Source organism: Antechinus flavipes, chromosome 4 (assembly GCF_016432865.1).
Source record: "Antechinus flavipes isolate AdamAnt ecotype Samford, QLD, Australia chromosome 4, AdamAnt_v2, whole genome shotgun sequence".
NCBI classification, from domain to species: domain Eukaryota; kingdom Metazoa; phylum Chordata; class Mammalia; order Dasyuromorphia; family Dasyuridae; genus Antechinus; species Antechinus flavipes.
This window is the reverse complement of record NC_067401.1, coordinates 430,294,848-430,366,936: the sequence shown is the minus strand read 5'-3', so window position 1 is coordinate 430,366,936 and position 72,089 is coordinate 430,294,848.

Sequence of the window (72,089 nt, the reverse complement as noted above, 5' to 3'; positions counted from 1 at the left end):
TACTCCACAACCCTGTGACACCGAATTCCTTGCTGTTCTTTAAACAAGACATTCTACTTTCCTACATTTTCTTGGGCATGTTCATGGGCTGTCCCCCATGTCTTTACTAAATTCTTTACTAAAGTCTCACCATCCAAACACAAGAAGTATTTACTGATCTCTCTAAAGGCTACTGCCTTCTCCATGTTGATTATTTTCAATTATCTTATGTATAGATTGTTTATCTATACTTACAGTGGTTTGCATGTTTGTGTGAGTTCCTTGAGAGAAGGGGCTACCTTTTCCCTTTCTTTGCTCCCCTAGCACTTAGCACAGTACCTGTCACATAGTAAGTGCTTAAAAAATGTTGACTGACTGACTGACTGACCTTGACTTAGTGGCCTTCTCTCCTTAAAAGTTCCCTTACTGTCTGTGGTCTTCTCATTCTGGAACATCCCTTTATCATGATGGTCTCTTTCTCCCATTGGTGAATTCCTCCTAAAAATCCCAGGCCAATCAGCCTTCATTCCTCTGGCTCTGCTTTTGACTCTCCAGACTTTACCACCATCCTTCTCTTCCCACTTATTTTTATTAGAATATAAGCTTCTTGAGGGCAAAAGGCTATCTTTATTTTTTCTTATTTGTATCTTCAGCACTTGGTACAGTGCTTGCTATATAATAAATGCTTCATAAATGCCTATTGACTTGACTTTTCCTCAGTGAGCCTCATTTCTGTTAGGATAATAATATTTGTATGATTATTTCATGAAGAAAAATTATAAACCATTATATGAATGTTCACTTTATACAACCTTGTTTTTGTATGACTTTCTGTTCATTTAACTAGATGACTGTGGGCTTTTAATTTAATTCAATTTTTTAATGCTTTTGGATCTCAGTTTCTTCATCTGTAAAATATAAAGGTTAGGTGGTGAACTTGTTTGTACATCATTTTAACAGAGAAACAATGACATTCTGGGGTGATAGCTTAACTTGCCAGTAAATTGGATTTAAGTAAAACAGGGTTGCACAGAGTCCTCAGCCTTTTTCTCTCTTCCAGAGTCATTGAAATCCAATGATAGGACAAAAGTCAGGACAATAGGCAATAGCCCGGGATTCAGTGGATGACTTTGGCATCTTCAATATCAAACTATTTTCTATGTGCTAGACAATGCAAGCTTCATACATCTTCATGGACACTAGAATAAATTATTCTGATCCACCCATTCTGCCAAGAGAAGTTTTCACATGTTTGGGTGAAACACCTCACCAACTCACCAATGGATTTGAGTCCTGTTAACCACCCTCAACCTGGTTTAACCCATCCACCCTGGTGGCCACTGCTTATGCCACAATTTTTTAGAGCCATAGGTGAGAGTTGGATGAAAGGCAGATACCAAAGGTGGATGAGCAGCTTTCATACCAGAGGTAATGGTCCTCCTTGATCCCAACTCAATGCTAGAGAAATTCCAAAATAATCAATTCTAAGATCACATACCTTGAACTGGACTGGATTTCAAGATCCAGTATCTAGTCCAACATTATTATTTTATTCAGGAGGACTCCCAGTGAGAGTAGGCATCTAGTTCAAAATCACAAAGTCCCTATAATTCAGAGGTAGAATTTGAACCCAGGCTCTCAGATTCTGTAGCTGTATGTTCCACCCCACTGCCCCAGATTCTAAGTTCTATAATTCTATGTTTAAAGCTCTGAAAAGAAGTGATATCATTTGGGTTTTTATGCCTTTTCTGTGGAATCAAGATCAGCATTCAATTTTTCTTTGCAGAATGAACTCTCCCTTACAGATATTCTAGGACTTTGTTTTGAGAACCATGGGCATGCAAATTCAAAAATGTCATTATCTTAATGTGATGGGGAAATTGGATGGTGACATTGACCCTAATATGGGTCATGGATAAATCATTATTTTAGCCTCTTCTATAAAAATGGTGTGAATTTGCCCAGGGAAAGGATTTCTCCTGACTGCAGTGATAAGCATGTGAGTGCAATCATTACTCTGAGGGTTCTGTCAAATTCACTAGAGAGTCTGTTCCTTCTTGGGGATTTTCTGCTTTCAAGATTTCTGAATGACTCCCTGAACTTGCTCCATTATAACATCCCAACCATGGCTGACTTATCAGCTTTCTCAGAACTGAAGAAAAAGAAGGGAGGGAGAACCAAATCAGCTCTGATTATACAGTACCGCCTCCCTAAAATACCATTCACTTCCCTGAACTTGTTACTGTCTGATCTATTTCAGAATGAATCAAAAAGATGCATCTTAAACTATCTGCCTCTCTATTTGCCAGCATGATAATTCCCATGGTTTGTTATCTGACTCACAGTGTGACTGTTTCAATCAGAATAATATATATTCTGTTTTGTTGCTATACATTTGCCAAACCTCATTTCATTTCATTTTGAATAAACTTATTCCCTGGGGACCAATCCAATCACAAACAGAAACCTCTTCCTTCTGGATCCTGGGGTCCCTAGGGCCCATAAGGTATTCTTTTTTCTCAGTTTCTTCTCAATCTCTCTGTCCAGCAGCCAGAGAGCCAGGAAAGCTTCCTTGGTGATTGGATTCTGAACTCTCTGTAGCATCAAAAGCACGGGTCTTTGGGGAGTTCTTGCCTTCTCTACCATTTCCCACCCAGATACCAATCAATACATATTTGTGCACCCTCAAGCCTTTAATCTACTTCTTCCTATGTGGCCCATTCTCATCACAGCTGCCTATTTGACTATTTTTTCTCATTTATATTTATTCACTCATTTATATTTAACTGAAGATATTCCCCCAATGTATAGTGTTGGGCAATTTGTACCTCTGCCTTTGCCCTCTGTGGAGAAAGTGAGGTATGTGGAGGGGGAAGATCACTGTTCATCCATTCTTTTGGGAGGGAGGCAATTAGAGTTAAATGATTTGTCTAAGGTCACACAGTTAGTATGTATCTGAAGCCAAATTTGAATTCAGGTCTTTCTACCTTCAAGACTGATGTTCTATTCACTCCACCACCAAGATTCCCCAGTTCATGCATTCTGGCTTCAACTACATCATTATCTATGTAATCTTTGGTAAATTCATTAAGCTCACAACCTCAGTTTTCATTTTTTGTGAAATAATGGTCTTGTGCTAAATGAGGGGGTATTACCCTGGGGTCCATGAATTTGTTTGTTTGGAGTTTTTTTTGGTTATAACTTAATTTATAATTTGTTATATCGATTATATAGTTGGTTTTCTTTACAATCTTATGTATTTGATTTTGTGCATTTACAAGAATTATTTTGAGAAATGCGTGGTTGCTTGTTGTCTTTCATTCTCAAAGAGGACCAAAAGGATATCATTATGTTAGAGTCAAGTTACAGTGTATCCCACTGTGGCTAATCAGACCAATATCCGATATGAGCTCAGAATGTTCTGTTACAGATCAGATATGAATAGTCCCTATGAACATTTGAGGTAACTTCTCTAACTTTGCACATCCCGTGTGTCTTTTGGGCTAATTCAATTCTACTTTGCTCATAGAGCACAGCATCTTCTCTGAGGAGAGCACACTATGCTGGGCGGTCCATTACCATGTAATACATTTGATTCTAAAGTTAAGAGAAGAACTTGTGTGGCTTTTTCTGACCGCCTTATGAGCGCTTGCCCCGTGTGCTTCCAGTTGAAATATCTTAGGAAGATTCTGAAGATCACTTGCAGGATAAAATACTACACAATGAGCTCTTTCTTGGATTCTACTGCAAGCGTTCTGACTCTACTGCACAAAGCATGACTGTTGGGCTGGCCATATTGAGAAATCTATAGGCTTCAACGAACTACCAAAGGATTTCAGGACACAAAAAAACGTTAAAAATTTCTTTCCTTGATGATCTCTAAGATTCTTTAGAATCCATAATGCTACAATTATATCTTATATACTTTTGGTTTTTAGTTTGGGGAGATGTAAGGGTTGTTTTGTTTTGTATTCTGTTATTCTGGAGATAGGGAAGAAAGACCTGGGTTCAAATTCTATCCTCTTAAAATTCACTTAATCTCTATAAAATTCAGTTTTCTCATCTGTTGAATAGAAATATTAATACCTTTCAAGGTCACTGTGAAGGTCAAATGCTATAATGTTTATAAGGCACCACTTTTTTCTTCAGACATGTCCAACTTTTCATAACCCTATTTGGGATTTTCTTGGCTGAGATACTGAAGTGGTTGGCCATTCCCTTCTCCACTTCATTTTATGGATAAAGAAACTGAGGTAAATAGGGTTAATTGACTTATCCAGGATCACACAGCTAGTAAGTATGTGAGGCTAGATTTAAGTTCAGGCTTTCTTAGCTCCAACCCTAGCACTCTATTCATCCTATCATATAGTTGCCCAAGACACCATATAGATGTCAGCTATTCCCATTATGGTTATTATTATAATTGTGGAATCCTAATTTATGTCTTTAGCCATGATTCTTCAGCTCTTCTCAGCAACTACACAAATATATTTATAGGACCTTTCTACTTAGAAGTCTCAATAAAATTTAATACATCAAAACCTGAATTAATCTTTTCCACTCCAAAGAATCTCTGCATCTGGACCTTTGAATTACTTTCTCACAACCCTCTATTTTGCCCAACCTACAGGATCTTTCAAAGCATTGGAAGTTTTATTTGCTCTTTTATTCAATTTTCAGTGTTCAATCCCCTCAGTAAGACCTGCCTAGGCTTCCTTTGAATACATCTCTCTGATTGGCCACTTCTTTTCACTCCCCCAGGTAGTCTCCTCCCCAGGCATTCCAGCACACCTCATGCCTGGATTCCTGTGATAGCCTCCTAATCAGTCCTCCTGCCGCTATTTCTAACCATCTTACACACAGCTGGCAGAATAATCTTCCTCAGATGTTGGTTTTTTTGCACTGCTTCTCTGCTTAAAAAAAATTCTGTGTGGCTTCCTTGTCTCATTACAAAGCTAGATTGTCTCAGCTTGGTATTCAGTATCTTATATAGTAAATATTTGTTGAACTCAATCAAACCAAATGTTCCGATCTCTCCTCTTCCCTCCCATACTTTTCACTGTTCCCTTTTCATTTAACAACATGGCCTCCTTATTCTGGTGACCTCTCTGATTATCTGTCCCTTGTATTTCAGCCGCAATAAAAATCATCATTTATATGGTGCTTTAAGGAAACCAAAGGTTTCTCCTATATTATTTAAGTGCTCCCAATAAAACTCTATGAAGTAGGGACTATCATTCCCATTTTATAAATCAGGAAAATGAGGCTGAGATAGATTAAGTGACTTGCCCAGGATCATATATCTCATTAACATCTAAGATGTGATTTGAACTCTGCCTTTCTCACCCTAATCCAACATTCTATCTCTTGGGGACGTAGCAGCAATCACCAGGAGTTTTCAGAGAGTCCAATTAGGAGGAAAGAAAGCCTTGTTGGGGGTGGGGAGGAGGAAGGAATCTGATGAGTAGTTATAGGAGTATCTTTAAAATAACTTTAAAGTTTGCAAAGTCCTGTATTATTCCAGTTCCAGTTCCAGCAGTAGAGTCAGAATGCTTGCAGTAATCCAACAATCCTGTGAAATAGCTATTATTATGATTCTCATTTCAGAATTAAGGACACTGAGGTTTGAAGTGGTTTAATGCCTCGTTGAAAGTCATATGGATAGAGTGTCTGGGTTAAGATTTGATTCCAGGTCTTCCTGATTCCACATCCAGCACTGTCACCAACTTTGCCACCCAGTTGCATGTCAGGACTGGCCCTTGCTGCCAACAACACAAAAGAAGCACTTGGGGTCCTTCCACTTAAGTAAGAACATTTAGAACTCAGGTCCCTAGATGCCTTTTCCTGAACAGGCCCTTAGCCTGTGGCTAAAAACTGAGTGTTGACAAGTAGAAGAAAAAGTGTACAAATAATAGAACACCTTATTTGGTTAAGAATAACGTGGCTTTTTAGAGTTTGATTCAACTCAGCAAGCATTTATTAAGTGTTTATTGTGTGCAAGACATTATGCAGGCTACTAAGGCTATAAAAAAGGAAAGCAAAATAACACTTACTAACCTGAGAAGTGCAGAGAGTACTAGGTGAGAAACACCTTTACACATATGTTTATATGTACGTATGTATGTATATATGTATGTATGTATGTATGTATATAGTGTACATATATTGTGCCGTGTGTGTGTATGTGTGTGTGTGTGTGTGTGTGTGTGTGTGTGTGTAGAGAGAGAGGGAGAGAAAGGGAGAGGGAAGAGAGAGAGAAAGGAAAGACAGATTCAGAGAGAGAGAGAGACAGAAAAAGAGAAGGTTGTGATGAAGGGAAGGAAGGAAAGAAAGTGAGGAGGTAAGGGAAGAGAAAAAGATAAAGAAAGAGAGGGAAGAGGAAAAGGAAACAGAGAGAGAGAGAAAGAGAGAGAGAGAGAGAGAGAGAGAGAGAGAGAGAGAGATACTGAAGTGGTTCTTTCTGCTTTGGTACTACTCATTATACTCATTATCTGGTTCAATTAAGGCATACATAAGAGATATTTTTTTAGAAGTAGGGAAGCCTCTATTTCTAAAATATACAGAGAATTGGCTCAAATTTAAAAGAATATAAACCCATTACCCTTTGACCCCTTTGATAAATTTTCAAAGGATATGAACAGGCAGTTTTCAGTTGAAATTAAAGCCATTTCTAATCATATAATCACTATTGATTGGAGAAATACAAATTAAGACAACTCTAAGGTATCATTTCATATCACTCAAATTGACTAAGATGACAGGAAAAGATAATAAATGGTGGAGGGGATAAGGGAAAACTGGGACACCAGTACATTGTTAGTGGAGTTATAAATTGCTCCAGTGATTCTGGAGAACAATTTGGAACCAGGCACAAAGGGATATAAAACTGTGCATACATCTTTGATCCAACAGTGTCTCTATTGAGTATGTATCCCAAAGAGTTCATTAAAAAGGGAAAACGACCCACATGGACAAAATTATCTGTAGTATCCCTTTTTGTAGTGACAAGGAACTGGAGACTGAGTGGAGGCTCATCTGTTGGAAAATGGCTCAATAATGCCATCATATTACATTAATATAATATGATAAAATGATATTGTTCTATAAGAAATGATGAACAAGCTGCTTTCAGAAAAGCTTGGAAACACATGAACTAATGCTGAGTGAAGAAAGTAGAACCAGGAAAACATTGTACACAGCAACAAGACTATGTGATGTTCAGCTGGCATAGACTTGACTCTTTTCAACAATGAGGTGATTCAAGGCAATTCTAATAGACTTGTGATGAAGAGAGGCATCTGCATCCAGAGAGAACTGAATGTGGATCACAGCATAGTATTTTCATTTTTTTGATTGTTATTTGTTTGCTTTTTTTCTTTCTCATTTTTTTTCCTTTTTGATTTGCCTTTTCTTGTGAAGCATGGTAACTGTGGAAATGCATATAGAAGAATTTTGTGTTTAGCCTATATTGGATTACTTGCTGTCTAGGGGAGAAGGAAGGGAACATAGGGAGGAAAAAAAATTGAAACACAAGGTTTTGCAATGATGAATGTTGAAAACTCTCTTTGAATGTATTTTGAAAAATAAAAAGCTATTATTATCATTGTTTACCATCACCACCAAAAAAAAAGTAGGGAGGCCTGAGAATAGATAGTCAAAAGAGGAATAGACAGATCCCTCAATATCTTAGAATAAAGTCACACTGTGTTCATCAGCATTAGTGTGGAAGGCTCAGTTACATGGTCCAGTGGAGCAGACAACAACCAATGAAAAGGATAACCCCTAGAGACTGAGAAAAGCATCTCAGGAATAGTGAGAATGTATCACAACAGTTATAATGAAGAAAGCACTTGGGGACAGGAGCCTGGGAAAGCTAACTGGGCAAATGATCTGACTAACTGTGGGGCTTTGAGGAATTGTGTTAACTAATTTCATGTTGGGTGGGTTGAGCAAGACCTTCTGGGAGTGTGTTGTCCAGGAGGCTTAAGGAAGGCCCTGGGAAGAAGGGTTAGTGAGGTAGAAAACAATTCCCCTGAGACAGATTCCATGTAGGCATCAATGTGGCCCTGATCTTAAGGTTGGTCAGTGAGAATAATCCCCAAATTTATTGGAGCTTCATTCAATGTACTTCATGTGAATTGATCAAAAGAGCAATCTGTATGCCCTCCCAAGACCCTATTATGTTTGATGGAAACTTGAGTAAAGTTCATCTTGGAGAAATAGTTGATGAATGCTCTTATAATGAAGGTAAAGCTTTTGTTTTCAATGGCAAAGAAAAGCATCCAGTGGGCACAGCCTTCAAACATGTCTCTGCTCTGCATTATGAAGCCTCAAAAGCCAGAAGGTACAGATGATGACAGTTGACAGTTTCTTAGAGAATTCAGATGTCACAAAGCAAGATGGACTGAGAGAATCATTGGAGTAGCCATTAGCACAGACATGCCTTTTGAGAGATAAAGAATTGCAGAAGGAAGATTCTAGACAATGCTTAGCAGATCATAAATAGAAGCTATAACTAGCATTTCTATGGTAACTTTAAGATGTGCAAAGAAAGAGCTTAATAAATGCTAATTAATTGACATTATTTTATTTGCTATTCCTAACTATGAGGGAGGTATTATTATTGTTGTCATTTCTATAGATGAGGAAAGTGAGGATGAGAGATTAAGTGATTTTTTTCAAGTTCCCACAACTACTAAGGTCTAAAGTAGAATTTGAATTAGTCTTCCTGATTCCAAGTTCACCCTGTCATTGCCTCCTCCCATAGATTTAGAGAACTATTGTCTCAGGAGACGACAATGAACCAGCACTAATCTTATGGGACTAACAAGGAAAGATCTCTTCAGTCTTAAATTGATTTCCCACCTTAGGTTAGTGGTGAGGCAAATCACTTTCTCACCTTTTCTCTGTAGAAAAAAAGAAGAACCAGTTTGGATCAATCTATCAAAAATCAATAAATAAAGATTTATTAAGTTTTTATTATCTGTCAGGTAGCTAGGTAGCACAATAGGTAGAGTGTCAAGTCTGGATTTAGAAAGACTCATTTTCACTGAGTGAGGCCAGTTCCAATGATCTCGTAATGAAAAGAGTCATCTATATCCAGAGAGAGGACTGTGGAAACTGAGCGTGGATTACAACATAGCATCTTCACTCTTTTTGTTGTTGTTCGCTTGCATTTTGTTTTCTTTCTTGTTTTTTTTCCCTTTTTGATCAGATTTTTTTGTGCAGCACAATAATTTTAGAAATATGTATAGAAGCATTGCACATGTTTAACATATACTGGATTACTTACCATCTGGGGGATGGGGTAGGTAACGCAAGGTTTTGCAAAGGTCCCATGCACTAAAAATTACCTATGAATGTTTTGAAAATAAAAAGCTTTAATAAAATAAAATCTAAAAAAAAAGGAAGAAAAAAGACTCATTTTTCTGGAGTTCAAATCTGGTCTCAGATATTTAGTATGGGATCCTCAGCAAGTCATTTAACGCTCTTTCTCAATTCTCCCATCTGTTAAGTCACCTGGTAAAGGAATTAATTGAATAATATTGTTACTTCTGGAATAAATTCCTGAAACCTGGAGTTTATTAAGTTGAAGGAGAGGGGTGGTGATATGATCAGACCAGCACTTTGGGAAAATCATATTAGTGGCTGAAAGAGGATGGATTGGAGGGAGAAACATGAAGCAGGCAGTCGCATCATTGGGCTATTGCAATAGTCCCGGCAGGAGGTCATAAGGGTTGGCAACACAGTGGTACCAGTGTCAAAGGATGGAAAGGGCTGCATCTGAGAGATGTTACAAAAGATGAAATTGGCATGTTAGCTATGTGAGTGAGAGACAGTGAGGAATCCAGGATGCTTCCTACAGGGGTGAGTCTGGGAGACTGGAAGGATGGTGTTGTCCTCCGGGGAAGGCAAGAGGAGAAGGGAGAGTATAGGAGGAAAGATAATGAGTTCTATTTTGGACATATTGAGTTTAAAATGTATACTGATAGGTATTCTTATGTCTGAAAGGAAGAGTCTTCCTTTGTTGTGTGGGGCAAGGAAGTGGCAGATGCTGTCAGTAGCTCCAATGAGAACATCAACTTTGATGACACCATGTTTGCATGAATATAAAAGGAGAGCCCAGGCCTGTAGTTTGGCATTTCTGAACTGGCCTTTATACTCTGGATACCGAGCTGACAGGAGGGGGAGTAAGAAAGACGAATGGCATTTCATTGTGTCATAGCCTAGCTGCTTGGCAAATTCTGGTTACCTGGATGACTTTTGCAGTCATAAAAGGTGAGTCTGGATAGTGATCAAACTGATATCTGACAACAAAAAAGTCTCTTCTATAACACTGTAGTTTCTGAATAAATATCTTCACTAGAGAGAGACAGAGCAGTAAAATAAAAGAGGGCTAAGTTTTAAGTCAGACAATGGGGTGGGGGGAGGGAATTTCAGATCCTTACACTGCCACTGAGACCTGCATGATCTTGTACAAGTCACTTACCCTTATTGTGTCTGTATCTTCATCTACAAAATGAGGGTTAGATTACATCAACCCTAATGTCCCTCTCAACCCTATTTCTATGATCCTAAGGCAATCAATTGTCCTTTTTGTTCTGTTCAACTAAAGGAATTTTCTCCTTAACCTCAAATTTGCCTTTTTATGACTCCTATCTGTCACTTCTAGGTTAGTACCTGAAGCTAAGACAAACTAATTGAATCCTCTTCCACATGTCAGCCTTCCTAATACTTAAAATTAACTTGCTTATTCTTGGCTACTCCTAGTTTTCATTTCTCTAGGCTAAACATTCTCTTGACCAACCTACATATGCCAAAGCCTCCAGTCTTTTCAGAATCTTCATCATTGTTTTCCAAAGGCATGCGATAGTGGATAGAATGCAGAGACTTGGAATAGAATACTTTGATTTAAATTCTATCTCATACATTTGAAGACAGCTAATTGACACAGTGGATTGACTTTCAGACTGAGATCTGAGAAAAGCTTAAAAAGGCCAAGGTGTCCCACTGCATTCAGGACCATCTCCAGTCATTCTGATCTTTATCTTGCCACTAGACCCTGATAGTTCCAGAGGAGAAATTAGACAGGGGACCTTGCCCTCCCTCACAAATCCAATTCACTTGTATGTCATAGCATCAGCTTCCTGATGTCACAGACCCCTTTGAGAAGAAAAGACAAACAACAATATCTTCCTGAGTCCAGATCTGACCCCAGATATTTATTAGTTGTATGAACTTGAGCAAGTCACTTAACTCCCTCTGCCTTAGTTTCCTCACCTGTAAAATGAGCTGGAGAAGGAAATGGAAAACCACTTCTGTATCTCTGCCAAGAAAACCCTAAATGGGGTCACAGGGAATCTGACACCAGTGAAAACTACTGAACAATAATACACTTGCTAGTTTTGTGATCCTCAGTGACTCACTTAAACCCTCTTGGTTTCACTTTCTTGTCCACTTAGATTCAGTAGCCTCCAAGATCCCAAAGTTCCATACAGTTCTAAATCTAACCTGTCTGTCTTTTATAAAGTATTTTTTTCCAATGAAAAATGTAGAACTGGAGAGGTAAAGTTGTGAGTCATCAGAATAGAGCAAACTAAACTCATGGAAGTTTACGAAATCACCAAATGTTTTTTATGTGGGAGAGGGGGAAGAAAGAGCAAGGAGGGGAAGAGGGAGGGAGAAAAGGAAGGGGAGAGGGAAGGAGGGAAAGAAGGGGAGGGGGAAGGGAGAGAAAGAGGGGAGGGAGAGGAACAGAGACAAACAGAGACAGAAAGAAAAAGAGACACAGATAGACAGAGCCAGGGACAGAGAGAGAGAGAAACACACAGACAGACAGATAGATAGACAGAGACAGAGAGACAGAGACAGAGACAGAGACGGAGAGACAGAGAAAAGCAGAATTGGAGAGCAAGAGACAGAAAGTCAGAGAGACAAAGACAGAGAGATTTTAAAAAACACAATAGTTAAAGAACAGAAGTTGCCTAATAATATATCAAGGGAGACTAAGGAGCAGAAACTCGGGTAGGAAAAGAATTTAGAGTTAAGGTAATGAAAACCTAGGGACAAAAAAAATGCAGAAGAAAGGACTTTTTGAGAGGTTCAAAAGGGTATGAAGGTCAAGGATATGAAGATTAAGAAAACCCTATCAGATTTTGCATTTAAGATATTAGCAATAATCTTGAAAAGATCAGTTTCAGCTAAGGTTGAGGTCAGCAACCAGATTGCAAAACACTGAAAAGTGAACCGGAAGTGATACTATAGTATCAATATAAGTAGACAGATTTTTCTTGGTGTTTGGCTTTGGAAGGGGAGAAGAAAAATAAAAAGTGAGAAAATGGCAATGTTAAGTAAAAAAAAAAATGAAGACTAGGAAAAATTTTAAGGATGGGGAAATGGTCACAGCTTGAAAGAATGGCAAACAAGTCTTTTTTGAGGTTGGGGACATGTGAAGAGGTTTGTTGTCAGTAAGGGAGGAAGACGCTAATAGATAAGGAGAAAGTGAAATGGAAAGACATATATGGACATGGAATGATTTTGAGGTTAAGACCATAGAGGGAATGGGATCAAAGGCATAAGTAAAAGAGCTGGCCTTGAAAATGAATAGCTACATTTCTTCAACAAAGATTGCAGCAAAGAAAGAGAGAATGGAAAGTGATGATAATGAGTTTTGAAGTGCAGAATTGGGGAGAAGAGAGAGCTCACAATGAATAACTTCTATTTTCATGGTAAAAGACTTTAGCAAGGTCCTCTCCTGCAATGAGGTCTGGAGAGTGTGGTTATCCTTTAAAGAGGAATTTTGAAGCAGCTGTTATGATAAGAAAGTATTCAGGTGAGAAAAAAAAAAGATGTTGCCCCAAAAATCCTAAATGAGATTAGATAACACAAGTTTGTACAACAAACAAAGTTGTGTGATGTCCTACCGAGATATTCAACACCAAGTGAATAGAAGCAGAGAGAGAGATGATGGGAATTACCCAAGATTGGAGCTTGACAAAGCATGAGGGTTAATAGGATGAAAAGGCAAAGATTTGAGACAGAGATCTCCCTGAATTTTGCTATTGGAAGAGCAAGGACTATACTTTCTTTAACTGAGGTTTATGAGTTATCCAGTACTATTATCCTGGAGAGGGAGGCCAGGAATACAGTATTACTTGAGGAAAGGAGTTTTTTATACATAGAAGATGGAAGGAATATGAAAGGAAAACATACAATATGAAAGCCAATTAATATCAGAATGTGAGTTATGGAGGGCATGGTGGAAAACCAGGGCAGAACAGAGTAGGGACATGGGAAAATAAAATATTTTAGGACATATAATAGAATTGGGAGGAGTGATGTTTAAATTTTGGGAACAATAAAGTAAAGACTAGTATTAGGAGACACCATTTTCTACCCAGGCTGAAAACAATTCTGAATCTCAGAAATTTTAGATTTACTCCATTACTCAAAATTAGAATCATGGATGATAGAATTAGAGATTGAGGCATAAAAGGAAGTAGTTCTCCAGTCTAATCTTCTTACTCAACAAATATGGGAATTAAAATACAGGGAGAGGTTAAGTGACTTATGTAAGGCACACATCTGTGAATCCAGTTCTTTCTGACCCTAAGTATAGAGCCCTAGTCACCTATTAGTGGTTTTCAAACTTTTTAGTCTCAGGACCCTTTCATACTATTAAAAATTTCTGAAAGCCTCTGAAAGCTATTGTTTATAGGGTTTCTTCTATCAATAATTCCTATATTATAAATTTAAATTGATGAATTTAAAATATATTTATCAATTCATTTAAAATTAATCAGTCTATTACATGTTAATTTAAATAATATATTTTTGTGAAAAAAAAAGATTTTTTCCAAAACAAAACATTTAGGTAGAAAAGTGGCATTATTTTACATATTTTTGCTTAATAGATGACAGTTAGATTCTCATATAAGTTTCTGCATTCTGTCTTTTGTAACATATTGTTTGGGCTGAAGTGTATGAAGAAAATCTAACTTCACACAGATATGTAGTTGGAAAAGGAAAGAGTATTTTAATGGAAAACTAACACCTCAGCATTATTAAGAAAAGTGTTTGGACCTTTCAGTCCATCTGAAATGGTTTGGGGGACCTCCAGAGGTCCAAACCTGAAGAATGGTCACATGATGTCATCATGCTTCCATATTGAGATCATTTTGGATTTATTCTCCATCATCACATGTGTTAGCCAGCTATCCTTCCTTCTTTGTTATTTGTCAGTTTCATGAGTCTACCTCATTTCCCTGTGTTATGAATTTCTCTGGGAAAGTCTTCTATGCTAGATTGTGTGGCAAGCTGCCTAAAAGGCTTAGACATAGATTGTATCAAAAGGATGAGAATGATGGTGTTATATCACAAGACCAAGAATACATAACAACATCCCGAAAAACTCTTTCTGAATCCTTCTTTGGTATCTTTTTACACTTGTGGAAAGGTCACAAGACTATTACAGTCAATAGTCATGGGATCCTGAGAAACTGAAAGTTCTTCCTTCCTGCCTTGAGGTGCTTTTTTAAATGTGGGGATCATTGTTAAGATTGAAACCATCTGACAAAACTTCAGACCAGTGATCCTCCTTCCAATGCATAGCTAATAATGAATGGGATGGGATAGATATTGATGAATTAGCCATGTGTAAGTCCAGAGAGATAATCACATATGGGACAGTTCAGAATTGTTGAAGATTCTGCATTAATAGCTCAAACCCCCATGTACCTCTTCAGGCATAAATCTTCCTCCCTTCCTTTCTTTCTTCCCTTTTTTCTCCTTCCCTCCTTTCCTCCCTCCCTCCCTTCTTCCTTCCTTCCTTCCTTCCTTCCTTCCTTCCTTCCTTCCTTCCTTCCTTCCTTCCTTCCTTCCTTCCTCAATTGTGATTTGTGATGGCATACAAGAAAAGAAAGATGGTCTATAAACTAGGGACTCAAATAGAGTGTGGGAAAACAGGAGAAGCCTTAAATGATTCAGATGCCTTGTGTTACCTGATAGGTACATAAAGCTTTAAAATAACAATCACAGACCTCAAAGTATTTGCATTCTAATTGGGGGTGGTGGCAAGGGCAGTTAAGGAATGCAGATGTGACATTTATACAAATAAAGAATATATAAAATTAATTGTGTTAATTCAAAGAAATCCAAAGTACTCTAGGGAATTTGAGGAGAGAGAAAAGTGTCACACTGTCAGCTAGGATCATCAATGAAAGCTTCACATGGAATCCTAAGATAATAGCTTCAGAGATAGTTGAGATTATAAAGGTCATTTTGTCCAAAGATTCTTGGGATGACTTCCGGTTAAGATGGCGGAGAGGAGGCTCACAGTTGCATAAGCTCCGCGCTTTCTCTCACTATCCACTTCATTACAAGCCTCTGAATCAATGCTTGACTGAAAAAAACCCACAAATAGTTACCAAGAGAAGCCATCCTTGAGATCCGCCAAGAAAGGTCTGTCTTTACTGGAGGGCTGGGGCGGTTTTAGATCGGGCGCAGGCTGAGGGCAGCGGCAGTGAGAGCACGGGAGCAGAGCTGAGAGGGGGTGGGGAGTGATCGTAGCCGTCTCTGCGGGGAGAGCTTCGCTACAGGTTTGGAACCTGCAGCAAGTCAACAGCCCAGCAGAGAAGCTAAAAACACCGGGGCTGAAGAATACAACCCCAAACAGCTGGAGTCTCTCAGGACCTGGCCGCCCCTCCCTTCCCCCCCTCAGTGACTCAGCACGCTTTGGGATCTCAGAGCGCAGGCGCAGCACAGTCCTGCTAGTGCCTCACTGCTGCCCCCTGCAGTCTGTAGAGGAAGCTCGATAACACACCCACCCCCCCCCAAAGAAAGACTCCAGTTTTTTCTGTTTTTCTTTGGTAGTTTGTCTCTGATTAATAGACAGAATGAGCAAGAAGCTGAAGAGGACTTTAACCCTTGACAGCTTCTATACAGATAGAGAGCAGACTCTAAATCCTGAGGAGACTAAAAACAGGCAGTCCCCAGGTGATTCCCCAAAGGAGGAGATCGTCTGTTCCCCAGCACAGATGAACCTCATAGAAGTGATTAAAAAGGCTCTCACAAGGGAGCTAGAAGAAAAATGGGAAAAGGAGAGGGAGGCTCTGCAAAAGGAGAGGGAGGCTTGGCAAAAGAGCCTGGAGAAGTCAGTTAAAGAGAGAGTGGATAAAGAAGTAAAATCCTTGAAAAATAGGATTAGTGAACTGGAAACAGAAAACAGCTCTCTAAAAAACAAAATTGGCGAAATGGAAAAAAATTCCACAGAACAAAAGAACTCAATGGGACAATTAGAGAAAGATTTTAAAAAAGTGAGTGAAGAGAATACTTCACTGAAAATCAGAATTGAACAAGTGGAATTGAATGACTCGAGGAGACAAGAAGAATCAATCAAGCAAATCCAAAAAAATCAAACAATGGAGAAAAATGTGAAATACCTTCTGGGGAAGACAACAGACCTGGAAAACAGATCCAGGAGGGACAATCTGAGAATCATTGGACTCCCAGAAAAACATGATGAAAAAAAGAGCCTGGACACCGTCTTCCAGGAAATTATCAAAGAGAACTGCCCAGAAGTCATAGGAACAGAGGAAAAAATAAACATTGAAAGGATTCATCGATCACCCACTGAAAGGGATCCTAAAATCAAAACACCAAGGAATATAGTGGCCAAATGCCAGAACCCTCAGATGAAAGAAAAAATATTGCAAGCGGCTAGAAAAACCCAATTCAAGTATCAAGGAACCACAATAAGGATCACCCAGGATCTGGCAGCATCCACATTAAAAGATCGAAGGGCCTGGAATATGATATTCCGAAAGGCTAAGGAACTTGGTATGCAACCAAAAATAACTTACCCAGCGAGAATGAGCATCTTTTTCCAGGGAAGAAGATGGACATTCAACGAAGTAAGCGAATTTCATCTATTTCTGATGAAAAAACCAGAACTTAACAAAAAGTTTGATCTACAAATATAGAACTCAAGAGAAATCTAAAAAGGTAAAGATTAATCTTGGGAACTATATTTTGACTATATAGATGTATAAAGAATACATGTATACCTTGTTCTAGAAATTGATGTGGAAAGGACATTGTACCAGAAAAAGGGTAAAGTGGGGGTAGTACATCTCATGAAGAGGCATAGGAAACCTATTATATCTGAGAGAAAGAATGGAGGGGGATGAATATAGTGGGTATCTTACTGCCTTCAGAATTGGCTTTAAGTGAAAAATCTTAAGACATATTCAATCTATGGTGAAACTTCTCCCATCTCATTGAAAAGTGAGAAGGGAAAAGTGGAAAGGGAAGGAATAAGCTAAGCGGAAGGGAATACGGGAACTGGGAGGGAAAGGGGTAAGATAGGGGGAGGAACTCTAAGGCGGGGGGAGGGACACTAAAAAGGGAGGGCTGTGAGAAGCAAGGGGTGCTCACAAGCTTAATACTGGGAAGGAGGGGAAAGGGGAAAGAAGGGAGGAAAGCATAAACCGGGGTTAACAAGATGGCAAGTAATACAGAATTGGTCATTCTAACCATAAACGTGAACGGGGTAAACTCCCCCATAAAGAGGAAGCGGTTAGCAGAATGGATTAAAAGCCAGAATCCTACAATATGTTGTTTACAGGAAACACACCTGAAGCGGGGAGATACATGCAGGTTAAAGGTAAAAGGTTGGAGCAAAATCTACTATGCTTCAGGTGAAGTCAAAAAAGCAGGGGTAGCCATCCTGATCTCAGATCAAGCTAAAGCAAAAATTGACCTAATTAAAAGAGATAAGGAAGGACACTATATCTTGCTAAAGGGTAGCATGGATAATGAAGCACTATCTATATTAAACATATATGCACCAAGTGGGATAGCATCTAAATTCTTAAAAGAGAAACTAAGAGAGCTGCAAGAAGAAATAGACAGTAAAACTATAATAGTGGGAGATCTTAACCTTGCACGCTCAGAATTAGATAAATCAAACCAGAAAATAAATAAGAAAGAAGTCAAAGAGGTAAACAGAATACTAGAAAAGCTAGATATGATAGATCTCTGGAGAAAATGTAATGGAGACAGAAAGGAATACACTTTCTTTTCAGCAGTTCATGGAACCTATACAAAAATTGACCATATATTAGGACATAAAAACCTCAAACTCAAATGTAGTAAGGCAGAAATAGTAAATGCATCCTTTTCAGACCACGATGCAATGAAAATTACAGTCAACAAAAAAGCAGGGGGAAGTAGACCAAAAAATAATTGGAAACTAAATAATCTCATACTAAAGAATGATTGGGTAAAACAGCAAATCATAGACATAATTAATAACTTCACCCAAGAAAACGATAATAATGAGACATCATACCAAAATGTATGGGATGCAGCCAAAGCGGTAATAAGGGGAAATTTCATATCTCTAGAGGCCTATTTGTATAAAATAGAGAAAGAGAAGGTCAATGAATTGGGTTTGCAATTAAAAATGCTAGAAAAGGAACAAATTAAAAACCCCCAGTCAAACACTAAACTTGAAATTCTAAAAGTAAAAGGTGAGATCAATAAAATTGAAAGTAAAAAAACTATTGAATTGATTAATAAAACTAAGAGTTGGTTCTATGAAAAAACCAACAAAATAGACAAACCCTTAGTAAATCTGATTAAAAAAAGGAAAGAGGAAAATCAAATTGTTAGTCTTAAAAATGAAAAGGGAGAACTCACCACTAACGAAGAGGAAATTAGAGCAATAATTAGGAGTTACTTTGCCCAACTTTATGCCAATAAATTCGACAACTTAAATGAAATAGAAAAATACCTCCAAAAATACAGCTTGCCCAAACTAACAGAGGAAGAAGTAAATATCCTAAACAGTCCCATCTCAGAAAAAGAAATAGAACAAACTATCAATCAACTCCCTAAGAAAAAATCCCCAGGACCAGATGGATTTACATGTGAATTCTACCAAACATTTAAAGAACAATTAACTCCAATGTTATATAAACTATTTGAAAAAATAGGGATTGAAGGAGTCCTACCAAACTCCTTTTATGACACAGATATGGTACTGATACCTAAACCAGGTAGGCTGAAAACAGAGAAAGAAAATTATAGACCAATCTCCCTAATGAATATTGATGCTAAAATCTTAAATAAAATATTAGCAAAAAGATTACAGAAAATTGTCACCAGGATAATACACTATGACCAAGTAGGATTTATACCAGGAATGCAGGGCTGGTTCAATATTAGGAAAACTATTAGCATAATTGACTATATCAATAACCAAACAAACAAAAACCACATGATCATCTCAATAGATGCAGAAAAAGCATTTGATAAAATCCAACATCCATTCCTAATAAAAACACTTGAGAGCATAGGAATAAATGGACTTTTCCTTAAAATAGTCAGGAGCATATATTTAAAACCATCAGTAAGCATCATATGCAATGGGGAAAAACTGGAACTTTTCCCAGTAAGATCTGGAGTGAAGCAAGGTTGCCCACTATCACCATTATTATTTAATATCGTATTAGAAACACTAGCCTCGGCAATAAGAGTCGAGAAAGATATAAAAGGAATTAGAGTAGGCAATGAGGAAACCAAACTATCACTCTTTGCAGATGATATGATGGTATACCTAGAGAACCCCAGAGATTCTACCAAAAAGCTATTGGAAATAATTCATAATTTTAGCAAAGTAGCTGGCTACAAAATAAATCCCCATAAATCCTCAGCATTTTTATACATCACCAACAAAACCCAACAGCAAGAGATACAAAGAGAAATTCCATTCAGAATAACTGTTGATACCATAAAATATTTGGGAATCTATCTACCAAAGGAAAGTCAGGAATTATATGAGCAAAATTATAAAAAAGTCTCCACACAAATAAAGTCAGACTTAAATAATTGGAAAAATATTAAGTGCTCTTGGATCGGCCGAGCGAACATAATAAAGATGACAATACTCCCTAAACTAATCTATTTATTTAGTGCTATACCAATCAGACTTCCAAGAAAATATTTTATTGATCTAGAAAAAATAACAACAAAATTCATATGGAACAATAAAAAGTCGAGAATCTCAAGGGAATTAATGAAAAAAAAATCAAATGAAGGTGGCCTAGCTGTACCTGATCTAAAATTATATTATAAAGCAGCAGTCACCAAAACCATTTGGTATTGGCTAAGAAATAGATTAGTGGATCAGTGGAAAAGGCTAGGCTCACAAGACAGAATAGTCAATTATAGCAATTTAGTGTTTAACAAACCCAAAGCCCCTAACTTCTGGGAAAAGAATTCATTATTTGATAAAAACTGCTGGGATAATTGGAAATTAGTATGGCAGAAATTAGGCATGGACCCACACTTAACACCATATACCAAGATAAGATCAAAATGGGTCTATGACCTAGGCATAAAGAACGAGATTATAAATAAATTAGAGGAACATAGAATAGTTTATCTCTCAGACTTGTGGAGGAGAAAGAAATTTGTGACCAAAGATGAACTAGAGACCATTACTGATCACAGAATAGAAAATTTCGATTACATCAAATTAAAAAGCCTTTGTACAAATAAAACTAATGCAAACAAGATTAGAAGGGAAGCAACAAACTGGGAAAACATTTTCACAGTTAAAGGTTCTGATAAAGGCCTCATTTCCAAAATATATAGAGAACTGACTCAAATTTATAAGAAATCAAGCCATTCTCCAATTGATAAATGGTCAAAGGATATGAACAGACAATTTTCAGAGGATGAGATTGAAACTATTACCACTCATATGAAAGAGTGTTCCAAATCATTATTGATCAGAGAAATGCAAATTAAGACAACTCTGAGATACCACTACACACCTGTCAGATTGGCTAAGATGACAGGAAAAAATAATGATGAATGTTGGAGGGGATGCGGGAAAACTGGGACACTAATGCATTGTTGGTGGAGTTGTGAACGAATCCAACCATTCTGGAGAGCAATCTGGAATTATGCCCAAAAAATTATCAAAATGTGCATATCCTTTGATCCAGCAGTGTTTCTATTGGGCTTATATCCCAAAGAAATACTAAAGAAGGGAAAGGGACCTGTATGTGCCAAAATGTTTGTAGCAGCCCTGTTTGTAGTGGCTAGAAACTGGAAAATGAATGGATGCCCATCAATTGGAGAATGGCTGGGTAAATTGTGGTATATGAATGTTATGGAATATTATTGTTCTGTAAGAAATGACCAGCAGGATGAATACAGAGAGGCTTGGAGAGACCTACATGAACTGATGCTAAGTGAAATGAGCAGAACCAGGAGATCATTATACACTTCAACAACGATATTGTATGAGGACATATTTTGATGGAAGTGGATGTCTTTCACAAAGAGACCTGAGTTTCAATTGATAAATGACGGACAAAAGCAGCTACACCCAAAGAAAGAACACTGGGAAACGAATGTGAACTATCTGCATTTTTGTTTTTCTTCCCGGATTATTTATACCTTCTGAATCCAATTCTCCCTACGCAACAAGAGAACTGTTCGGTTCTGCAAACATATATTGTATCTAGGATATACTGCAACATATCCAACATATAAAGGACTGCTTGCCATCTAGGGGAGGGGTGGAGGGAGGGAGGGGAAAAAAATCGGAACAGAAATGAGTGTCAATATAATGTAATTATTAAATAAAAAATTAAAAAAAAAAGATTTTTTCCAAAACAAAACATTTAGGTAGAAAAGTGGCATTATTTTACATATTTTTGCTTAATAGATGACAGTTAGATTCTCATATAAGTTTCTGCATTCTGTCTTTTGTAACATATTGTTTGGGCTGAAGTGTATGAAGAAAATCTAACTTCACACAGATATGTAGTTGGAAAAGGAAAGAGTATTTTAATGGAAAACTAACACCTCAGCATTATTAAGAAAAGTGTTTGGACCTTTCAGTCCATCTGAAATGGTTTGGGGGACCTCCAGAGGTCCAAACCTGGAGAATGGTCACATGATGTCATCATGCTTCCATATTGAGATCATTTTGGATTTATTCTCCATCATCACATGTGTTAGCCAGCTATCCTTCCTTCTTTGTTATTTGTCAGTTTCATGAGTCTACCTCATTTCCCTGTGTTATGAATTTCTCTGGAAAGTCTTCTATGCTAGATTGTGTGGCAAGCTGCCTAAAAGGCTTAGACATAGATTGTATCAAAAGGATGAGAATGATGGTGTTATATCACAAGACCAAGAATACATAACAACATCCCGAAAAACTCTTTCTGAATCCTTCTTTGGTATCTTTTTACACTTGTGGAAAGGTCACAAGACTATTACAGTCAATAGTCATGGGATCCTGAGAAACTGAAAGCTCTTCCTTCCTGCCTTGAGGTGCTTTTTTAAATGTGGGGATCATTGTTAAGATTGAAACCATCTGACAAAACTTCACACCAGTGATCCTCCTTCCAATGCATAGCTAATAATGAATGGGATGGGGTAGATATTGATGAATTAGCCATGTGTAAGTCCAGAGAGATAATCACATATGGGACAGTTCAGAATTGTTGAAGATTCTGCATTAATAGCTCAAACCCCCATGTACCTCTTCAGGCATAAATCTTCCTCCCTTCCTTTCTTTCTTCCCTTTTTTCTCCTTCCCTCCTTTCCTCCCTCCCTCCCTTCTTCCTTCCTTCCTTTCTCCCTCCCTCCCTCCCTTCCTTCCTTCCTTCCTTCCTTCCTTCCTTCCTTCCTTCCTTCCTTCCTTCCTTCCTTCCTTCTTCCTTCCTTCCTTCCTTCCTTCCTTCCTTCCTTCCTCAATTGTGATTTGTGATGGCATACAAGAAAAGAAAGATGGTCTATAAACTAGGGACTCAAATAGAGTGTGGGAAAACAGGAGAAGCCTTAAATGATTCAGATGCCTTGTGTTACCTGATAGGTACATAAAGCTTTAAAATAACAATCACAGACCTCAAAGTATTTGCATTCTAATTGGGGGTGGTGGCAAGGGCAGTTAAGGAATGGAGATGTGACATTTATACAAATAAAGAATATATAAAATTAATTGTGTTAATTCAAAGAAATCCAAAGTACTCTAGGGAATTTGAGGAGAGAGAAAACTGTCACACTGTCAGCTAGGATCATCAATGAAAGCTTCACATGGAATCCTAAGATAATAGCTTCAGAGATAGTTGAGATTATAAAGGTCATTTTGTCCAAAGATTCTTGGGGTCTTATGAACTTGGGTGGAAAAAATTTAGTTATTTTCACTAATTGAAATTTACTGTTTTCTACTATTTTGGATGTAGGCAATAAATTACAGTAATAAACCTTGCTCAAATAGAAATCACAGGTATTTTCATAATCACATTCCACTTGTCACAAATATCTTAAAATATAATTTATGGAGATCACTACTTCAAAATTATTCTAGTGATGAGATCTACTATTTGATTATATATCATCATAGTCTTCCATAGATTGCACTTCAGTGGAATTGATTTCCTTTATAATCTTCCATATTTTGTTGTATGCATTTAAAAGTATCATTCTAATATAGAGGGTTTGTAGGCTTTACCAAAGACTGCCAAATGTGTCCAACTTTCTCCATTACAGCTGAGGAAACTGATCTGCCCCAAAACATGACAGAGCTAAGGTTGAACCCAGATCCTCTGACTCCAGAGTAGGTGTTCTTTTTCCTTCCTTTCTCCTTCCCTCTCTTCTTATCTTCCTCCCTTCCTTTCTTTCTTCCCTTCTTTCTCCTTCCCTCCTCTTCTTCCTTCCTCCCTCTCTTCCTCCCTCTCTTCCTTCCTTCCTTCCTTCCTTTTTTTCTTTTTTGTTTTTTTTTTTCTTTCTTTCTTTCTTTCTTTCTTTCTTTCTTTCTTTCTTTCTTTCTTTCTTTCTTTCTTTCTTTCTTTCTTTCTTTCTTTCTTTTTTTCTTAGATTTGCTATTTTATTTATGAGTAATTAACAAGAGAAAAGACAAGTTCCCTAGTGGAACTCACAGTTAATCAGGAGAAAGACGCCACTAAAGGGAAAATGCCATGAGGAGGGAGCAAGTACTCCTTTATGGGCCTATGCCTCAAGAGGGCATAGAAAGCAGTCAAAGTGACCTTTGAAAGAATAAAATGATTTCAGTGTGTCTCTGTCTCTCTGTGGAACAAGCCTTTTCAGGCACATGCTTGTCTACATGAAGGCATTTAAAAAATATTTTATTAATATGTTTTGTTTTTTAGGCCAGAGTTATTACTGCCTCCTTCTACCCTGGCATAAATCACTGAATCCTACTTCATAATAAAAAATAAAGACTGTGTCCTACATGATACAGCTTGAGAGGCAGGTAGATGACCCAGTGTATAGTTGGAACTTGAGTTAGGAAGACCTCTGTTCATAGTTAGACTCAGACACTTACTAATGGTGCGATTCTGGGCAAGTTACTTAATCTCTGCCTGACTCAGTTTCCTCCACTATAAGATAGAAATATTAGTCATACCTTCTTCCCAAGGCTATTGTGAGGATCAAATGAGATAAGATTTGTAAAACATATAATACTATCTAAATGCAAACTATTGTTAGTATTTACATTATTGAAGATATTATTCATATTGTTTAGGATCTGCTTACTTCACTTTGCCTTAATTCATACAAGTCTTTCCATATTTTTCTGAATTCTTCACTCATAGTTGTTGGGGTTTTTTTTTGTTTTGATTTTTTTTTTACAAGTAAATAGTATTCTGTTAAACCCACATACCACAAAAGAATTAGAAGGGATCTGAGAAATTCTCCCTTTCTGACCTCTTCATTTGATAGATGAGGAAACTGAAACATCTCAAGAAAGTTGGAGACAGAAGATATGTGTGTGTGTGTGTGTGTGTGTGTGTGTGTGTGTGTGTGTATGTAAGGGGGTGCATGTAAGGGAGGTGCATGTGTATGTATATGTGAGCAGTGTATATGTATACACTGAGGAATTGATGAATACATTTTGGTATATAAATGTAATAGAATACTACTTTGTAGCATTAGAAATTACAAAATGAATAGTTTCAGGGAAACCTATATGAAATGAAACATACTGAAGTGAGAGAAAAACCAGAACAACTCATACCATAACCACAATATGGTGAAGACAATTTTGAAAGACAGAGGTACTCTGATTCTAGGGACTATGATGAAGCATGCTACCCATTTCTTGATAGAGAGTTTACAGAATCCAGATGCATTTTTGATAAGTACCCTCTTAGTTTCTGTTTTTTGCTACAAAAACATCCACTATAAATATACATTTTACATATGGATCCTTTTTCCTTTTTGTTGATGTATAGGGCTAATAAAGGTTCTAATGGGTCAAAGAGTACATTTAATTGAGCAACTTTTAGGACAGAGTTCCAAATTGGAACTTAATTCCATTTCCACATGACTAGGCCAATTCACAAACAAAGTCACTCAAAAGTGACTCTGGACTCTCAGAGATTATGCCAGAGGAGCACAACCTCTGACAAATATATTGGATATGGTCAATGAGGAAAATTGTTTTAGTTAATTAAACAAATTTGTTTTTCTTTTTTCTAGAGAGAGAAGGTAGAAGGGAGAAAAAAAGACTTGGTAATTGAAAAAATAAAAACCTAATAAAGCAACAGAGGAGAACTTTGGTGGAGGATCATGAAGGAAATAATTTCTAAAATGACAGTAGTGATATTTAATTGTTCAAGAATCTGATTTCTCAGTGGAACATATTTAGGATTTTAAGTACTTTGTGGCAGAGTTCATCTATAATAGTCACTATGGACTGAGAGATGGAATAATCTAGGGAATGTTGGAATCAATTCTTTCTTGCCTGAGGTATACATTTCCTTTTAAATAGTAGTTTTCTAGTGAATTCAAGCTTTGTAGCTAGCTCATCTGGATAAACTTACACTCTACAGCTACTCTATCTACCATGACCATACTTTTACTGGGCAATAGCGTTCTGCTTACTTTTGGCTTTGAACTCCTGGTAAATGGGAAATCTAGGGAAGAATATATAGAACACCGAACATGCAGTCAGAAAGAACACGTATCATTTAAGTCTGTTTCTCTATTTGTAAAATAGGGATAACAATAGCACCTACTTCATAGGATTTTTCTGAGGATCAAATGAGACTATATAGATATATAAAGTGTCTTGCAAATCTTAAAGCACAATATAAATGATAGGGTAATGATAATGATACTATTCCTTGGACAAAACTCTTTAACTCATGACAAATTTCACTGGCTTTTTTTCATGCCTATTATATTTTTCCCCTTGATCTTCACCTTTTGGCTTCTTTGATTAAAGTCCTACAATCTGCAAAGTCTTTCACAAAACTCTTTAATTCTAATGCCTTCTCTCCAGTGATTATTTTCAATTTATACTGTAAATATCTTCTTTTCAATAAAGTTGTTTGTTTGGTTCCTCCCTCATTATGCTAGGATTTCTTGGGAACAAGAGTGTTTTTTTTATTTTTTTAAATTTATCTTTAATACACATTGCTTTATGAATCACAATGGGAGAGAAAGATCAGAGCAAAAAAGAAAAACCACAGGAGAGATAAAAAACAGTTTTTAAAAACCATGAACATAGCATGTGTTCATTTACATTCAGTCTCCTTAGTTCTTTTTCTGGATGCAAAAGGCATTTTCTGTCCAAAGTCTATTGGGACTGCTTTGGATCACTGAACCACTGAGAAGAACCAAGTCTTTCAAATTTGATCATTTTTCATTCTTGCTGTGATTGTGCACAATGTATTCCTGGTTCTTCTTGTGTTGTTCAGCATCAGTTCATGTAAATTTTCCTAGGCCTTTCTAAAATCAGCTTATTCATCATTTTTATAGAACAATACTACATTATCTTCATATACAACAACTTGTTCAGCCATTCTTTGCTATCACAAAAAACTGCTACAAACATTTGAAAATGTAGGTCCTTTTCCCTCCATTATGATTTCCTTGGGATACAGACATAGTAATGGCATTTCTGAGTTAGAGTGGGTTTTTTTTAACTTTTTCTTTATATCTACTGTATTTAACATGATGCCTGCCATTGTGTTTAATAAATATTAGTTGACTACTTCTTCCTCTCTTCTTTTATCATTCTTATTCTTCCTGGGATTATTATACCAATGGAATCTCTCAAATTTCATCAAGAAGGTACATGAGACTAAAATCAGTATGTTTAACTGCTTTACAAGTAAGGTGACTATTGAGTAAGCCCTGGAAATAGTTTGTTATCTCTGTGTTCTTATCATTATTTTTTTTTATCATTGATAGACTATATTCTGAAGATCATTTCTCTATACTATTTAACTTTGTATCCTGTTTCCCTAACAACATTTATAATTATTTCTTTCATTTGATTCTGGATTACAGTCTGGGAGAAGAGGGGAATTTGAGAATCTATTGATGGTATTAAACTATAATACCAATGAGGAAAATCAGCAATGCTAGCAACTGAACTACAGAAGTATTTGTCTTTTTAAAAATAAACATTCATATTTCATTGTTGGGTTTTTCTTCTTTCTTCTCCTCCCTATCAGTGAACAGGACTGGGATCTTATGTCTTTAAGGATAACTAATGTCAACTAAGTAGCACAATGCATAGAATGATGGATCTGGAGTCAGGAAAATAAATACAAATCCTACCTCAGATACTTATAAGCTTGGTGACCCTGAATAGTGGCTTAAATTTTCTGTTCCTCTGATTCCTTATCTGTAAAATTGGAAAAATAACAGCACCTACTTCTCAGCATTGTAATATGGATAAAATGAGAATTTTATAAAAGTGGTTTGCAAGTCTGAAAGAATTATATATCATGTATTAATTACATATTATATCATTTACCTTTGGTGTAAACATGCTGTTTTGCTATTACTCATACACATGACTCTATACCTCCTGTCTCCAAGTAAAGACTGACTCTCCATGCCTGCAAGGTATAACCTCTTCATTTTTACCTCTAGGTATACCTGGTTTCCTTCAAGACTTAATTCAAGTGGTCTCATACACTTAATAATTCCTAGGGGAGTGACCCTGAGCAAATTATTTAACCCCAATTGCCTGAGGGAAAAAAAAACTTAATTCAAGTGCTACCTTCTGCATGAAGCTTTTCTTGTTCCCTCAGTTGCTAGTGCCTCCCTCCATTAAATTACCTGGTATTTATTTTATACTCTATATGATATTTATATATATATATAATGGCCTAAATATGTATATGTTTACCCAAAATTATATGTATTTATATCATGTATGTATATATGTATATGTATTTTTGTCTCTGCAGATATAAGCTCCTTGAGGGTATGTATTTCATGCCTATCTTTGTATTCTCAGTGCCTACCACCATATCTGGAACAGTAATAGGAGTATACTGATCAGTCAATTGATTGGTTAATCCTGCTTGCCCTCCTCTGCATTTTCTCCAGCTTATCATCGTCCTTAATAAAATATGGCACCTGGAATTGACCTCCCTAGTCCTGGACATTATATATATCTTAATGCTGCTTAAGAGTATATTAGCTTTGTTGGCTGCTACCTTGTATTGACTTATATTGAGCTTGTATTACACTGACATTCCCTTTTTTATTTTCAGATCAACTTCCATCTAATCACACTTTCCCCATCTTGTAATTGTCAAATTGCTTTTTGGAACCAAAATATAATTTTACATTTATTTCTATAAAATCCCATCATATTGGATTTGGTCTAACTGCTTACCGATTAAAATATTTTTAAATTGTTTTTGCCAACCAATGTATTAGCTATCCCTTCCAACTTTTTTAAATTTGTAAATGTAATAAACATACAATGCATGCTTTTGTTCAAGTCATTGGAAAAATTGTAAAAAAAAAAAAAAAAAAAAAACTTAGAACCAAGTATCTATCCTGGGAAACTCCAATGAAAACCTCCTTCCAACTTGACATCAAACCATTAATGTCTACTTTTGGCAGTCTAGCTATTTAACTGGTTTCAAATGCACTTAAATCAAATATCTCCCAGACTATCTCTTTCCATCTTTTCCAAACAAATATTGCAGAAGACCTCATCTAACTATTCTTAACACTGTTTAAAAAAAAGCTTAATTGATATGCTATATTTTTCATGGAGCTATGCCGGCTTTTTCTGATCACTGCCTCCTTTTTTTTAAAGAGATGGTCCAGAGATTATTTCTTTAATCATATAATGTATGATTTGGGCAGGAATCAAAGCTAAGCTCACTAGCCAATAGTTTTCCGATTCCACTCTCTTATCCCCCTTTTGTTTTGTTTTAAAAATCAAGATAACATTTGCCCTCTTCCAATTCTATGGTGATTCTCCTGTTTTCTAAAAGCTGCTGAAGATCAAGATTAGCTGAGCAATTTGCCTGTTCTTTCAGCATTCTAAAATGTAGTTCATCTTATAATTGAGACACATAAAGAACAGATGTTTACTTGTTTATTTTCCACTCTATATAATATACATACATATATATGTTTACCCATAATTATATATGTATATCATATATGGGTATATGTATTATATATATGTGTGTATATATATGTATGTATATACACACAAGTATGTATATATGTATGCATGCATATTGTCTCTCTAATATAATGCAAATTCCTTGAGAGTATGTATCCATTCCTATTCTTGAATCATTATTTTCCTTCTTGTCTTAGGTAGCAGCTTCCTCTTAATCATTTTATTCATTTCTTTCTAGTCAATAGAGGTAATAGGGTGGGAGGGAGGTGGTAGAGAAATAAGAAAAATAAGAGATGAAATCAACTCTCTCTCTCTCTCTCCTCAGTTGTGGATTATCATTATATTCTTCACACCAAATATAGGTATAACTCCTACTGGTTTTTTTGCTGACATTAGCTTTTCTTACCACACAACTATTTATGAATTCCATTGTTCTTGACACTCTTCTTACAGCACCTATATTTTTATTCCCTCTCCATATCTTGTCTTTTTCCATCTTTTTGTCAATGATGATTCGAAATTGAGAAGAATCTTTCCTTGGTAACTACACAAATCTTTTCAAACAAATCCCATTTTTCCTCCTCATCAGAATTATTTCTGTCTCTTCAGAACTGAATTCTAGAGAATGACCTATTCTTCTCAAACTGTAGAATTGTGCATGGAAGCCTATCTATTCTTTTTATGAACCTTCTGAAATTTGTTTTCCCTAAATCATGTCAAGTTATGCCTGGCTTTCACCTGACTCTATCCCAAATTCTAATGTAGTCTAAGTTCTTCCCCCTCAAGATTACCAATGCTTCCATACTAGTAATTTGTTCCCTCCTTAATGACGACCAGATCTAAAATCAACTCTTGGATTCTACCCACCTATTAAAGGATGAAATTATTAAGGCAAGTCTAGAAATTATTTATGGTTCTGCCTTCCCTCTTTTAATTAGTTACTATTTGTCTGTATATACCTCATTTGTACATATCTGTTTGCTATTGTTTCTCCCATTCGACTATGAGATTCTTAAAGATGAGAAGGTGAGAAAGTTTCAGCCATAATTGAAGGTTTGTTATTTTACTTCTCTGCCTTAGTTTCCTCATCTGCAAAGTGAGGATAAAGAGAGTACCACTCTCACAGAGTTGAGGATTAAATGAGAATTTACTTAAAGTACTCCTAAAACTTTAAAATAATATGTAAATATCAGTTTTTACTATTCATAAACTTATCTCTTTTTCCCAGATGGTTTATAAGTATTCTTCAATGACCCTATTGTTTCTGTTTTCCTTGATTTCCACCCAAATGCTCAACATTATAGTACCTAATCCCTCATTTATCTTCTTAATATACAATTTTTTGTCCATTTTATTGCTCTGTTGTGAAAGATAGTTCTTTCCAGAATTGAATTGCAGCTTACCAAGTCTGTTTCACCTGGGAGATCCTTATTATAAAATTTTCTTAATAACCATTTGCAAAGAAAAGGAAATTGTGAGAAGTCAAGTGGTTATAGGCACACACCTAGTAAGTGACAGAGACAAGATTAGAACCCAGGTTCTCTTGTTCCAAATAAATATGGAATGTTTAATAATACACAGTCCCTAACAACAAAGAACTTACAATCAGGTTAGGAAAGCAAGATTTATGCATATGATATAATTATAGAATAATAAAAGAGAATAATCAAATGTTAAATTGTGCTGAGCATAACTCAATACATCCCTTTCTGCATACAAATATTTTTGCTTTATTCAACAATAATACAATGCTGACTCACATTCAATTTCTAGACTCCAATGTCTTTAACTCTTACTTCTCTGCTCTTCTTAAAAAATGGACAGTGCCTTTTATTTGTGTGGCTTTGTCTGTGCTTGGTATTTTTGCCATTTTTTGCCACTCCAATCTTTGCAGAGTTTGTTGTCTATTACCTCTTGGATTTATAATAGATTTCACTCAAAAATGCAGCGACTTGGACTGAGTTTTGGCAAAAGTTCCTAAGTATCTTCCAAAAGATCTCTTCAAAGTAGTTCTCAGTATCTGCAGTCACTTACATTTCTAGTGGAGAGCATAAGCCAGTGACAACAGCCTTTTTGCTGTTCTATGAACAAGACACCCCATCTTTATTCTCTCTGGTGGTCTCTCCAGGCCTGAAATGTTTTCCCCTCTTTATCTCTGTCCACTGGCTTCTGTGGCTTCTTTTGAGTCCCAACTAAAACCCCATCTTCTATAGAAAACCTCCCCAAGTCCTCAAAATTCTAGTGCCTTCCCTTTTCATTACTTCCTATTTATCCTATGTGTACATGGGATACAGCTTATATGTACAGAGCTGTTTGCTTGTTTTCTCCCAGCCCCTTGCTCTACATTAGATTGTGAGCTTCTTGAGGCAAACACTGTTTCTTTGCCTGTCTGTCTGTCTGTCTGTCTCTCTCTCTGTCTCTTTGTCTCTCTCTCTCTCTCTCTCTCTCCCTCTCTCTTTCTCTCTCTCTTTCTCTCTCTCTCTAATCTCTGTGTGTGTGTGTGTGTGTGTGTCTGTCTGTCTGTCTCTGTTTCCTCTGTCTCCTCTCTCTCTTTCTCGCTCTCTCTCTGTCTCTCTCTGTCCCTCTCTCTCTGTGTGTCTCTGAGTCTCTGTCTCTCTGTCTCTGTGTGTCTCTGTTTCTGAATCTCTCTCTCTCTTTTATATCTTTTTTATATCCCCAGTGCTTAGCACAGTGCTCAGAACATAGCAGGCACTTGAATGTTTATTGACTGACTAGCCAACATTTATTTGTGGCTCAAAGGGAACCCCATAATTTCATAAATGAGGAGACTGGAGGGTTAGAGAGAACAAATGATTAATGGCATAAAAGTAATAAATAACTATTTATAGAAAGTGGTTTTTGAACCCAAGAGCTGGTCACAGAGCTGCCATTTGAACCTATGACTCTGATTCTAGGTGCTAGATCTTTTTTCTTATGGCACATATTTCTTATGGTGGGATAAGCTCCAAATTTCACTTCCCATTCCTCATACCCAGAAAGTACATATGTAGGTGATTTCCAAGGTCACGCTTCATTCAAACTATTCTTTGGGAAACTCTTGACAATGTAGCAATAACCTTGAAAAGAAACCTTACCTCTAAAGTATAAACTTTATCAAGGATGGGTAAAGACCCACCTATAATTTTTCTACAATTATCTTAGAACTAAATAACTTTTTAATCTGATGTCAGGGATGTAACACCATTCCCTTAAACCATGAAAAATGTTGGATTAAGAAAATCCAAATATTGCTTTATGTGAGCATAGAAAGTGACAAGGGTAAAAACCAATTTCCTGGGGTTGTTAAAATCAGAATGAGGCTGGAATTAGAAGAGAAAGCAACCTGGGAAAAGATTATTGTAGCAAATTTCTCTGATACACACACATCTCTGTGTATATACATATATAGTATATATGTGTGTATATATACACACATGCACACACATATGAAATTGCCACAAATATATTACAAAAGCTATTTCACAAGAAATAAGTGAGTAAAGGATAAGAACATAACTTCTCAAAAGAAGAAAGGTAACCTATCAGTAACCTAACAAAAACATATTGAGAAAAGTGCAAATTAAAATAACTCTGTAGTTCTGCTTCAAGCACATCAGACCAGCAAGGATGAGCAAAAAAATGGAAAATAATGATTGTTGAAGAGATAGTAAGAGACAAGGACAAATAATATACTGTGAGTAGAGCTTTCAAATAGTCCAACCATTCTCAAGAATAATTTCAAATGAAACCCATGAAGTCACTAACTCTGCATAGCCTTTTTGGTCTAGTGATACCCTTTTTAGGCTTATATATCAAAGAGGCCAGAAAGACAGAGAGAAACAGAAACACACACACACACACACACACACACACACACACACACAGAAAGAGAGAGAGAGAGAAACTCATTTGTACATTAATATTTAGAGCAGGGATTTTTGTGTAAAGTAGGAATAAAATCAAAGTGAGTGCCCATAATTTGGGGAATGAATGGAAAAATTTGGCATATGTGAATTTGTATTTATTAAATATCATGAAAAAGATGAGAGGGGTGGTTTTAGAGTAGCCTAGAAGGTTCTATGAACTGATACAAAATGAAGTGAATAGAACAAGATGAATAATATATAAACAAATACAAATTGTAAAGGAAACAAGTATAAAGATTTTTAATGATGATCCAATACAATAAACAAACATAGATCCAGAAAACAATGACAATAAATCATGCTTCTTATCTCTTGGTAGAAAAGTAAGGAACTAATGGTGTGAAATAAAACAAAAATTTTCATATACTATATTTATGTTATGTAAGAGGCTTTTTTTTCCTCTATTGGGGAGGAAGGAGTGGGGTGGAGATAATTATGATTAATAAAGAATAAATACAGTAATAGAAAGGAGATCTGTAATGTTATTGATATAAGTAATACCAATGCAAGAATGTACCAATGCAAATTGACTCCTTTAATATAACTTACAGCTTAAGAATTACATATATATATATATAGTACTGGGAGATTAAGAGTTACATAGACTCAGAACAGGTACTTAAACCTAGTTCTCCCTAAGTTCAGAGCTAGTTCTCTATTTCCTACTTACATTAGGGAAGAAAAGAAAAAATAAAGCAATGATTCTTAAAAGAGAACAGAGGAAAATTCATAAGGGGACTTGGCTAATTAAGGCACTTTTGGAACCTGACATGATAAAATTAATATACATATGTAAACACATACATATATATGTATTATGTATGTGTAAACAGTCATATGTGTGTATATCTCCAAACTCAGGTTATCTTCAGATGACAAATATAACGTTATTTCCTTGACCTATTTTTGAATCTTTCACAGATTGGTAGAACTTGCCAGAGCTTCTTTTTGTCTTTGTTATTTTAAGACTGGGTCTCTCCATCTCACCCAGGCTGAGAGTACAGCAACCTCTCACAGACTGTTCCACTTCTGATTGACATGGGAGATCTGATCTGCTTTATTTATGATCAGGGCTAGTTTGCCTTTTTTGCCTGGTCTGCTCCCCAGCATTCATCATATTGGTGTTGAACTTGGGGGGCAAAGGAGGGAGAGAGAGAGACTTGATCAGCTTTGGCTCGATTGTAGCCTAGAACTCCTAAGCTCAAGCAATCCACCAGAATCAGTCTCACCCATGGCAAGGATTGTAGGTGTATGCTATGATTCCCAACTAGACCTTCTTTAAGTCAACAGTTAAAGAGTTCAGAGAGGCAACAAGGCCCAGTGCATAGAAAACTGTTTTTTTAGTCAAGAAGGTCTAGATTCAAAGTTCTGTCTCTGCCTTATACTGATTAGATGATACTGGACAAATCACTTTATCCCTTACCCCCATCTACCTCTTCGTACCCACCACAAACACTCTGTAAGACTAGTTTATAGAATAGATTTATTGGCAGAGGGAATTTCTTCATTGGAAATTCTTTATACCATTGAAATCATAAGTTAAGTTCCCAAAACACTTATCAAGTGTCTATTATATGCAAGGTGAGCCACAAGAGAACTTTGAGTCACTTAGGCACCATAATTGATAGATTCCCCACACTTCTTAAGAACTTAAGTACCAAAAATTGCCTTCATTGTATCCTCACTAAAGAGGCAATTCCTTCCATTGATGGAAATTGAAACTATGTCTTACATCCTCATCAGCCCATGTTGACTCATAGATCCTTCATAAAAATCTTACTTGTAGATGCCAGTTTAGTAATCAAGATGCCTCATCTCTTATCCTCCACTCTAATAATAATAATGATGATTATAGCTAATATTTATAAAAGGCACTATGCTGAGCACTTTACAATTGCTATCTCATTTGTCCCTGGGATGTAGGTACTATTATTATCCCCAATTTACAGATAAGAAAACTGAGGCAGCGGTTAAGTGACTTGTCCAGGGATCACACAACTAGTACAAGTCTGAGGCTAGCTTTAAACTCTAGTCTTCCTGACTCTAGGCCTGTGCTCTATCCACTGCTGCACCTAGTTGCCCCTACAATATGTCATATAACTCCATTATATTATTGCCTAATTCCCTTTGGTGATCATATATTTGTTCAATGTATTCCCTTAGGACACTTTTTCATAGGTTATCATTGGAAGTATAGGAAAGCCCATTTCCACCCAATAGGACCCTTTCTATTTCTCTTTCAGTTTAATAGGATAGAGTAATCAGGGCTATCAAAGTTCAATCCTTATTATCTATTTGACCCTGGGCAAATTATTTGACCACTTCTCAGCTCATTGTTCTCAGCTGTCAAATGAGGGTAATAAATACCTACCTCACTAAGTTGTGGAGTATGAAATGGCAGTAATATATGTAAAGTTCTTGGTAAGCCTTATTAATCTTTGTTAACCTATGTAAATACTACTTATCAGTGATTAGCCCAGCACCTGTCACAAAGTAAGAGCTTAATGGGTGCTTGTTGACTGGCTGACACTGATTCTTTGGAGAACCAAGTGTTTCAAGACTCATAACTAACCTCACCAGAACATTAAAAATGATAGGTTTTAGTATTTGATATTATTAAAAGCACTGCTGAATTTTCCAGAGGCAATGCAACTTGATATTTTTTCTCCTATTCAATTCTGGGACTATTGTTCATCTGTAGTGCCAATTGTACATAAATGTGCTGATGTGGCCACTGGATGAATTCTTCAATGCAATTACTTATCACAATCTGGACAAGTAACATCTTTCATCCTTTTTTCTTACTGCTAAATGGATTAATAGACATCTTTTCACTTTTCACAGATCTCACTGAGTAATCTTTGTTATGTTCTGAGGATTGATCCAATTATCACAATTTCTCTGTAAACAGGAGTATTGAAAGAATATTGCCAACTGAGGCAGCTTGTGGCACAATGGATTGTGGTTTATGCCTGGAATCAAAAAGAATTGAGTCCAAATCCTGGATCAGACATTTATTAGCTATGTTATCTTGAGCAATAATAAAAATAGCAAATATTGTTGCTAGCATTTACATATAATTTACTATATTCTAAAAACTATGATAAGTACTTTATAAATATTTTCTCATTTGATCCTCATAATAACTATAGGAGGAAGATGCTATTGCTATTTTTGTTTTATAATTGAGGAAAATGAAACAACAGAGATTAAATGACTTGCTCAGGATCACACAGACAGTAAGTGTCTGGGATTGGATTTATATTCGGGTCTTCCTCATTGGTTCACTGTTGACTAGTTCACCTTGCTTCCTTAATGGATGATCTAAAAATTATTTATGATGTTAGCACCTTCTGTTCCCTTTTGTGAATTCCATTGTCACTGTAGAAGTAAAAAGTGAAAGGGACCACATAAGGCTGAAGGCCATTTTTAATTGTCTTTGATTCATGAGTTTCCATGACCACAGATTCCTTCACCTGGTGGTCACTCTGCTAGTGATAAGCCTCTCTGTTCTTGGTTATGTTGGCTGAAGGACACAAACTATAGTGAGTGACAAATTTGTCAGGGTTTCTGTAGCCATCTATTTTCAACATTGGTGAGAAAAGAGCCATGACATTTGAATTCTAACACCTCTGTCCCCAAAGTAATATGCAATGAAGTAGAAATAAAATTTAGAAAGATGAAGCCTGGAAGGAAGTTTGGACCAGATCAAATAGACAGCAAAATGACAAAATCTTTAAAAGATATTACCTACTACTTTCAACATATCTCAGTAATAGGTGAGCTGGAATCAGCTCATAGTGGCTCTCAGGAGTCAATTGTTAAATTTTCAGCATAAATATCTATATCATGGAAATCAGTAAACACTGTAAATCAGGGATTGATATTTAGAGTTTGTCCAGGTTTAAGAAAATGTTGGATAAATTGTTAATAATGCAGTTTAAGCTTAAGGGATATGAAGTTAATTTTTTTCGGAGAGCTTACTGTGCACCCTGAGAACATATCAAAATAAGGATGAAAAGAAATCACAGATGATATTAAAATCTATAAAATGTAACAAAGAAAAATCAATTCAATAAGCAATCATGATTTTTAATTTTTTTATTTATCTTTATTTTTTTTTTAATTTTGAGTTTGAAATTATCTTCATTCTGATTAGCAGAATGATTTCAGAGAGTCCTGGAGAGACTTACGTGAACTGATGTCTAAGTGAAATGAGCACTTCAACAATAATACTACATGATGATCAGTTCTGAAGGACATGGCTCTCTTCATCAATGAGATGATTCAACAAGTTCCAATTGTTCAGTAATGAAGAGAATCAGCTGCATCCAAAGAGAGAACTATGGGAAATGAGTATAGACCACAACGTAGCTTTTCCATTTTTTTCTGTTATTGTTTGCTTGCACTTTTGTTTTTCTTCTCAGGTTATTTTTACCTTCTTTCTAGATCTGATTTCTCTTGTGCAGCAAGATAACTGTATAAATGTGTGTACATATATTGTATTTAACATATACTTTAACATATTTAACATGTATTAGACTACCTGCCATTTAGGGGAAGGGATGGGGGGAAGGAGGGGAAAAGTGGGCACAGAAGGTTTTGTAAGGGTCAATGTTGAAAAATTACCCATGCCTATGTTTTGTAGATAAAAAGCTATAATAATAATAAAAAAGAAATTATTTTCATTCTCCTAGTTGTTTCCCTACCTATTGAGAAGACAAGCAAAGTGATATCAGTTACATCATTATATGAAATAATACAAAACATAGTCCCATATTAGCTATATCACATCAACAAAAACAAGAAAAATAAAGTGAAAATTTATACTTCAATAAGCAGTCAGAATTTATTAATTCTCTTATTTTTCATCATGAGTCCTTCAGATTTGTGTTGGATTATTGTACTGATCAGAGTAACTAAGTCTTTAACAGATAGTCCTTATTGCAATATTGCTGTCACTGAAAGATCTTTTGGTTCTGTTTACTTCCATTTGCATCAATTCATTTATGTTTTCCCAGGTTTTTCTGAAACCATCTTGCTCATCATTTCTTATAGCACATTAGTAGTCCATTACAACTTCTTGTTCAGCCATTCCCTGTTGATAGATATCTCCTCAATGTCTAATTCTTTGCCACCATGAAAAGAACTGCTATAAATATTTTGTATATCATTTTCCTTTTTCTTTGATGTCTTTGGGAAACAGAACTAATAGTGATACTGCTGAATCAAAAGTTAAACATAATTTTAAAGCCCTTTGGGCATACTTCCAAATTGTTCTTCAGAATGGTTGGACCAGTTCACAACTCCAACAACAATGTATTTGTGCTCTTATTTTGTAGACAATGCCAAGGCTCTGCCAAACTGCTTTCTAATTTTCCCAGCAATTGCTGTCAAATAGTGAGTTCTTATGCCAAAATGTGATTCCTTGGCTTTATCAAACACTAGATTAATTATGGTCATTCGCTGTGTATTGTAGCTATTCTATTTTATACTCTTCACACAAATAAAAACAACTCTTAAAAAGTCAGAGAAATATTAGTTGCTCATGGGTAGACTGAGCCAATATAATAAAAATAATACTACTCAAGTTAATTTGCTTAATATTATGCCAATCAGACTACCAAAAATTATTCTATAAAGCTAGAAAAATATAACTAAATTCCACTGGAAGGACACAGTCAAAACTATCAAAAGAATCAAGGCAAAAAATGTAAAGGAATGTTAATTAAAAATACCAGATATTAATTTTACTTTTTGACAGAAATTTCAGGGAAAATGGGAAAGTAGTTTGGGAGAACTAGGAATAGACCAACGTCTCATACAATATGCTTCTATAAAATCAAAATAAATTCATGATTTAGACATAAAAGGTGATACCATAAACAAATTAGAGAATTATGAAAAATTTTACCTGTCAGATCTATGGATAAGAGAAGAGTTTATGACCAAAAAGAGATAGAGAAAATTATTAAGATGGTAAATGGATAATTTTGATTGCATTAAATTAAAAAAGATTTTGCAAAAATAAAATCAACACAGCCAAAATTAAAAGAAAAGCAGAAAACAGTTGGGGAGAGGGGTGAAGAGAGGATTTTACATTAAGTTTTTCTGATAAAGGCCCCATTTCTCACATATATCAAGAACCGAGTCATGTTTATAAGAATATGAGCCATTCCTCAATTGAGAAATGGTCAAAATCAAAGTTACCTATAGTCATCTAAATATTATAAATCAATATTAATTAAAGAAATGACAACAACTCTGAGGTACCATCAGATTGACCGATGTAACAAAAAAGAAAAATGATAAATGTTGAAGGAGAGGTAGAAACATAGTGACATTGGTGCACTATGGATGGAGTTATGAACTTATTCAATAATTCTGTAGAGCAATGTGGAACTATACATGAAAGACTATAAAATTATGCTTATCCTTTGACTCAACAATACTGTTATTAGCTCTATATTTCAAGGAGATCAAAGGAAAAGGAAAACAACCTCTATGTACAAAAATATTTATAGCAGTTCTTTTTGTGGTAGCAAAAAATTGAAAATAGAGGAGATACCCCTCAATCAGGGAATGGCTGAACAAGTTGTGGTATATGATCATGTTGAAATACTTTTATGTTAAAAGAAATTATCAAAAAGGTGCTTTCAGAAAAAGCTGGAACAATGTAATTGAACTGATACAAAGTGAAGTGAGCAGAACCAGAATATTGTACACAATATAAAATTTAAAATGATCAGCTATGATTGACTTGGCTCTTCTCAGCAATACAACAATCTAAGACATTCTGAAAGATTTGTTTTGACTTGATAGCTTGAAAAAAATGCCGTCAACATCCAATGAAAGAATTGATAGAGTCTGATTACAGATAGAAGCATACTTTTTTTCTTTTTTTTTTGTCTGCATTTTCTTTTCAAGATGGCTAATATGTAAAGGTTTTGTATGTATGCACTTGTATAATTGATATCAAATTGCTTGCCTTCTCAAGGACAATTTAAAGAGGAAGAAAGAATTTGGAACTCATTTTTAAAAATGAATGTTAATATATCTTCTGTGTAATTGAAAAACTATTTTTGAAATATTTTTTGGGGAAAGTGCACTAACAATTGGGGTATAAGAAAGTCTTCTTGCAGACAGTTAAATTTGATTTGAGCCTTGAAAGTCGCTAGAAGTTCAGTGTCATGAAAATGAGGCAGCTGGTGACTCAGTGGATGGAATCCTCACCTGCACTTAGGAAGATCTGAGTTTAAAATATGCCTCTGTCACTTGCTATGTGACTCTAGACCAGCCACTTACCTTGTTGGTCTCAATTTCTTCTTATGTAAAATATGGATGATAACAACATCTACTTCCCAGGATTATTATGAATACCAAATGAAATAATATGTGTAATGTGTATAGAACAATGTTTGGCACATAATAGGTGCTCTTAAAAGATAACAAATAATAGTAATAACATGCTTTGAAAACTTTAAAAATATATGTTAATATTATTATTATTATAATGATTATCATGCGAGGAAGAAGAGCATTCCAGGGATGGGGGACACCTTGTGGGAATGTACATAGAAGGGAGATAGAATGTCCTGTATGCCATTTGTAGGTCAATCTGACTGGAATAGATCTACACTTTCTTCTTCATGACACTTTTGTGAGAATGATCTACATATATGTTATGATTACCCTTAGTTTAAAGATGAAAAGATAATAAACAGGAAGGCTTTCACAGGGACTCTTTATTACAGACCTACATTTTTACAGTCACACAATTGATTGAAAGGTACAGAGAATACAACCTCTAGTACATTTGTTGATTACAGAAAACAAAACAGAGGAAAATAAAAGCATTTTACTTGCTCAAGCAAAACACATCCTTGAAAGTTGTCCTCTGACAAGGAATTTCTCACACATCTGATATGATCATAGAAAATACTTTGACAAATATAACTACAGAGATATTTCTCTTCTATGACTATCTGAATTTTAATGGCCAGTAAGGAATTTCATTTGAGATACATTTATTTATTAAATACTTACTATGTATCAGGCACTATGCTAGGCACTGGGATACAGAAACAAAACAAAACTAAACTAAAACAATACTGCCCTTGAAAGTTTGCTATGAGCATCCAGTGAAATGATACTTGTAAAGTACTTAGCATAGTGCCTGGTGTGTAGTAGGTAATAATAATAGTAATAATATAAATGCTTATTCCCTTTTCCCTCAAGAGGTTTATCATCTACTGATAAGGAGAGTAAGGCTGGGGATGTCTCAAAAAACAAAACAACACAGAAGTATATGAAATATGGAGTAAACACAAAGCACTTTGCAGGAGCAGGAAAGAAAATGGATGACTGAGGTGAAAGTGAGGGAGGGATCAGTAAAGACCTCCATTAGAAGACAGATGACAGCTGAATTGGGCTTCAAAGCAAGTTCTAGTAAATCCAATGAAGAATTCTCATCTATGATCTATGAAACTGATTAATCTGGAAACGTCGGTTAGAGGCAGATTGTGCAGGGGACTCTGAATTCTATCCAAGAAGCAGCAGGAAGTCACTGAAGTTTCTTGAGGGGGTCATGACATGCTGGACTTTAGGGATATCAGCTGGCAGCTTTGTGGAAGTTGAATTGGAGAAGGAAAAGACAGAGGCAAGGGAATACATCAGGAGGCTAGAAGTATTCCCAATAAGATCAGGGATGAAACAAGGATGCCCATTATCATATCCATTATTCAAGTTAGTACTAGAAATTTAGCTCTAGCAACAACCACAAAAAAATAAAAATAAAAGTAACTAGAATAGGCAAGGAGGAAACAAAAGTATTACTCTTTTTAGATCATTAGAGAATTCTAGAGTATAAACCAAAAAACTACAAGAAACATTTGACAACTTTAACAAAGTTTCAGGATATTAAATAAACCCAAACAAATCATCAGCATTTCTATATGTTACCAACAAAGCCCAACAGCAAAAGATAGAAAGAGAAATTCCATTTAAAAATAATTGTAGACAAAATAAAATAGCTGGGTGTCTATGTGCCAAAACAAACCCAGGAAATATATAAACATAATTACAAGATACTTTTCACATATGTAGCATCTATTATGTATCAGGCACTATTCTAAGATCTTTACAAATATTATTTCATTTCATCATCCCGACAACCTGTGAGATAGATATTGCTTTTATTCCCATTTTACAGATGAGGAAATGGATATAACAACTTAAATGACTGATCCAAGTTCACATGTCTAGTATGTGTCTGAATCCAGATTTGAACCCAGGTCTTCCTGAGTCCAGAAGGAATGAAGATAAGTAAAGTTTTAAAAGTCAAACCTAACTTGTAAACATAGGAGAAAAGAGGAAGGATCACAGTATCCTTGAATGAATGAGGGAGTTAGAAAAATGAAGAGGCAGAGAGGGATAATGAGTTTTAATGTAGCTATAGTGAAACTGAATTGTCTATAGGTCAACTACAACTACATGTAGATGTCCAGCAATCAGTTAGAGCTCAGAAAACATATAGCTATGGTAGTCATCAGCATAGATATAGCAATCAACCCCCTGAAAGCCAATGAAATCATAAAAAGGTAAAGTAGAGCTCAGAGAGAACTCACCACATGACCTTAGAGCCAACCCTTCCCTTGTGTGGGAAGGGAACACAAGCAATAATTCAGAGAGGTAGACCAAGAAGGATCAGACAGATGGTTAGAATGAAAATCAGGACAAAACAGTTTTATAAAAATGTAGGATGAAATAAGATCTAGGAAGAACATGACATCTAACATGTTGAAAACTAAGGAGAAGTCAAAAAAGATGAAGACCAAGAAAAGACTACTGAACACATCATTTAGAAGATGATTAACTAACTTGGAAAATGTAAAGTTAATTAAGTGATGAGGTTAGAAGTAAAATTTAGAAATGAGGGGTTTAGAAGTGAGCAAGAGGCATAATGTCGATATTGAATAGAGACTTTTTTCTAAAAAAAATTGGCTGAGGGAGAAGAGAAGCTTAAATGGTGGCAGGGTCAAATGAAGGGTGTTTTCCGGATGAAGATCTGGAAATGTTTCTAAGCAGTAGGGAAAGGAGCAGTACACAAATAATAATAGTAGCTGGCATTTATTTAGCTCTAAAATTTGCAGAGTACTTTACACATTACCTCATTTGATCATCACAACAACCCTGTGAGGAAGGTGCTTTTATTATCTTCATTATACAGAAGAGAAAACTTAGGCAGACAGAGATAAAGTAAATTGTTCAAAGTCACAAAAGAAAGGTTAAGAATCATGAGGAGAAAGAGAATTTTTTTAAAGGAACAAACTCCCCAATAGGAAGAGATAGAATTAACTGCCAAGTAGAGGGACTGACCTTGGTGAGTCATAAAACAGAACTCTGACTCATATATCTGAATTCAAATTTAGCCTTAGACACTTACAAATTATGTGACTGGGCAAGTCACAAAACCCTGTTTATCTCAATTTTTTCATCTATAAAATGATCTGGAGAAGGAAATGGCAAAACGTTCCGGTAATTTTGCCAAGAAAACACCAAACAGAGTCACAATGACTTGGACATGACTGTAAAACAACTGAACAACAATTCTTTATAAAGGTATTTGCCCCTTTTGTGGAAGAGCAAATTTTTTATCAGCATTTTTATTTTTATTGTTAAAATATAACATTTCACCTTTATTTACCAAAATATGATTTTCTATTCTCAAGGATCACTTAAAATATATCTTGAATTAATTCTCCTTTAAATAGTTTCCTGAGAGTTAGTATTTTATGGGTTTTTGTAATGGGCTGAGGCTCAAGTTGATGCACTGAGGTCCCAAGCGTGAGGCTAAATAGTAATTGGACCATACTCTATTAATATATAAGCTTTGAGAAACAATGGCCCCCGCCCACTCTTTGTGCAAGTCCTGATATGTTGTATAGGAAATGACGATTTTGGTGGGTGGAGGCAGGGGAGTGGAAAGGGAAGCAGAAAGAGAGATTGCTGGCTGGTGTCTTGACACAGCTGCTCGCATTGCTATCGTGACCATCCTTCACCCCCAAAACCCCTCTGCTAGCTGGCTTCCTGTCTGCCCATATTGCTATTGCAATCCTTGTTCACTTCTTCACTTCAACAAAGATTGAAGATTTTCCCCTTAACCTGAATTCCTGACTCCGGCTGATTTTAAATACGTGGTCATCACAGGTTTTCTCATCCCTCTACATATTAGTTAAGACTGATTCTTTTTTTTTTTTAATTAAAGCTTTTTATTTACAAAACAGATGCATGGGTAATTTTTCAACATTGACCCTTGCAAAACCTTCTGTGCCAGATTATTCCCTTCTTCCCCCCATCCCTGCCCCAGATGGCAGGTAGTCCAATACATGTTAAATATGTTAACATATATATGTGACATATAAGGAAAAAACTGAGAAAGAAAATAAAATGCAAGCAAACAACAACAAAAAGAGTGAGAATGTTATGTTTGGTCCACACTCCTCAGTTCCCATGGTCCTCTCTCTAAAAGTAGATGGCTCTCTTCATCACTGAACAACTGGAACTGGTTTGAGTCATCTCATTGTTGAAGAGAGCCACATAAAGGGTCATTTTTTATAATAGCTTTTTATTTTTCTAAATACATTCAACAATAGTTTTCAACATTCATCTTTGCAAAACCTTGTGTTCCAAATTTTTCCCCCACCTCACAGACAGCAAGGAATCCAATATAGGTAAACATATGCAATTTTTCTAAACATAGTTTATGGATAAAGTATGAAAGAGGAAGAAGGTTTAAATGGAAAAGATCTTTTCAATAAATGATAAGATTGGTTTAAATCCCATTTCTGATACTTTCTGAGCCCATTTTTATTTTTAAAATGTGAATAATGATACCTGAATGGATGAAAAATGTTTTACAAACTTCAAAGCAACATGTAATAGCTATGATAATATTGCTAATGGTACCAGTGGTGGTGGTTAGTGTTCAGGTCCTCCTAGTTGTGAATAATGTTTTGTTGATTACATTGAGATCCTCTAGAATTGAGAGATTCTTGAGTGAGATTCTGGATTATTTTTAAAAAGCCAACATAATTCATCCCCCACCCCAAAAAAATACTCATGATGCATGAAAACACCTATTGTCTGTACTATGACATACAATTCATATAGTCAGTCCTTTACCCCAATATAAATTTGAGACTTTTCCTATTGATGGACATTGAGGGAGGTCCAAAATTGAAAGAAGAAGAAGAAAAAAAAGATTAATTTGCATTACAGAAACTGCTTAGTTGTTGTGGTTGTTTATAATAATTCCAAACTTCTCTCTGGGGCAAAGAAAACAGCTTTTTATAAGAAGTGTTCTAGCAATGCTCTTTGGTTGTAAATCTTTGAACAATATGATCTTTGACGGATTCAATTTGTGGATGACACAAAGAACAATGGTGAAAGAAAGCAAATGCTACAATAATTCCAGAAATGACCTACACTCTGGCATCATTTGAGAAAAAAGTATTATCAGAAAGGAATATGGGTCAATTCTGGACCCACGAGTGATGGATAACAGAAGAACAACAGTGATCCACCATTGGTTTCCTTAAAATGTGAAAGGATCTTGGCCAAGAAAGGCATGCAGCACATTAGAGAATATCTTATGGAATTTTTATGAGAAAGCATGGATTGGACTTACTTAGAATGAAATGGGATGAATGGAATATGTTAGGAACTGATAGAGACACTGCCCATATCAAATAGAACCCCAGATCCACCAGGGTATCATGATGTGGTGGAAAGAGCATTTGCTTTGGGATCAAAAGAACATAATTTGGATCCTCTGCTCTATTACTACTACTTGCATAATCTTGTTCCTATCCATGTGACTTTGGGCAAGTCCTTTACCTTTCCTAGACCTCAATTTTCCTAACTACAAAAATGAATGGATTGTACCAGAAGATCTCTAAAATTATATATCTAGGATTCTATAAAATAAAAAGTGGCATAGCTGAATGAACTCCTGATTGGAGATTTGAATAGCACTTTTTATTCTGTGAACCAGCAGAGGCTACTCTTTAGTTAGAGGTTAACCTAGACTCAATCAATCAATCAATAAACATACAACAATTTTTCCATATCAAAGAATATGTGAGTAATTTAAAATAAGTGGGAGAAATAGAATTCGAGGGATTATGGAGTATGACATATTACTTTGTTAAGAAGAATGTATAGTCAGGAGCAGCTAGGTGGCTCAGTGGATAGCACACCATCCCTGAAGTCAGGACGACCTAAGTTCAAATGTGGTCTCAGACACCCTTCCTAGCTGTGTGACTCTGGGTAAGTCACTTAACCGCAATTGCCTCAGGGGAAAAAAAGAGAGAGAGAAGAATGTAGAGTCAATAAAAATTCATTTTTTGATGAATGACATGGTCAGGTCTCAGCATCAGGAAGATTATTTTGGTAGCTGTATGACATAAATTGATTTGAGGGGGGCAGGAATAGAGGAAAGGACACTAGTTAGAAAGTTTGTTATTCCATTTTTCTGGCAACAACCTCAGTCGTATATTTCTACTGTTGTCTTGACAATGTTGTGTCTGAATCCTTCAACAATAAGGTCTAGAATGAATATTTGTCAAGAAAGTACTTATTCAAATATGAAGTGTACTCAATCTTATAGGGTACTAGTACCAGCCATAACTTCTAAAGACTGAGAAAAGGTTTATGACAGCTTCTGGACTTTCTCTATTGACTTTGCAATGTCAGAGGTATCTATGGATGTTTCCTCTATTTCTTATAGTTTATAGGGTTAGTGCATGTTTATGAATTGGACTCATTTCATGATGTTACCTACCACTATCCCTGACACTTTAGCATTGAGGCCATTTAGAGAGCACAATCTTATGCAATTCTTTAATCATAATATTAAAAATGAATAAAAACAAGCAGAACAAAACACACAATTGGGCAGGCAGCCAGAAGTGCAAAGAAACACACTTCACATGCTCAAACCTGCTATTGAAGGGGAGGAAGAAGGAGAATTAACCATACTGATAGAGTCTTGGGGCCTACTTGGTACTTTTGTTCCTAACTTGATCTTGTCGTGCTACTACTTTCCCTGATTCACTTTGGGTTCAATCCCCTTTCTGCCCTTGCTCTGGCTAGATTCACAGTTCGATTCACAATCTGGGCAATTCTTACTTCATCAATGCTATATCCATTGATCCTTTGCCTCTGGGCCTGGTTCAAGCCAAAGAAGCGTGGAGGGACTATTTAAGTATTATGGTAGGAAATCCACAGGACAAGAGGTGAGTTGAATCTCCTTGAAAATGCCCACCCCCTCTCTGCCTGATGCTGACTTCTAAGTGAGGAAAGCCACCCAAGATTCAGCAAAGGATTCTGCTGACTGTGGTCACTTACAAATGTTTTTTGAATGAGAAAAGCAATAGCTCAATGACTGAAATTCCCAGGGTTACTGGGAAACTACATCTTAAAATTTCACATTGGATATCAGGTCCAGCATGCATTTCTAATGATCGATCATTGCTGGTTTGGGAGTAGGATTTTTAGTTGGCCTTTCAAAAAGGGTACTTATCATACAGTAGCAGGTCTGACAGGTGGATTTTGCATAATTGATTTTGTATCCTTTCCTGGGAATCCATCTTAAAGGCCTATCTCACCATTATGTGACACCCACATCAAACTCCCAGTCCTGGGGTCCAGCCAGGAACTTCTCTGGGATAGCAGATCTAGGCACCAAAGTTTTTTTTTAACAGCTTTTTTATTTTCAGAATATATGCAAAGATAGTTTTTGACATTCACCTTTGCAAAGCCTTGTGTTCCAAATTTTACTCCCTCACTTCTCCCCACCCCCTCCTCTAGACATCAGGTAATCCAATATATGTTAAACATGTGCGATTCTTCTATACATATTGGCTCCAAAGTTTTTAAATGCTTCAGTTCCTTTGCCACCTAAGTGGTACTTCAACAACATTTTCTAACAGCATTTCATCAGCTGATAAATAACCTTTCTCTACATTGGAAGTCTCCCTCCTTGCAAATGCTGAGGATTGCCAGTGGGAACCCTGTTTGCCTTGCAGTGGGAATCGATCCTGGAGCACTCAGCCTTCAAACAATAAAGCAAATAGCAGCAGCAGTCTCAGCCTGTTGAGCTGGTGTGCAGACATGTTATGAGGGTGCCTCTTGCAATTAGACCCTGTTCTGAGCTGAGCTGAGCAGAAAAGGATGTTTAAATGCTCTGGTAACTGGTCTGAAACAAGTAGAAACCACCGGGTGGGAAACATAGTTTCTTGTCTCAACATTTTCAACTCCTTTCTCAGCTGTAAATTCTAGATGGGGTTCAAACCTCCAGGGGATATCTTTGATCAGTCAGGAACTGTCAAACAATCTTTCCTCTTCAGTAAGAACAGAAGTTACCTTGTGGAAGATTTCCTTTTCATTGTTGCCTTTGCCTTCCTCCAAAGTCTGGCATAATTGCTCTATGAGTTTTCTCTCTTCTCCAATCTCCTCCACCTCCAATTTATTCACAAATCTCCACCTTTTTTAGTTGTCATGTCTTCTAAGTCTCAGGCAGAAGTGAGCCCTTGATCTTGGTGGAGGAAGAAAATAAATGGACTGAAGTTAAAAGTTAAACAAGATTGGCCATCTCAGCCTGCATAAGGCTCACAAGTTAGGGTCTATTTGATGGTTTCTGGATATGTATTCTCCTCCATCTCTATGCCTTCTGTACAGGGCAAATTGTCCTTGCAACTCATTAGCTTTTCAATTCTCTCCCCAACAAGAATGAAATGGGAACAATACCATCAAAAGTCCCAGCTTTCTTCCCTCCTCTTGTCCTCAAGGGAGTTATTTCCCATTGACCCCAGGGTATAAAATCTGAGGCCTGAAACAACTAAAGAAAAATTTATTAAGCACCTATCATATGCCCAGGCACCGTGGGAATACAAAAATGGCAATACACAGTCCCTGCTCTTAAGGGAGTGAAATCTAAAAATTTACATATATGTGAAAAACTATAGACAAAGGTTATCCATCCATTCATCCATCATCCATTCATCCATCCATTCATATCTATCTATCTATCTATCTCTGATATCTATATCTCTTTCAAGATAGATATATGCATTTAATTAAATAACATGCACCATATCTAAATATAGATAATAGATATATATTTATCTTTATTATATCTAATTTATAGTTATATAATCTACCTATATCTGTCATAATATCTATATGTTTATTTTTATAGATATGTCTGTAAAACAAGAGCTATAGATATCTATAGGATATATAGATAGATATGCATATATATACATATATGTATAAATAGAAGATAATTTTGAAGACAACAAAATGCTATTTAATCAAGTCAGCAAGCATTTATTAAGGGCCTACTATGTGCCAAGCACTGTGCTCAGTACTGATTCTTTACAATATCAGAACTGGAAAAGAGAAGACTGGGAAGAAATTGCTTTACCTCAAACAGGGGAAGGGAAAAATGCTTGCTAAAGACAAAGAATAAGAATAATATTGGTTCATTGTTCTCTAATTTTAATAATTAATATTTATTATTATTAACTTAATGAAATAGTTTTAAAGAATAGTTTTCCTCATTGCAATACTTTGAAGTAGGTGATACAAATATTATTCCAATTTTACAGTTAAGAAAACTAAGATGTAGTAATATAACAAGAAAATGCCATTCAGATCAATGTGTATTTTTAAGCATGTTTTATGCAAATCATAGTACTAAATCCTGGGAATTTAAAATCAAGCCAAATAGTTCTTGCATTAAAAAGTTTACATTCTACAAGGATGCAGCCTATGAATAGATAGGAAAATATAAGAAATTTTAAAGTGAAAGAGAACATTACAACTAAGGATAAAGGGAAGGTTTTCTATTGTAGAAAACACTTGAGCTGGCCTTGAATGAAAGAAAAGATTCTAACATGTAGAAATTGAGATGGGAAAATATTTTAGCCATGAGAGAATATAGTTTAGTTTTGGTTTTTTAAAGGAAAAATTTACAATTTTTTTAAAAGGCATGGAGAGAGGAAATTGAATGCCAAATTCAAGAAATAATGACCCAATGTGGTTGGAACATGGAATGTAAGATAAAGAATGATAAGTAGTATTTGGAAAGACTTAATTTGTGAAAGCCTATAAAGAGCAAGCTCAGGGTGCTAAAGACAGGAAGAAGCCATTGAAGATTCTTGAGAAGGGGAATTGAAATAAAATTTGAGCTTTAGAGAGATGATCTTGCTAGTTTCTGACTCCAAGTCTATTGTTCTTTCCTATAACCCCTCTATCCTATTCTTACTTAAAAGACCCCTAGAAATTCTAAAGGTCTTTCATTTCTCCAATCCCATTCCAGCACAGAATCTGTAGAAAAATAGTTTTTCCCCCCAATCTACCAGACTGCTGTGGATCTGTGGCTATTGCCACACAAGTTTTCTACCTATAAGGGTTATTGTTGTAGAGGGTTTTTTTGTTTTTTGTTTTGTTTTGTTTTAGTGATTTCAGCAGTAGGTACTTATCTGAATTAATTTATCCTTGATCCCTCAAGGACAGTTACTAGCTTTGCTTTCTTTGTCTATTGTCCCTCCATGTGACTAAGGATCAACTGGGAGAATATTCTTAACTCTTTCAGCTTGCTTTCTTTTTCCTGATGGATCAAAATTTTCTTTGAATTTAGGGACTCAATGCACACTCAGTTCTCTGGGACTACCTTAAGTTAAGGCTAACCTCCTTAAGGTTTGAGACCCACTTGTTTAAATGATTGTAGAGCTAAAATGAAACATGTTGGATAACAGCTCCCATCGCATAGATAATAGATTTAAAGCTGGGGGACACATTAGAGATCATCTAAACCAATCTCTGAGTCACAGAGAATTTAACTGACTTACACAAAGCCTTCTAAATTGAAAATAGCAGAGGTTAAAAAAAACGAGGTCTATTGATTCCAAGTTCAGATCTCTTTTCTCATATATGGTGAATCAAGACTTAAAAGTCTTTTGTGCACAACAACCCTGCAAGCTTGAAAGGGCAATTGTTATTATTTTCCCCATTTTATAGGTGAGGAAACTGAGGCTAAATGAAGGCTTCTCTAAGGTCACATTATAATATAACATGCAGGTCAGGTGATATTATTAGTAATAATAGTTCATATTAATAATGATTAATATCAATGAAGTGAATTAAAAGGAAAGGACACATCACTGACTGATTGGGAAGCATCTAGGAAAGTTATACATAGCAGATAGCATTCAAGTTGGACTATACAGGAAAGTAAAGCTATAACTAGGCTGGAGTAACTAAGGCTGATAATAGGCGCCAACATTAAGAGGTGAAATTCAGGAGGGGAGATTTCAATTCATTAATCAATATGTTAGCAAGCATTTATTAAGTACATTTATCCCAGGCACTCCACTAAATACAAGGGATACAAAAATAGAAATGAAATAATCCCTCTCCTCAAGGAACTTTCATTCTAGTGGAAGGGACAATACCTTCAATGTGTGTGTGTGTGTGTGTGTGTGTGTGTGTGTGTGTGTGTGCCTGTGAGGACCTAGGGAAGTTTCCAATGACGTGCTGGCAGACCAAGCGGAAGGAAGACACACCTAGAAATAAAAACCCCCAACCAACTCTCATTTCTGGCATTTTGGTACAAAATGGAGGCAACCAACAAGACTCCTCCATTATTAAGGTGAATATCCATGCTAACAAAGGCTATCCAAGTCAGGTAATTTCCTGGGCTTGCTCTTGATTAAATTCCAAGCTCTACAAAATGACATTATTACTAATGATGGGAAAGAGCACAAAGAAATCTCATCCTCTCCCCATTGACCTTCCTTCTAATCTGAAAAGAAAAAAGAAAAAGAGTGATTCCTTTTCAAAAAGTGGGGTCTTCCTCTGGACTTGCTTTCTATTTAAAGGCCACTTGGGGTGTGGCTAAGCCTCCAGCCAGCCAATGACTAGAAGCTCTATAAATATAAAATTTGTTTGAGGAACTTATTCTCACTTCCCAAAAAAGCAAAGAAGTGTAAATACTTCTTTATACACTTTAACAAACTGTAAATGGGCCACACCCATTTTCATACCCTTGAAAAGATATTTTCATACCCTTTTAAACTGTGAATAGGTCATTTGTACTGTCAACCCCTCAGGTTTTATGCTCTTTTATACGAGTTGAATGAAACTACTAAAAAACTGAAAAGGATAAAATTAAAAAAAAAACCATTGTATCTGTTTTCTAAAACATAATTTATTTTGGGTCCTGGTTCAAGCCTTCATTACACATGGCTTATAAATGATATCGCTGATATTCAAACCCAGGTGTTTTGATGGAAAATCTAATGCTTTTCTACTATTATGTATCTAATCAAGTTTATGCCCTTAAAAATTTATATCCTGAATAGGAAATGCTTTAATCACTGTGAAATCTAGATTAGGCTACCCATTCTTCATTTCTTGGTGATCTCTTTACCATACACCAATACTTTCAAGTCCTTTTTTGGGATGGGTGGGTTCATCTACCTTCAGTGTCTACCTAGTACTCAACTCTCACCTGTGTCTCTAAGAAGCCATAGCATCTGCAGCAGCAGCCACATCCCACTAAAACCCATCTTGTAGACAGGCTAAACCAGATTAAGGGTAATGACAGGCCTCAAACCCATAAATAAATTAGGGGAGTGTCTTCCATACACATGTGAAGACTTTCCCAATGGAACAAATGGATGAAAACAGTTTGTTCCAGTGACCATGAAAGTGGCCAAAGCAAGGGCTATTGGATGTTTAGAAGCTATTCAGACAGTGACATGCCAAAAATCATCTACTGCATCCTGGACCATTACCAGTTGTTCTTGTCATTGGACTTTGGTGACTCAAAGAGAGAATATACCTATGATTTAATGCAACTCACCCCCACTTAAATCCAGTTCATATGCAAGTCAAGACATTAGTCCTCTATAATGTCATTGGTCATCTTAGAATTGAAGAAAAAAAGAAGTATAATAAAATCAACTCTGTCATTGTTTCTGGATGGCATGGGCTACTCTGCTTCCCTAAGACACCACTCACTATTCTTGTAACTTTCCAAACTAAAATCTCTCTCGGGAAACTAGTCTTCTATATTTATAGACTTTCCTGATTAAAATGTAAGTCACTTGAGGGTAGAGAATGACATGGATTTTGTATCTGTATTTCTGGCACTTATCATGGTGTTTGATTTAATAATTATTCATTCAATGAGTTTCTACTGTCTCTTTCCTTAAATTTTATTTATTCATTCCATAAATGAAGTGTTTCTGTAATGCCAAAGAAACTGAGGCAAGATAGACATTAGTGAGTTTTTAATATTTTATTAATTGGACAGTATAATTGACTGGACAGGACTCTCGTCTCAAAGTATCTTGTGATGAATGTGAGAATCCCAAGTCTTTTTATAGTATTTTGAAACAAAGAAAGAAAAGAGCGGGAAATTTTCAGAATCGTTTGGTTCTGGCAGGATACGGGGGAGGCTATAAATTCTTACTAGGAAGCCAGAGTCAGGATGTCTGAATAAACAGAAGTAAAGATGCCAATGAAGTATCCGTATAGTCTTATTTTTTGGAATATTTAGAGGGGTGTGCTGCCATAAATTCTTAAGGGCAGAAGGAGTTAGGAACCAGGAAGTCTGAACTCCCCCTTATTTTGAGTCTCACATTGACAATTTATAACCTTAGAGCAAATGGTCCTCAGTCTTAATGAACTAGAGGGAGGATTTACAACTAAGGAGATTGAGGCAGAACAGTTAAGGAAACTGAGGTGGAACAATTCAGGGAAACTCAGTCAGGACAATTAGGGAAACTAGTGCAGGGAAATTGAGGTAGAACAGTTCAAGGAGACTGTGGCATAACATTTCTAAGGTCCCTTCCACTGGTATGTAATCATGGACATTTTACTTAATATCTCCAAGACTCAGCTTTAATTGGGGACAACCTTGCATGATGACACATGCCCAGAATCTCAGAATGATTGAGGCTGGAGGATCTTTTCATATTTGCTGTTCTTAGCTGCAGTGGGCTAAGCTCATTAATATAATGAGTCCTTGAGAGTACCTTCTCAGGATGCCCAAGGAAAGATAAACTGACACAAGTCATAAACAGAGTGGGTCAAATTTCCCATGCTGATCAGAATTTGCTCTTTTGGGAAGTGTGAATAAGTTCCTAAAACAAATTGTGTGTTTATAGAGCTTCTAGCCATTTCCCCATGCTAGTGAATAGCCCCTGTACTTCCTGCTTGGGTGAGATAGGGAAACTCACTCGTAAAAACATTTAAATTTAAAAATGGGGATGATAACAATATCTGAGTTGTGAGTCTCAAGTGTAAAAGACCTGGGAATATGACCTATGAATTGGGTATAAAGTATAAAGACTTATTTGGTATAAAGTACACCTAAGTGTGGAAATTATCTCTACCCACACAGACCATCATCTTTTTTGCAATGCATAGTCTTTGAAGATTGCCTAAAGCTAAGAGGCCAAGAGATTTATCTTGACAAATAGTTTCTATGTGTTAGAGGTAATTCAATTCAATCCAAATCAAGTCTTCTAGATTTTGAGGCCAGCTCTCACACCCTTGTCACAAAATATTTGATGAATGTCAACTATCCTGCCAACATTCTTCTGGGACCTCATTGATGTGGGCATCTCCTAGAACACAGATTGCAAATAACCAATCAAACAGTCAATCAGTCCATTATCTCTGCTCCTGAGTAGGAGTCTTCATGTAAGTCTTTGACAGAAGGTCCTTCCAGCATGCTGAGGCCCTTCCTCTAATACTCAGGACATTTTTTGGATGCCAGAATTACACATAGGTTTCTCACCACATGAACAGTTTGCTTTTCTTTCTGATCTCCCATTTCTGGGATGACGTATTTTGCACTCTTTTCTTATACAATTCCTAACTTGTAATGTGTTACAACCCACTCAAGCCTATTTTGCATCCACATCTCTCATGTTCTTTAGGTGACTCTCCACTCTTATGTCTCTGAAACAATGGTAATCCATAACTCATAATCATCCAGCATCACTGTAAAAATATTGTTAATAAATGGCCTTTATTTCAAATAGAAACTTCAGGGGCATTAATAGTTTAATTTCCCAGAAGCAATGCAGCCCACTCTTCTACTCCCATTCGATTCAAGGTCCAAACTCTATCCAAATTTAGTAGCTTTAATAAATGTATATAGTGATAGAATAGTTCTTATATGATATAGCTACATAGAATGTGACTTGAACAACTGATATTTTTCATTCCTTTGGTTTGTTGTATGTGGAAGAACTCTTTCCCAAGAGATCTTGTACTTTATTTTGGAGACTTGGTAATCAAGATTCCAAGCCTTGTTCCAATGAACACAATAATATCCACAAACCAAAGTGTCTGAAGGACATTTTCAGCCACTGGGAATTCCTTTTCAATTGGGTTTCTGTGCTGGATGTATCACTAATAATAATTACTGAAATTTACAAAGTCTTAAGGGTCACAAAGAATTATATACATTATCTCATTAGAAAATTCAGTGAAAGAAGTGCTACAGATACTACTTTCCATCTTTTATAAAGAGGAAATTGAGATTCAGGGAAACAAAGAGAAATCCCCAGCTAGTAAGTTTTGGGAGTAGAATTCATCCAGATGTGCATGAGTCCAAATCCAACACTTCATCCATTATTCCAATCTTACCTCTTATCATCAAGGATATCCTCTATGATGGCAAAATAACTTTAATGGGCAGATGGGTTTCTATTTTATGCCCCCTATGAATGCAGTTATCATGATCATCACAATCATAATCATAACCATATCTTTTTCCTGTCTTGGCTGGATTCAATATAGGAAGAAATGGAGTTGGGGCAGGTTGATATATAACTATTATTCTTTTGTATTAAATATTCTGTAGACTATTGCACAGAATAAAATGACTGGGACTTTTTTGGTACTTGAATGAAACTATTGAAACATAAATATGTTTTTAATAGGCTCAACAAAAACCTCTTTGAGATGATTCCAATAGTGAACATGATGATGAGAATATTACAGATCTCATCCCATTCCCATATGGTTTTGATGTTGTTGTTATTTTTATGATTTTATTCAAATTCTTGTATACATACTTGCAAATAAGCAATAATACATCCTTTTGTCAAAAAAAAAACTTTATAATCATTATTCCCATTTACAAAGGACTTCATACACACACACACACACAAACACACATTATCTCATTGGATGGTCACAACAGTTCTGTGATGGGGGTAGAATTATAGAATACAGATAGAATTCTTTATGGTTACCCAACTACTTTCATCCATATTTATAGTCTCAAGGAGACTCTGTAAAGTAGGTTGGGCAGATTTTGTTATCTCTGTTATTATTATTATATTGTTATATACCAATTTTATAGATGGATAAACCAAGGTTCAGAATTTAATCTGGAATCACATATAGCTAAGCAATATTTTCTCATTGCTATCTTTATCTTTGCATAAGACATAGGTATTAAGTAATCTCCTTAGTTCCTCTCTTAATGATAAATGTCATGGTTTTCAAATTATATCTTCTGAATATTTGAATGTGTAAAGTGTGATAGAATAACCAACTATCCCTTCCTACATATCTCCACCAAATGGAAATGATCTCTGAAGGAATCACAGATTGAGAGGATCACTTCCTTTCATGAATATTCTTAGGGTCCATTAGACTTCTAATGATTTATGTGGACTAGACTGAGGATGTAACTTTCTAGTTCTTAATATGGGTACATCTCTTCAATTTGTAAATAATTATTAGCAGAATTCACAATGGGAAGTTGATCTATAGAAGGAGACAAATTGAGGAATAACATTGAGTCCCAGAAGAAGAATACCTGACAGGCACATCTGTCGTAGTTTGATTGGAACTCATAAGTGTGAGATCATCTAGGTGTGCTGGAGTGTTTACTCTTGACTTTTGTTTTCTCTCTTCCTTTCATATTAGTGATTAAACAATGAATTTGGCTTTCTGTCTGGGTTCTTCCTCTGTTAAAAGTAGAACTGAGGGGGAAATTAGAAACATCCCCTGAGGTGTTCTCTTCTTTAAAATAATAATACTTCTCTCTGGGAGCAGGTTTCTTGAGGATGTTTTCTGGAGGCAGCCTTAGTTTCAGTTAAAAGTAATAATCACCCAAATGCAGCTAGGTATTAAAAGTTCAGATCTTTTATTGCTTCCTCCAAAATAGCCCTGTTAGTTTTTCTTAGAGGCCTCTCTCTCTTCTTGGTTCTAAGAGCTCTTGCAGCTTTGTCCTTTGCTTCTGCCTCTGCTTTCTTCAGCCTCCAGCCAGCACCAAGGTGAAAGTTGGAATGAATCTCTCTTGCCTCCGAGAGAGGGCTTCTCTCTGAACTCACTTGACATCCCCTCTCAATCTTTTCAGCTGAACTAACATGATGCTCCCCTCTCAATCTTTTCAGCTGAACTCCCAACTGAGCCTCTGTCCACTGCTTATATATTATCTCCCAAAGGTTGACTCCTCTCCTCCGAGGGAGGGATTAAGGAAGGTGTGAATTCACAAAGTTACACAGTTAACTTTTGTGAATCTCCCATACTTGTGAACTCCAATGAGTAATTAAATACTTCTTGCTTATATGACTCTCTAAAGTTGTGAACACAAGCATTGTTTCTATTAGTTCCACTGAATACCTTGTTTCTTCTGGCCCATAACATCTCCTTGTAAGATCAAATCAATCATACTGAACCATGCTAAATTAGATAATTATTGTCTCTATCAACTCTAATGACTACACTTTGTAAGATTCCAACAATCCCCCAACTTATCTGTGGTCAGAGATGGATAGAAGACTACATTTTTTGGTGAGCAGAGAAGAGCTTCTGTTCTCTATCTCTGTCTCTCCCTTATCTATCCTCTTTCTTTCTCTCTGTCTCTCCATCTCTTTCTCTCTCTCTCTCTCTCTCTCTCTCTCTCTCTCTCTCTCTCTCTCTCTCTCTCTATCTCCAGTAGAAGTTTAGGAGTTTGAGGGCCAGAATTTTGGAGAAGTATACTCGAAACAGGGATACTTATAACAAGATGTTAACTCGGCGGAATTGATGAGATGATGGTTCTCTAGTATACATATACTTAGTATTTAGCATGATCATGTAATGGTTCTCTAGTTCACACATAATCAGTATGCTGTAATGATTGTAATAGGGTATTTTTAGAGGACTGGAAATGAGACATTCCATTTTTGACCATCCTCCTGGTGGCTCTCCTACCTTCATCACTTTTCCACCTAAAGACCAAGGCCCATCTGAAAGACCTCCAGAAAGCTAGCCCAAACATTATATCTGTGAGGCCTTTTATTCATGTGGATCCTGTTGGAACAAGAAAAAAAATACTAGTCTATTAATAATAGTGTCTCTTCTATATTTAGAATTATTGCTAAGGATTCTCTTTTCATTGTTTAGATGTCATTTTGATAGATTGATATGTCCATTAGTGAGCTAAGAATCCCCTTATATTATATGCTGATGATCCCCATTAAAAATTTTCCATTTAGAGCCAAATTGCCTAGTTATTTTGTGTGCTTCAGCTTTTCAGACATGCTATGATCAAGGCCTAAAATTATCCCAGGAATCCTGGTATCCCAATAGATCAGGAGTACATCAAACTTAATAGCTTATAAACATTGGGGTGTGGAGGGTCCTACTCTTCTAGAAGACTTTGTATTCACATCAAACTTTGTATTCAATTTTGGTACACATCACAGCTCAGTGGGAAATGAAAGCAAAGAGAATACAGATTGTGAGAAATGTATTTATTGTTCTGCTACTGACCCACTCAGAAAAAGAAATATATCAGAAATCATGCCAGAATCTATATCTAAGGAAAAAATCCATAATTTTAAGGTATGACTTACACCACAGACTGTGTGAGCCTCAACAATTCAGTTCAATTCACTCAATCTTAGAGTTGGGAGAGGTGCTAGGGGACATTGATTCAAAACTATATCTGAACAGGAACCCCTAGTATAAAGTCCATGAAAAATGATTACTTAACATTTGCTTGGTACTTTCCAGTCCAAGGCATTCCATTATACAGTGGGGCAGATCTAATTGTCAAGAAAATTTTCCTTCTCCACATACATACATGTGTTCCACTTAAATTTGTTTTTTTGTGAATTCATTGAACAAGACAAGATTCAGCAAGATTTCTTTTTTTCTGTTTTTTGTTATCATTTTTAGATCTGTTATTTGTATAGCACTGAACTGGCCCCTGGGGAAAGATAAAGTTGAAATAAAACATGGGCCTTCCCTACATGGAATACATAATTTTGTATGGAGCTATGAAACATACACAGTCATATACATAAGGATAGTACAACATACACATTGAGTGACTGTCTAATTATATGAGTTCTGAGGGGAGAAAGTCATCATTCACTGGAAGGATCAACCACCCTTATCTTTCTAAAGGAGATGTCATTTGAATTAGATATTGTGTTGTCTAGTTCTTTTAGTCATATCTGACTCTTTTAGACCCCATTTGGGGTTTTCTTGGTACAGATACTGAAATGGTTTGCCATTTTGTTCTCCAGCTCATTTTGCAGATAAGGAAACTGAGGCAAACAGGGTTAAGTGACTTGCCAGCTAGTAAGTGTCTGAGTCCAGATTTGAACTCAGGTCTTCCTGACTCTAGTCCTGGCCCTTTAACCATTGAGCCACCTAGCTGCCCCAGAGATGGTGAACAAGTGAAATGGGGAAGAGGTACAGAGAAGCACAGACATAGACATAGGGAAATTTCAATCATGTTCAGACATTTAGTCTAGATTGGTTTGAATATTAAGTATATGGAGAGAAGCATCATAAAGCCAGGGTGGATAGGAAAAAATGGAAATAGCACTGACTTTGGACACATAGTACTTGGATCCCAATCCTGTCCTGTATTTTTGTACTCTCTAAGTACTTAGAACCTTTTGTCTTGGAACTTATAACCTGTATGACCTTGGACAAATTTCTTTTGGAATCTCAGCCTTCTCATCAGCAAAATGAGAGGACCAAACTAGATGGTCTTTGATGTTTCTTCCAGCTTTAAGTCTAAAATCCTATAATCCCAAGAGTTGATCACTTCTGCCTTTTGTCCATTTCCCATCCCTCTGTCTTCTACCTAAAGCAAACATCCTATCCCATCTCTGATCAACTCATTTCTTTTCCGCAATAAAACTAAAAACCTATTTTGTTGTCCTTTGTTTCCCTCACTAGTCTCAGCTCATTTTAAGCTTCCATTCCATTACTCCAGGGCTGTACTACTTTGGTATATTAATTTTCTATTATCTGTTCTTGATTCTATTTTCTGTACAAGTCTTTTAAAAATCTAAGCTGGCTGATGAGTTCCTTGTGCGTCTATATTTATTTCCTTGGAAAACTTCACCTTTTCTTCCTCATTGGAAATTTCCAATTTGCACCATCAAAATTTAATTCTTGAGACTTTTCCATATCTGCTGAACTGACTTCTTCTGGAGAATTTCTTGGTCTATGAGATTCTATCTATGTTTTCCCTGAAGCCTTTTAAATATATTCTCCTCAAATCTAGGGTGAATTTTATATTCAGTTTTCCTCTTCTCTTTACCATAAGCTCCTAGTGTTATAGTTCTATTTCGCCTATACTTTACCTATACTTTTTCAAGCCATGGATCTTTTTAATAGGACCTTTGTCCTATTGCCCTCCTCTTCACACAAAATCTCTTCAGATGAGTGTGGAAATATCAAGGCCTTGAACTATTAAACAAAATGATCTTTTCCATTCCAATTCAGTTCATAGTGACTCCATTCTGTTTGCCCCACTTTTTTCCATCAGAACTTGGGCAGTATTCCTGTCACTGCTACTAATTCCTTCCACTAAGTTTTGGGATTTGAATGTGGCAGCTCTGTTCTAATTCAATGATCTGTCTTCTATATTCCTCTGGGGATTTGGGGGAAATTATGCCAGAATGCTTTCTCAAAAGTCTTCAAAAGAGAAGGGAGTAAAAAGTTTTGGAGACTACTCTTAGTGTCTACATTTGGAAGAGGCACTTTCATTCCAAATGTGAAGTAGTTTTTCCTCATTTAATTACTTAATTCACAAAAGTAGTAAGTTTCACATTGCCATTTATCTATTAGACAACTGCAGCTGGGTGTCCCATTAGCATATCAAACTCTGCATGTCCAAACAGACTTCATTTTTCCTCCTAAATCACCTTTTCCTAAAATCTTTCCTGTTTCTGTTGATGGAACCATTGATGGATCATCCTATACAGTAAGATTCAAAACTTCAGCATTATCCTTGACTTCTCCCTTCTTCATCCTCCAACATTCATTCAGCTGCCAAATTGATTCCACCTCCAGAATATCCACCCTCATCACCTCTCACCTGGACATGAGTAATGTCCTCCTAATTTGTCTCTCTGCCTCCAGTTTCTTCCTCCTCCAATTTATTCTTCACATAGCTGTCAAAATAATTTTCTTCCTCCCTATCAGCAGTGAAAATCAAGCATGATAATTTGCTGCTGGAAGAAATGTGAATTGGTTTAACCATGTTGGAAGTAATATGCAAATATACAAGAAAGGTAACAAAAATATGTGTATTCTTTGACACCACTAATAGCATTGTTGGATTTACATCCTGGGGGGTGGGAGGAAACATTTTTCTACCTCAGAATATTTTTAGAAACACTATATGTCAAAGCAAACATTTCTAATTAAATTATTCTAAACAATTGGGGGAGGGTGGAATCAATTATGGTATTTGAATGTAATGAAATATTATTGCATTGTAATGAATGTGAAGAATTCAAAGAAATATAGAAACATAAAATTTTGTAGAGTAAAGAATTAAAATAGTAGCTTTTTCAAAGCATTGACAAAACATTTTTTATTTCTGTGTATTTGCCTCATCCTTAAAATGTACAACCTTCTCACAGCAGTCTTTCTGAATGTTTCTTTCTTTTCAATGTTCAGTTCAACTGTTCTGTGACATCTTCCCTGGTCTCTCCCCCTCAACTCCAGCAGAATGTAAAATATGTGAAAACAGGGACTATTTCATTTTTTTCCTTGTATCTTCAGTTTCAGTGTTTACCAGAACAGTTTCTGGTAAACAGTAGATGTTTTGTAATGCGATTGAATTGAATTACTTTGATATTGGAATTATTGATCAACATTTAGAAGGAACTTTAGAGGTCATCCATGGCATTCCTTGACTAAAGCTTCAATCCTCCTTGTAACATCTTTAATGAATCTAAACTTTGGTAGAAGGATTCCCACTTTAGACAGCTCAATATTTTTTTGAGACAGCCCAAGAAATTGTTCAATTTCTTGTCATAATTATTTGTTAGAAAGAACTTTATTAGATTTAGGTGTTAGACTGGGGATTTAAAGATATATCCACATTCACCTTCAGCAGACTAAAGGGCTTGTTGAGAATCTACCAATGAATTTAGAAGGTTTCTTCACTTAGAAGTATGGATACTCCTTTTAAATATATAATAAAGTTATCATAGAAATGAAAAAAAAAAGAACTTGATTATATTGAGCTGAACCCTGCTCCTCTGTAATTTCAACCTACAGACCCTAATTCTTACCTTTAGGGCTAAGCAGGCTAAGCCTATTCCTTTTTCCTTGTGAGGGCTCTAAAATATTAGAATTTGCAAATGTCCCATGGGTTCCTAAGTCACCTCTTGTCTAAGTACCCCAAGATCCTCCAACTAATCCTTGCATGGTATAGTTTTGAATTTCTTTGCCTCACTTTGAGGTGGCATTTCTGAGTGACTGTGTAAAATGGAAACTCAAATGCTCCCACCTTGCCAAACAAGCCCAACCTACCCCTATCAAATATTCAAATAAAAAAAAAAGAAAACAGAATAAGAAAAAACTTTCTACCTTGCTTTGGAATCATCCTAGTATAAAGGAAGGCAAACTGTTGTAATGAACTCAATTTGGAGTCAGGGGACCTGGATTTGAATCCCAGCTGTATTGGACCTATACCAGTCCTCAGTTTCCTTGACTGAAAATGAGGAAATTAGAATATTTGTCCTCTAAACGTTATTCCTGCTTCTAAGTCTACTTCAAGGAACCAATTGCCCTGAGTAAATCTCAATATAAGCTTCTTAAGAGGCTATAATATTTCTTAGTGTCCCCTGCACCCCACACAATGCATTATACACGACATTTATTGATACTCTATACCTGTTCTTGCTTAGAGCATGCATCCTTGAGAGTGTCTGTCTCTTCAGGGGGTTACCCTCCACTTGTCCAGGGTTTGAATTGTATTTGCCAGAGATAATGGTCTTTGAAACATCTTGTTAATGCATCAGAGGATCCTGTGCCCACCATGCATTTTATGTGTTGAAAGAACACCTACTTAAGAAGCATTCAGAATCAGTTTGTCTGGAAATAAGCTATAAGCTGGAATTAGCAGGCTGCAGGAAGAAACTGAAGGCATTTCCCTTCAACAGGAGAGACAGAACAGGGAGAAGCCTAGTCTACTAATTAATTGATTTTTGTGGCTGCCTTTTAAAAATCTCAGTAATAGGACCAGTTGTTAAGCATTTAGCCACCCCTGAATTCCTCTGTGCCTCATGCCTGGTACAGATAAACATGATTTTCCTCTCTTTAAGTTCATGCTCTGAAGTGCCCTTATACTATACTTAGTGAATACTCAATCTATGGTGGAGACAGTAGGCAGGATAACCCTAGGGAACAAGCTAAAGACTTGCTTAAAGCAGTCTCAATCAATCAAAATCAATCAAAAGTATTAAGTACCTAATGGATGCTAGGCATTAGAGATATCAAAAAATAAAATAATTCTTAAACACACACACATATGTAGTTAATTATATTTTACAGGAAGTATAAGGAGCAAAAGAGAAATCTAGGAATTTTTCAAAAGGTTGAAAATTAAACTCTGGAAATTAGAGGAAAATGAAGATTTTTTTGTTAAATCAATTTAGCCTTGAAAAAATATATTACACACACACACACACACACACTCACATATTTACATATATATTTATATCCCTATCTATGTAGACATAGATATATGTTGTGTCCTGCTTTCAAGAGCCACCATGTTGGGGTGACAAAATGTACCATTGCTTTCTAGAGCCCTCACACTTAGGGTGATTAAAATACTAAGTCCTGCTTTCTAGAGCCCCTAAGTTGGAGTGACAAAACATACCATGCTTTCTAGAGTCCCCATGCCAGGGTGATTAAAATATACTTTCTTAGTGGAGAAGTGATGAGGTGGGACTCCTGAGGATGGTAGATAAATGGAGTCCATTTATTTCAAGGACTTTTCCCCTTTATATAATGTAACAAAAATAACACTGTGCACATGGGACCACATAAACAACTTGCTACTGTACATAGTTTTCCACCTGGTATCACTCTGCTTCAATCTCAGCACAGGTTGTCACCCCCACCCCGACTTCTCAGGAAGGCCTAGAGCCCTTAGGGGAGATGGGGAGCCAAACCAGACTCTGTCAGCAGGTTCCCTCTGGGCTGAAGGGTCTTATTCCTTACCCAGAACTTCCCCACTAACAGTGAGTCTTTACAGATATGTAGCTACACACACACACAAGCTACATACATACAAAACAGACATGAGGTTCCCCTGAATGAAGAAACTCTAGCATCCAAGGTGATCAAGAAAGCACTCCTGCAGAAGGTAGAGCTTGAACTAAATCTTGAAGGAAGCCAGAGATCCTAAGATTTGGAGGTGAGAAGAAAATGCATTCCAGGGATGAGGGAGTACCAGTACAAAGGCAAAGAGGTAGGAAATGTAGTGTCATGTGTGAGAACTAGTAAGCAAGCCAATATGCATAAACTATAGAATATGTAGAAGAGAGAAATGTGGACAAAGACTAAAGAGAAAGGAAAGAGCCAGGTTGAGAAGAGCGTGACAATGCAATAAAAGAAGTTTGCTATTATCTGCAGCTAAGTGGAGTTTTTAAAAATACATAGATGAAATGGTCTGATCTGCCCTTTAGGAGCATCATTTTGGCATGTCTATGGATCCTGGAGTAAAGCAAAGGCACAAGTAATGGGTGGGAAGGCCATTATGAGTTCAGGTAGAGAGAAAAATAAACAAGCTGGCCAAGTTATTACCAAGTACAACTTAGCAGAATTTAGCAGCAGGTAGGCCCAACTCTAGGCAGCCAGGGACACATGCAAACAGAAAATAATTGGGACTAGGTAGTGGAGAGAGTACTGAATTGGTATTGAGGGGACGGGATGGTTAGAAGATTGGGGGAATGGTCTGCTCCTCTTAGAGACTTTATATAAAGAAAGCTGTCTTGAGAAGTAGACCAATATAGTGGATAAAGTACCGGTCTTCAAATCATGTAGTATCCCCAAATCACAGCTTTTGGTGATTGGAAGGGTGCTCAGCACCCATCTAACCCAATCTATAATGAAAGAATTCCTTCAGGATAAACCTGACCGATAGTTATCTACCTTTTTCCTAAAACTCAATTCTCAGAGTAACCACTGCATTTTATACAGCTATAATGGTTAGGGACCTTTTTTCTGATGAAAAACCTAAATTTACCTCTTTTCAGATTGCATCCTTTATTCCTGGTTAGATACTTTGGATGCAAATAAACTAAACCTAATCCCTCCTGACTATTCGATTATTCAAACATTTGAAGTCAGCTATCAAGTTCCCATGGAAAGTTCTCTAGATTACATATTTCTAGTTTCTTCAGTCAATATTTATGTCAATCTCAATACCCTTCCACCATCCTGGTTGCATCTGAATCCTCTTTAGCTTTTTACTGTTCTTAAAAATCATGAACAGAATATTTCAAGTAAATACAGATAAGGGTAAAATATGATGGTATTTGTTGTTTTTTGTTATTGAGTCATCTTAGTCATGTCCAATTCTGCAACCCCAATTGGGATTTTCTTGACAAAGATACTGGAATGGTTTGCCTTTTCTTTATATGGTTCATTTCACAAATGAGGAATTGAGACAAACAAGATTAAGTAACTTTCCTAGAGGCCCACCCCTAGTTAATCAGGTTCAAACCAGTCTTGAAATCTGAGGCTGAAACTCTAGAACTGGTATTCTATCCACTGCACCATCCCAGAATGGTACTAACATCCCTATTCTAGGAAGCTATGGCTCATTTAAGTAAATTAACTATTTTTGGCTGCATCACATTCCTTTACTTTACCCTGATGACAGTAATTTTTTGAATCAAGTATAAGACTTCACATTTATCCCTATTGAATAGTATCTTATCAGATTCAGCCCAATGGAGAGGGAGAATGGGAATAAATATTTAGGTACCACCAGATAATGTGCCAAATAATCTTACAAATATTATCTCCTTTGATCTTTGGAAGAATCCTGAGAAATAGATATAATTACTTCCATTCTATAGTTGAAGGAACTAAAGCAAGTAGAGATTAAATGACTTGCCCAGAGTTACTCAGTAAGTATCTGGATTTGAATTCAGGTCTTCCTTACTCAAGGCCCTACATACTATTTGTCTAAAACTGGAGCTTTGTTTCCTGACTCCTTTATGGATCATTCTGTTTACTATTTCTCCCTTCTCTCTGTAACATGAAAATTTAATGAACATGCCACTTATATTTTTATCCAAGTATTTTAAATAATAGGTTAATTTTTTTTATTTTTTTAAATTTAAAATTTTTATTTTCCCCCAGTTACATATAAAACAATTTTTACATATGTTTTTATAACTGAGTTGCAGATTCTTTCCCTCATCTTATCTCCCCACCCCCCTTAAGAAAGCCCATGGCAAATTATGCAAAACATTTCCATAAAAGTTATATTGTAAAAGAAAACATAGATCTCTCCCCTCACCCAAAAAAAAAAAAAGAAACTCTCAAGAAAAATAAAGTTTAAAAAGGGAGAGAGTATACTTTAATCTCTATTCAGATACAATCAAATACTTTCTGTGGATATTTTCATCACAAGTCCTTCAGAACTTTTGAGGATCATTGTATTGCTGAGAATAGCAAAATTATTTACAACTGAGCTTCTGGGTTCAAATTTGATTCTGGGAAAATCACCCCTCTGGGTGTCAGGTTCTTCTGTAAAAATGAAAGAGTTGGAATAAATATCTTCAAAAGCCCCTTTCTTTTTTAAATCTATGATTCTATGAACTACCCACCATTTGTCACCATGTAGTTTTCACCATTACTATCTAGAAATCACTATTTAATCTCCCTTTATCATCAAAGGTCTAGAAATTCAGGGATCTAGATCCTCCCAGTTGCTCTTATCCTCTAAATTGAATACCAAAACCTTGCTATCCATTATACCTATCAAAACACAACTTAAGAAGTCAAGGTCTGATTTTGATTAAAAGTCTTCTCAACCCAACCTCAAAAGTAAGTGGAGGACACCATCACTGAATAGAGGAGAGACAAAGGCCACCATTATGACAATCAGCAAAAAGGCCACCTTGTTCTTATTATTTCCCACCCTTCTATTTTCCCCTTCTGCCTTATTCTTCCTAAACCTAAACCTTTCTTTTCCAGTTCTCAGTCTATCATATCTACTTTTTTCTTTTAATTTTCTTTACCCCATAATTAACTAGTTCCACTAGGCATTTGTCCACTTTCATTGAATTCATTGTCTCTTTGTCCTTCCATTCATACCTCCATCATCTTCCCTTCCACAATTTTCTCCAACATAGCTTTCCAGCCTTATTTCACATTATTTCCCACCATAGATTCAGTGTTTTCTGTCCATACAAGACTATTGGTCATTCCTCATACTTAACATTCTACATACCCTCTGTATACTCACAATGTATGTTCCATGAATGAAGTGAATTCTCTTCTCATCAAAATCTTTTAGGCTCTTTATCTCTTTGCAAGGCTAAATTTATGTATCATCAATTCCCCTGATTCCTGAAATTGTTTTAGTTCTCAACCTCTTCAAAAATAGCTGGCTCACTTAGATTTCTCTCTTGCTTCTTATACTTTCAACAAAAATTACTTGTGCACTATTTCCTCAGTTTGCTCATTTGCAAAATGAAGTGGAGAAGGAAATAACAAATCACTCCAGTATCTTTGCCAGGAAAACTCCAAATGGGGTCAAAAAGAGTCTGACATGCTTTAAACAACTGAACTACAACACTATTTATCTGCATACATGCATTCTGGATTTTAAAACAAAATAATTAAGTTAAAAATAAAAAGGGTTTGAACATCTTCATTAACTTTAGAAAAGTACCAGTCTCTCAGAATTTCTGTGCACTTCCTCATTCCAAATAAAAATTCTCTCTACCTCCCTTTATTTGTTAAAGTCTAGCTAACCTATATAGTCCAAAACAAATGCTACCTTCTAAATGAAGCTTTCACTAATTCCTTCCACTCAGTTGAATCTTATATGACACTTTGCCTTCTGACTTAATAATGCATTTGTCATATTCTATAGTTTTTTATAGCAAAATTATCTCCACTCATTGTCTTAATTACTTCCACATACACTTACCTCTCAAACCCTTGCAATGTGACTTCCAGTTCCACCATTTTATTAAAACTGCTCTCTCTAAAGTAACCAACAATCTTGTAAATACTAAAACTTCCCATTCCTTTTTTTTTAATCTGGCCTGCTACAGTTTTTGACACAGTAAACTACTTCCTTCCACTGGGTAATCTTTCTTCCATTGATTTTAATGACACTTCTTTGTCTTGGTCTTTCTCTTATCTGGAAAGCCTGTTAAGTCCCCCTTTGCTGGATAATTTTCAATATCCTACTTCTTAGACCTGCATATTTTACCAAGTGCCAGTGCTGATCCACTTCTTTTCTTTCTTTCTATTCTTTCCCTTGGTCATCTAATACAGTAACATGGGATCAGTAATTATTTTTCTGCATGTCTCCCAGATCTTCATATTCAGCTCTAATCTCTGTTTCTATATTCAGTCCTATTTCACCAACTACCTAATTACATCTTCTCCTGAATGTCCCATTGGCATCTTTTTAAAAATTAATTTTCTTTTTTATTATTAGCTCAAGCATCAATAAACATGAGCATTTCAAAACATGAAGAACAGAAGAGCATATGTGAATATTTGTTTTTTTCAGAGCATATTAAATATAGTATGATAATAACAATACTTCCCTACTTAACTCTATTTTCTTCTGAACTTCCTTCTTCTGTCTCCTAGTTTTTGTTGTCTTGATGCTGTTTTCTTTTCTTTTGTATCATTAGCCATTAATTTTCTCTATTCCAAATACAAACTATCTCTTGTTATGAACAAGTATAACCAAACAAAACAAATTAACATATACTGTCCAAGTCTGAATTATATTACCATTCTGAATCTCTAGTCTATCATCTCTCCATGAAGATATGAAAGTATGCTTCATCATCAATACACTGCATTGATTAGACTTATGGAATCGTTTGAAGTTATTTTCCTTTTTCCTATTTTGTTTATTGTATAAATTGTTCTCCTGGTTCTGTTCACTTCACTTTAGTTAGTTTATTCAAGTCTTGCCACATTTCTCTGAATCTATCATAGTCATCATTTCCTATGTCACAGTAATATTTAATTTTATTTATATGCTATAATTTGTTTGGCCATTCCCCATTAGGCAAATGATTAAAGGCGACAATCAGGCAATGTTCAAAAGAAGAAATACAATCTATTAACAATCTTATGAAAAATATTGCAAATTGCTAATAATAGAAGGAATATAAATTGAAACAACTTGAGTTCTACCTCATATCTATCAGACTGACAAAAATGACAAAAGAAGGAAATATTAATTATTGAGGGGGGCATGGAAGGACGGCACATTAATAAACCATGCAGGGTTGTGAAGAGGTTCAACCTTTCTGAAAAGCAACATCCAAAAACAAAACCACATAGTCATTCTGGACCTATCTCCTCCCCCAAAATTACTAAATTGTGTAAACTCTTTGACCCAGAAATATTGCCATTAGGCATTTACACCAACAAGAGTAAAAGACAAAACAAAAAGACGTGTATATACAAAAATATTTGAAGCAAAACTTTTTTATGTTGCAAGGAATTGGAAATAGAGTGGGTGCCAATCAGGTGGGGAATGACTAAACAAATTATAGAATACAAATTAATGAAATACTACTGTCTTATTAATATTGCCAACTCAACATAACCAAACTTCTCTATTAAAATAGCTACTTCTAAAAACATCTTCATTTTAGTTGAGGGCACATCAACTTTTGTCCAGGTTTGTGCTGTCAAAGTCAATCTGAAATCTTCACTCTCCTCAATCCCAATCTCCCATATAAAATGAATTGTGGAATCTTGTCATTATATTATAATTGGATATATTGTATTCTAATGTCTCATTAACTTTCTGGTGGAATCTAGGTTGCCTGTGTGATACTTTTCATCCATCTTTCTTCTACTTTGTCCATCATCCTAGTTCAACTCCTCAATGCCTTTTATTTGCATAATTGTAACAGGATCAAAATTTACCTCCTTGTTTCCAATATTTTCCTTTTATGATCCTTGTTCTCCTTAACTGCCAAAAGAAGAAGCTTCTTAAGGCAAACTCTAAACAAGTCACTCTTTTCCTCAGAATTCATCTGTGGCTCTGTCTTTAGCATAAAATAGGAACTGTTCAGTCCAGAATTTTAAGCCCTTCACAATCTGACTTCAATTTACCTTTCCAGCCTTATCATTTCATTTCATGGATTCTGTGTACCAACCAGACTGTTCCTAGGACTCAACATTTCATCTTTTATTTCTTTTCTGTTCCCCACACTTATGCCTCTCAGAATTTTTAGCTTCATTCAGTCATTATCCCCTCCCAATCCACCTATTTGTTAACCTCTCCCTTCCCAAATTATCTTGCATTTGCATACGTACACTCATTCACAGTAGAATGTAAGCTCCTTGAAGTCAGGAACTCTTGTTCTTATATGCTCAGAACCTAGCATGATAACTAGCACATAGTAGGAACTTAATGAAGTTTGTTGAATTGAAGTCTTTCACTAAAACTCTTATTCCAATGTTTTCAACACAATATTAGGTGCAGAGAAGTCATTTAATAAATGTTTATTTGTGTCTATTGTATTTTAATTTCAAAGAATAAGAGAAAAAAATTAAAGACAATGAATTTATGACTCATGATTCTCTTAGTCCCAGTCTGCCTACAAGAGGGAATTTGGATCTTTCTCCGGTTTCTCAGGATCCCTCTTCATCAAAGGTCAATAGAAGATAATGTTTCATTTAGGTTTGTGGCCATCAACTATTGTTACTCAGTTGTTTTTCTGATTCTTTGGGTTTTCTTCACAAAGTTATTAAAATTGTTTGCCATTTTCTTCTCCATCTCATTTTACAAATGAGGAAACTGAGGCAGATAGACTTAAGTGACTTGCTTTGGGTCACATAGTGGGGAAGTGTGTGAGGTCAGATTTGAACTCAGGAAGATGAGTCTTCCTGTCTTCAGACTTGGCATTTTCTCCATTGTGCTATCTAGTTACCCTCATTAAACTGCTGGTTGGCAATGCGTTACAGTGGAGTGATCATTGCAATCAAAATCCCTGGGTACAAATTACTTCTTTGCTACTAATTGTCTGTGTGACCTTGGGCAAGTAATATTTCCCCTCTCACATTTCAGCAACAATAAAATGTGGTGATTGGACTACAATGGACTCTGAGGTCACTTCTAGTTTGAATTCTATGATCCTTATTCTGAGAATACAACT